Below are 63529 nucleotides of genomic sequence, written 5' to 3' on the forward strand. Positions count from 1 at the left end.
TCAGCTTTAAACGTGGTATTGTGTGCTGATGTGTTGCTCTGTCTGTGTGTGTACTCTCTGCCATGGGAACCTGTGCACTCTGTGATGTCATCAGTCTTTGTGATTGTAAAAATAACAGTCAACATGTCAATTTAGTTTTGTTCGTCATCATATTGTGTTCCAATCTGTCTTTGTCACATTGTCTAACAGCTTGAGAAGTGTGCTGACTGTTTCAAATAAATGTTGCATGGAGACACTTTTGTTACATGTTCATGAATGACTTCAATATTTAAAAACTAACTGAAAAGCAACAACAACCTCCTCCTTCATATTCCTCTTCATATCCTCTCTCTTCTATAGCATGATATTCAGCCTGGTCAAGGTAAACATGCAGGCTTTTTCTGCATTTCAGTTATACTAAGGACTAAAGACTGTACAAGATATAAGACAGGATTTATATATTCACTGAAAATAAGTAAACAGTTTGACCAAGTACGGTACAAGTTAGAAAATAAAGCCCAAGCATGTAAAAAATAAAAATGCCACATGAAGGAGAGACAATTTTGACTGATTCATCTTTGCATAGTTTTTCTGTGGGTGCAACAGTTTCTTCCCATCTGCACAGACAAGAATGTGCAGGAGAAGAAACGACCAGAGATATGAATGTGAAAGTTAGTGATTTTCTGTCTGTGCTTGTGATGGACTGCCAACTTTTCCAGGTTTGTCCAGTTTGTGCAGTGCACATGATCCAGAAAAGGGAGATCATTGTAATGCAAATCAATGCATGAATTTAGTTTAATAAAGTTAGACAAAAGAGACAAAAAAAATAAGAAAAATTCAAACATATAATTGATTATCAGCAATATCTGATAAGTTACCTGGCACCAAATCATTCTTTCTGACTGGTGAATTGCTCTCTCTGGCTAGAACAAACCTCATGTTGAGAAACATGTGGTATTACAGGTGTATTGTGTTGATTTGGATGGACACAATCACACAGTAAAGTGGTGTGAAATGCATCACGTTCAGTTCACTAGCTCTGTTCTGAACAGAGTTTATTGGCACAGCCAACCAGCTCAGGTGAGACTGATCAACATTTAGCAGCAGCAGAGTGGAGAGCGTCTCCAACCACAGAAAATGTGCTGGTTTGTTTTAATGCTCCACTGCACAAACTGATATATCAACAGTTTATTGAATTAAACACATTCCAGATACCATCTTTAAGTAACAAATCACAGGCAGTTACAGTGTCCGGGTGTATGAAGATAAACCTTTTTTTCACCACTCATCCAGTCCAACAGTTAATATAATTGTTATAGAACACCAGTCGCCTGCAGCAAACCTGCTGGCCACAACTATCTGCTGTACTGAAGACACAGAGATCATTTGGGTGTCAATTCTCCAGCTGGGTGAAACTCCAGATTAAAGTGATCAGTCAAACCTCACCACTGTTTAACACTCTGTATTTGAAAAGTGAATATAATATATTGATTTTAATTGTTTGATTTTTTTTTCAGATGAAGAGACGATAAAGGATGAGATGGATGCACAGCCCAGACGACTACAGGTCTTCATTTTTTTTTCTTTTTTAAAACATGTACATTATCGATGATCTACTGTACATCTGCTAAATGAAATGGTCGTCATATATAATGATTAACTAAACACTGAAAATGGATTTCTCTGTAACCTGTAGAAAAATCAAAAATACAACTGCAATTGTTAATTGTTGATATGAATACATTTGGATTGTTGTTACATTATGATTACAGAAGTTCTTGATAACTTTTCATTAAAAAGTGTTAGTGAAGTGTAGCATTAACTTGTCATTGATATGTAAATAACAAATTGTACTGTAGTAGAAACAGAAATCTTTGCTTTTCATTTTTGGTCATTTTGTTGATCAAATTTGCTTTCATCATTAATTCGGTAGATATGATACTTACAATAGATGAGATTTGTACAGACACAAACATTAAAGGGAGTATGAATATGAGTCATAGTGTGCTTGTGATCAACATAAAAAGCTTCTGAGGATTTTGTTCACAACATCTAAAATAACACCACATCAAGTCAACGTACTGTAAACTTCTGTTATCAGTTAAGCTCTGAAGGTTTTTCAATTTCCTGGAGTTTCTAAACATATCATCTTTAGAGAGTCACTTCCCCTCTCTCTGCACCTCTGGGACCACACCTGTAGCAGTGAAACTTTGTAGAAACCGTCAGAGCTACGAATAAACTTCCTCAAAGCAAGAGACTCATCTTTCACTGTGTTTATTTGCATATCAGCATGTATCCAGGCGTGAAGCGGCACACATGCATACAGCAGACACACATCTTCACACACAAAGGCAACACAAACAATCTTCAGAAAAGTGTCATCGTAAAACTGTGATGAAGCCGGATAAATTAACAGAGATATCAAATACAAGTACAAGTACAAGTATATTTGTGTGTTATGTTGTTTGTTCTGCTGTACGCTGCAGAGATGTAAGTTCATGGTGGATATAGAGATGGATAGTTTCATATCAGCGTTCTTCTTGGTATCTACAGCATCATGGCAGCACACAGCAGAAGGAGCTGGAAGCCTTTGAGATCTTGTGTGATGAGTTTGGCCTTGTAACTAGTTCCTTTTCGTTCCGTCTGAGGAGTGTCACTCATTGCTACTGCTTGACTGACTGGGATATTATAAGAGGCCGCAGAGTCAAGAACGTGTAGGTGGCAGTTAAAATATTACAACTCCTCATCGTCCTCACCAGGTGCATTTATAGCATCCTCAGCAGATTAGGGAGGAGAACCGAGAACTGTTGCTGCTATACTGCTATCAAATACTGCTATCAGTATTTGAACATGATTCACTTTAATTCATTCTAACATAGTTGATGAGCACTTTCAGGCTGCCAACTGTATCATCTCTCCCCCTGTGTTTCTTGCTGGTCCCTGATTAGTTGCACATGTCAGGCAGTTACTTCAAACAGAGGATAAAGACGCGTTCAAAAGCTCTAAATTGTGGGCGCACTTTAGCAAACTGAATGAAGACACAGCAGAGCAATATATATATATTTTTAAAGTAGTTGCGTTTAAGGGCAGTAACAACATAATGAAAGATTTTGAGAAACTGAATATCATAAATTTGCAGAAATGTGGCGTTTAAGCACATTTACTGTATCATCTTTATTATTATCATTATTAATTATTTGTTCACTCACCATATATTCCATTATTATATATTTTACCCTCTTTTGCCGCTTAAATTAACCATTTTAACCACAGTGATTTTGAAAGGCCCATCTGATATATTATTATCTAGGTTACTTTTAACTACTAGAGGCTGATAGATTACCTACTTCTTCTAAATTAATTCAATACATGTATTTATTTATTTCATTCATTATAGTTATTTGTTTATTATTATTAAATTAATTAATTTAAGCTACTCTGTGTTGCTTAGGCCCTGCCCTCAGGGAGGAGTCTTCCTGAGTTTTTGCTGTTATTTAAAAATATTGCAATGACTTTGTGTCCTTCTTGAGAATAATATCAAGCTACTAGAACAATTTCACTTCATAAGATGTTTAATAAAGTCAGCTTGTTGATGTGCTTGAAGGACATTTTGGTTTACATGCCAGCTGTTTAATAGAAGTCAGAAAAGTGAGTGAAGACTACCATCTAGCGGCAAAGGCTTTGTGAGGATTAAGTGATCCGTCACTTGGTCTTGATGCAGTAAATGGAAACGACGTGTGATTAGAAACGCAAAACACTCGTATGTGTGAAGATTACAAGATACTGTTTTATTTTTCCAACAGATTTATGGCACTTGCTAGTAAAATGGAAAAAAAAAAAACATTACAAAGTCAAGTCTGAAACCTGTCCCAACATTCCTGCTCAGGACAGGAAAACACCCTGAAGTCCATCACAGACTGATACACACAGAACAATTAACTCTCACATTCACTTTCTCTGTGGCGGACCACGAGTTTCCCCCCTTCACTGTGAAGCACTTTGGGTATCAAGACAAAACGCTGACGTTATACAAATGTAATTCATTATTATTATTAATATTATTGCTAACTGCTGCTAATTGGAACTGTTAGCTGCTGTTACCTAGTTAGCTCGGTTAGACCCGTGCTGCCAGCCGTGCTGGTAGCTGATGAGTGGACTGAGTGAATAAACACATCTACATTGACTGAAGACAGTGGAGCAGCTGCACAAAAAACCTCCACAGACAACAAACAGCAATGTGATCTTAATGACATCTGGGTTTTCTCACCTGCAAAAGCACTTTGATATATCTCAATATTAGATATCTAAATATTTTAAACTCATAAATTATATGAAATCAGTTTGAAAAGAGAAACTAGCTGAAAAACATTTGATCACACAGTGAACTTGGCTGCATCAGAAGATCATTAGAAAAGTGAAATGTCCACAATCAAATATACATTCAAAACATTGATGGATGGTGTAACATGATGAGATGACAATAAAGCGATTTTCAAAAATGCCAGTGAATATTGGTGATCAGAAGAATACTGTAGATTATTTAGCTCATCTGCTGTCCAATATGCTTACAGCATGTCAGACAAAATTTGAATTAACTGACTGAGGAATGACTCCCGATCATTGATTCTCCAGTTTCATCAAATGATAAACTGAAAGCCAAGTCCAATCTAGGCCTCTCATCCCTGTGAGGAGGAGTCAATGCAAAACTCAGATGTCTTCCACCTCTACTTATCTGACAACAAACAACAAACAAAAGTCATGTGTCAACGTGATTCAGCACATTTTGAACAGTAAAGTTGGACTATAAGGTGTTTACCATCAGCAGTGACTGCAGCTCCATCTGTCAGTGTCAGTTCATCTCAGCAGACAGGAAGTAGATCTCAAGATGAACAGCAGGAAGCCTGAAGGAGCTGCTGTGTATTCTGGTGCTTGTGAGACTGTGATTAAAGATGGACGAACAACTGATCCTGCAGTAAGAAACATTATCTGGGATTTTGGAGCAAAAACTCTTTTCTCATCCTCACTGGGCTGACAGACCCTGCACTGCCTCACATGATTCATGTCCTCAGGTCAACTCATTCAAAATGATACAACACACAGACATTTGAGCACCACTGATGTATGACTGGCTTTAAAGTTACATTTCATGAGAAAATACTTCTGAAACAGACTCAAATTGCTCTATAATACAAACCAACTGAAGAGTAAGAACATTTCACTCTTTCCATCACAGACTGTAGTTTCATTCAAACCATTTCTGAGAGAAGACAGCAGTGATCTGTAAAGTGGAGGAGAAGTGGAGTGATCACAGCATATTCAAGTTTAACGGATACAAACAAAGTGAATCTACTTGAATCCTACATATATTGTGTCTGGAGATAAATTCTTTATATAGAGAGATTTTTGATGTTTGAAGAAAGTATAACAATATAGTAATCAAAGAATAATTTTCTCCTTTTAATTGCAGATGAAATGTCTAGAAAAGATGTGGAGAGAATATTGACAGTTTGATGCAATAAAACAGGTAATAAAGTTATCTGTATCTGAACATAAAGAAAATGTAGATACATGTCTCCATGGGCAGGAAGAAAGCTGTGCCGTCATTTGTTATAATGTCTTAGTTTTTGTTACAATTTTATTTTTATTTTTCCATAATAACAATAATATAATAAACCAAAACAACAAACTATAAACCACACAGAATGAAATTTGATTAAGACTGATTTCTGACACAACTACACACATATAAAGGTCAAATGTGTTGATTTTTACAAAAAGTACTTTATCAAAGCTAAAGGATTTTGTGTTTTGCATTTTGTCACACAGGTTTCAGTTCCTGAGCAGCTGTTTTCCTCTGGAGGCTCCAAGTTTCTCTGTATGTCTGTGTCTTCAAACATCTGCAAACAATGAAACCATTAAAAGTCTTTTATGCAAACCTGCAAACCAGCAGCATCACAAAATAAGTTTTCATATTATTTACATGATCCTGATGCTGTTGGCAGCTGGATGTGAGTCTCTCTGGATTTGTCAAAGTCAACAGTTCTTCTTCTGCAGTTTAACTTTTTTTAACAGGTGTGAAGTGTGAACAGCTGACACAGCCAGCCTCTGTGACTGTGCAGCCAGGTCAACGTCTGACCATCACCTGTCAGGTCTCTTATTCTGTTAGCGAATACAACAACTTGGATCAGACAGCCTGCAGGGAAAGGACTGGAGTGGATTGGAAGGAGAGTTGGCTCCAGCACAAATTACAAAGATTCACCAAAGAACAAGTTCAGTATCGACTTAGACTCTTCCAGCAACACAGTGACTCTAAATGGACAGAATGTGCAGCCTGAAGACACTGCTGTGTATTACTGTGCCAGAGAGCCACAATAACACAAACCATCAGTAGACCTGAACAAAAACCCCTCAGTGCCTGAACACTTGTAACATGAAGCCACCAGAGGAGGAGCCCTCAGACCACTAATGGTTTCAACACCAGTTCGTTGAGAAAAACAGTCTTTGAATAAACAGTATATATATATCATTAAGATGTGGAAATAATATAAAATAGATTATTTATCCAAATGGTAATTTTTAGATCAGTGTCAAATTCATATTCATCATTCAATTCAAATTCAACTTACTCCGTCTGTGAGGAAAATTTAAACATTTGAAAAAATTCAGTAAAGCCATAAATATAAAAAAAAATCATACATTAATTTTCAGGGACTTATAATCAATACCATATAACAACATCAATAACATTTACTTTCATCAGTAATAAAGTTTATTATTACACTAATTTACTTTATAAAGCTAAAAACTTCCAAAGCTTTTTTAAATGCAAGAGACAGGTATGAGATGAAACTGCCACACATTACTTTAATAAAATGGTGGATGTATTTGCATAAAAGTGTTTAACAGCAAGAATTCAGCTTAATTTTGGGATTTTAAAAGCTCCTTCGCTCACAACGATAACAGAGACTCACTTTCTTTATTTTACTTGTTTGTAATTTGAACATTTCTGCCCATCAGCACAACCCCAGATTCCTATTTAAGACTGTGGATCAGTTAGTTAACCCAGCCTCTCCTTGTGCCCCTGCTGAGTGTGATGCTGATTGTGAAAAGTTTCTTTTGCACTTTGCTGGAAAGATTGCGTTAATAAGATCTGATATCACCCCAATCCTGCCTTTTTAGATGTGGATCACCCGCTCAGGGATTCTTTGAGCAATTTTTCTGCTGTTACGCTGCCTGAACTCGCAGACACCATGTCTCTTATTACCCCTTTTACAAATTATTTTTAACAGCTCGCTGTCTACTGGCTGCGTCCCAGATTACTTTAAAACTGCTTGTGTCCAGCCAGTCCTAAAAATACCTGGGCTTGATCCCACCCTCCTAGATAACTATCGCCCAATCTCCAAACTGCCTTTTATTTCGAAGATTCTCGAAAAACTTAATAATACCTTTGAAAAGTTCCAATCTGGCTTTCGTCAACACCACAGCACTGAGACAGCCCTCCTCAAAGTCACCAATGACCTTTTAATGAATGCAGATGCAGGCATGTGTTCTATTCTTGTGCTGTTGGACATAACTGCTGCCTTTGATGCAATTGGTCATGGCATTCTTTTAGATAGACTGAGGCACTGAGTGGGAATATCTGGCACTGCACCAGACTGGTTCTCATCTTATCTGTCCAATAGGAAATTCTGTGTCAGCATTAATAACTTCATGTCATCCTTCTCCCATATCAAGTACGGTGTGCCTCAAGGTTCAATTCTGGGACCAATATTGTTCTCCTTATACATGCTTCCCTTTGGTGATGTAATCCGCAGACATGGTATCTCTTTTCATTGTTATGCGGATGACACACAGTTGTACCTCCCTGTCAAGCCCACTGACCTTAGTACGCTGAGTTCTCTGCAGGACTGCCTCTCTGACATAAAAAATTGGTTGTCGATAAATTTTCTTCAGCTCAACTCAAATAAAACTGAAATCCTTGTTATTGGGCCCCAACACATCACTAAACAAATACTGCCATCCACTGGTAACCTGTCACAACATATCAAGCCTGTTGCAAGAAATCTTGGTGTCCTGTTTGATAGCAATTTATGTTTTGAGCAACATATCACTAAGCTTGTCCAATCATGTTTTTATCAACTCAGAAATATTGCAAAACTACGATCTATTTTAAATCTTAGTGATGCAGAAACTGTTGTGCATGCTTTTATCTCCTCCCGCCTTGATTATTGTAACAGCCTGTTCACTTGTCTTAATCAAAAAACTTTGACTGACTGAAACGCGACTGCAGACTGTACAAAACTCAGCTGCTAGGCTGTTAACCAGGACCAAGAAGTTCGACCACATAACACCTGTTTTAGCCTCTTTACATTGGCTCCCTGTTGGTTTTAGGATTGATTTTAAGATCTTGTTGATTACTTTTAAGGCTCTTCATGGCCTGGCTCCAGATTATATTTTAGACCTTGTAATCCCTTATGAACCTTCACGTAGTTTGAGATCATCGGGCAAGGGTCTCCTGTCTGTTCCTGAGGTTGAAAACTAAGGGGGACAGAGCTTTTGCTATCAGGGCACCGAGGCTCTGGAACAACTTGCCCGAAGAAATTAGGTTGTTTGAGTCAGTATCTTCATTTAAGTCTCGTCTCAAAACACATTTTTATCTGAAAGCATATTCTGATTTTACCTGAACTAGTTGTTTATTTTACTGTTTATTTTATCGCTTTTGTGTATTTTATTTCTTTATACCTCGTCATTCACTGTGGTATTTTATTTCTCTTGTTGTGAAGCACTTTGTACTTTGTTTTGATAAGTGCTCTATAAATAAAGTTTTATTATTATTATTATCTACTGACCTGTTTAAATATTGCACTGACACAGTAACAAGATTAATCACTATTTAAGACTAGACACAATATAATAAAATATTTATGGGTGTCTATTTGTTAACACATTTAACTTATTCTTTTATCCATGAACTGCACTATAGTCCCAATGACTTTTTATGCCTTTTTTCTTTTAAACTTCCTGTATATCCATTTTTCTAACCCTTTACATAAACAAGTAAAGTAAACAAATAAAGACTAAAGAAATAACCTTTTGTTAAAACAACTGAGGCTATTACATTGTAGGAACACAAATCTGGTTAAGCCTGGATTTAAAACATATATAATAATAATGTTTTAATTTAAATAAGTATGTGAATAGTCGACCAAATGCCGCTGAGCAGTGCAAATAAATACATTTTGTTTGGTTATAAATAAACATTAAGGTTGAATAATCTGCAAATCATCTTTATCATAAAACAATCATCATCATAATATAAAAGAGTGATCTAGATGTGTGCAATGTGGTGTGTTTCTCTTTGAGGAGGAGGAGTCCATGCAAAACTCTGATCTCTTCCATCTCTACATATGTGTTGCAGAGAAGGTAAGAACAATAACTGTTTTTATGACAAACCTCTTGGTAAAAGACAATATGGCTGCATTACAGAAACTAATGAGCTGTTTAAATGTCTGTAGGTACTGAGGGTCAAACACTGACCGAGTCTGAACCAGTGGTTAAAAGGCCTGGAGAATCTCACAGACTGACCTGCACATATTCAGCGTCCGGTGGTAATTATGACAATGCTTGGATTGGACAGGCTCCTGGAAAAGGACTGGAGTGGATTGCTTATATCAGCAGTGGCAGTAGCAGCAAATACTACTCTCAGTCAATTCGAGGCCGGTTTACCATCTCCAGAGACAACAGCAGACAGCAGCTGTATCTGCAGATGAACAGTCTGAAGACTGAAGATTCTGCTGTTTATTATTGTGCTCGAGAGCCACAGTGACAGGAGTTGGTTGTGCAGCTGTACAAAATCCTACAGGACTCATCCTCCTTGTAAAAACTCTAGTAACATGAAGCCACCAGAGGAGGAGCTCTCAGACCACTAATGATTTCAAGACCAGCTCACTGTTTAAGAGAGAAACAGACATATTTAGCAATGAAAAAGTAAAAAGAATGTAACATGGCTCATTAATGATAATATTAAATATACAGTGGAGGCATTTTTCAAAAAGGGTCTTCTCTGTCTGACTCACAATATTCCTGTGAATTAATGACAGCATTATTTCAGCTCACAACTGCATTTTAAAAAGCTCTTCATCTAACAAAAAATACATAATGGCATTTCTTTGTATTGACTGAAAAACATGGGTATTCATGGCATCGGCGTGGGGTTACATGTTTTTTCTGAAATTATTATTATTCCTACTTGGATTTTCTTTCCCCCGATGTCCTGAAAATAGTTTGACTTATGAACACTTGGTTATTATTGTGCTCGAGAGCCACAGTGACTGGAGCTGGTTGAGCAGCTGTACAAAATCCTACAAGACTCATCTTTACTGGACCGAAACCAACTATATCACATTAAAGTTATCCTTTACAAGTTGTGTATGTGTTCACACCTTTCATGTACAGAATACCTTTCAGACTTTCCACATTAATAAAGTGCAGAATCATGAAAATGAGATAAAAACAGATGATGGTGGTATCTGTGTGCAACACTGATGTAGAGGTGTAAATAAACATTGATAAAATTTAATAAATGGTAATGATGATAACCAAGTTACTCAATTTTATAACACCTGAGAACATTTTTAAATTTACAAACTTAGATGGACCCTTCCTGGTCAGATTCATTCTAGTTTCACCAAACAAGTGAGATTCAAGTCCAATCCAGGTCTCTCCTCCCTGTGAGGAGGAGTCAATGCAAAACTCAGATGTCTTCCACCTCTACTTATCTGACTGCAGAGAGGACGACGGAGAACAGTGGACACACAGTTTAACATGATGGACTATAGGACAGGACTGCTGCTTTTAACTCTCTGCTGGGCAGGTGAAGATCTTCACTGATCTCGATTTTAAATAGCTTTTATTTGTGTCACCGACTTATTTCACTTGATGTTTTTTTTACCCTCTTGACAGGTGTTGATGGTCAGACTCTGACAGAATCTGAACCAGTGGTTAAAAGGCCTGGAGAATCTCACAGATTGATCTGTACAGCCTCTGGATTCACATTCAGCAGCTATGCTATGGCCTGGGTCAGACAGGCTCCTGGAAAGGAACTGGAGTGGATCGCTTATATTGGCACATCTAGTACTCCTATCTATTACTCCCAGTCAGTCCAGGGTAGATTCATCATCTCCAGGGATGACTCCAGCAGTAATCTCTATTTACAGATGAACAGTCTGAAGACCGAGGACACAGCAGTGTATTACTGTGCCAGAAGACACACAGTGAGAGACAATAATAGGAGAGTCATACAATGACACTGGGAACACTCAGTTTTAATATCTAATCTCCACTACCACTGTGTTTAAAAGCAGCACATTTTCACAGTACTGGAAAGAGTCAATACTTTCTGTTGATATAAATATGGGCACATTTTAGGGTGCATCATGAAACTAGTAATCAACATTAAGCAATTCAATTAAGATACATTGTTGCCTTGGTAATGAATATTTTCTGTTCTAACACACTCCAACATGAAGCAGAGCTGTTTTCCAGGCAGGTATTAGTGTTTTCACTCTGCACAAACAACAGCAATTAACAAAGTAGTTTAAGTGGACATGGTAAGAATAAATGCTGACATAATTTACTCCAATAGTTTTCTTCCTTTGTCTCTCTCAGTATGTGTCACATCACAAATTCTCAGCTGGAAGGGCGAAACACATGAGGAAGTTTAAGTTATCCACCTAGATCTACACCAGTCATTAACAGCTTCCCAAAAGTAGGATCCATTGCAAGACTATTGTATTCTATTGCATTAGGGACAGAGATGTACATAAATTAACTAGTAATTCAAGGTATTTGTTTTTATTATTTGTGGTTTTTGCTCTTTGACAGTGACACAGCAAACATCTGCCTGTCCCCATATAATATAACTGCATCCTCTTTTCTCCTCGAGGAGACCAGACTACAGTACCTTTAAATCGAATTTGTGGAAATGGTATGGTTTACTTTAACTACCAAGCTATAAACGTGTATATATATATATATATATATATATATATATATATATATATATATATATATATATTTAGCACTGTATGTGTTAAAAGCAATGCTGTCATATAGGCAGAGAGTAATGTTCACATAACACCACATTAGTACAAGTCTGCATGAATTTAAATACAGTCTGGTAAAACTACAGTAGGCTCAAGAGTTAATTTATCGTCTCAGGCTATTGACCAGCTGGCTGAATTCATGATGCAAACTGAGTTTGCATGTAGTCATAAAGTTGTATATAGTTTCTAAAAGTGAACTGTTCAATGGAGAGCAGCTTAAAAAGAACAAAGGAGCTGATTGAAGCACAGGATCCCTCCCTGTGCTCTGCTGCCCAAAATGTTTACAGGTATTGATTGAGCCTTGATACCAAACTAAGTTGCATTTCACCTTTTTTTTTTCAGTAAGCTTAACACTGTGTCAGTAGTCTGACTTATTAAGTTTAACATGTGAACGTGTATCGGACATGATTCTTTGAGACTAATTGGCTGTTAATAGATGTATAGCACCATCTCATAGCCTTAATGAAAATACTTGACTTTTAACAATAACAATTATTATTATGATGCAAACATTAATACACATTTTAAATAATAATGTAATTAGGTATGTGTTAATTAACAAGATAATAACTGAGAGCAAAGTCCAGTCCAGTTCTCTCCTCCCTGTGAGGAGGAGTCAATGCAAAACTCAGATGTCTTCCACCTCTACTTATCTGACTGCAGAGAGGACGACAGAGAACAGTGGACACACAGTTTAACATGATGGACTATAGGACAGGACTGCTGCTTTTAACTCTCTGCTGGGCAGGTGAAGATCTTCACTGATCTTGATTTTATTTTAATTTTATTTTTTTCGCCAGCTAATTTCACGTGATGTTTTTTATCCTCTTGACAGGTGTTGATGGTCAGACTCTGACAGAATCTGAACCAGTGGTTAAAAGGCCTGGAGAATCTCACAGATTGACCTGTACAGCCTCTGGATTCACATTCAGTAGCCATGCTATGGCCTGGGTCAGACAGGCTCCTGGAAAAGGACTGGAGTGGGTTGCATTTATCTATAGTGATAGTAGCGGCACATTCTACTCTCAGTCAGTCCAAGGCCGGTTTACCATCTCCAGAGACAACAGCAGACAGCAGGTGTATCTGCAGATGAACAGTCTGACGACTGAAGACTCTGCTGTTTATTATTGTGCTCGAAAGCCACAGTGACACAGGAAGCCACAGAGCTGTACACAAACCACTGCAGATGTGACTGTGACAGTCACTGATAGAAAGTGTTGTAAAACCACTTTATACAAGCTGTTTTTAAAACACCCCCTAATTCAGAATATCTGATGCATTTCCCCACACTATGCTTCTGTCACAGCTTGTCCTAAACTGAAACAAAGAGCGGAGTTTACACACCATCAGGTTGATCATCTCCTGTTATAAGGCTGAGCAGCACTTTATCTGTAAGAACAATAACAAAGAATTATCTTAGTCTTTCTTGACCCCTCATATCTGCTGATGGCTGCCAAAATGACCAAATTACACAAAGCTCCAATCAAATTTAAACATTCATCATTGCTTTCATATTTCAGTTTGTATTTATCAATTTTATGACAACATTAATTAAAGTTAGCAGCTAACTTAGCGGTCCTATAAGCTGACTCAGTCAAGAATGGGCACCAGAACGGGCAACGGAACCGGGATCAGCAGACTCCCAGTGAACACGGCCAGACCGGGACCGACAGAGGCCAGTTTGACGACAGGGAATACAATTACAATACGAGATGATTTACAGCGGCTCAACCAGGATGGAAGAGGACTGAAAGGGGGGTCGTGCATCAGAGAGGCAGCGACAGCGCGTAGAGCCAGAATATATGTTTCACATCTAACGCAGTGGATTAAGGATTTAATTCCACCAAACCAGAGTTGGGTTTTTTTGGAACAGTTTAAAGACTAACCAAGATGATTTTTTGCTGAGTTTAATTTTGTTTCTGCAGAGTTTGAATGAAGTGTGTTTTACGATGAGTTAACAAGGCGATTAAGCTGCTCTTAGTTCGTTGAAAAAGAGAAATGTGAATTCAGAAGGTGACGGTTGTATTTTTCTGTTTAATAAGGAAAATAGGTGTAAGAATATTTCCTTTGATGACATTTTGTGAGTTTATTTTGTTTATTTATTAGACTAAAAAATCTTAGAGAGCTTGTGTAACGTAGCGAACTCGCTGCTGGCACACATCTCCCAGCTAGAACTACCTGAGCTGTACTGTCGGACTATCGCCTCTTGAGGCACAAGTGGTATTACAACACAGGACGGGCCGGGGCTAGCAGGTTAGCATGCTAATTTCAGTAGATATCTCTGCAACACAATACACTGACATCATTGACATAACGTCAGAACTGTTACTTCTTCACATTCTGTTGATGAGGTTAGTTCATTTTGTGAATGTTTTAAAATAAAATTCTGGCCAAATCTTATTGCCCCTTTAATGCCATTCGCTATATTATTGATTGTTTGTTTTCATTTCGATGTGTTCAAGTCCCTCAACACGCTGAGAGTTTAAAAGCTTAGTGTTTCTTAAATGTCTTTAAAAAACAATTAAAACTACTTTAAAATGAGAATGTTCTTGTAGTTTTTTTTTAACCAATATAGCTTTTTTAAAGATTATGATGCTACAGTTTTTTCCTTTGTCTGAACAAAGGATGGTAACCACCATTTAGTGGGCTGGTGTTGTATCAATATATTAAAAGTAAATTATTTATATATGTATATATGAGTTATGTTTAATTTCAGTTCTTCAGATTAAAATATATACATAAGCCATGTCATGGTATATTAATGACAGATAATGACAGATTATAAATTAAAAAACAATAATAAACTGATTATAAAATAAGTATAATGTAAATTCACCAACTTAAAACCTCAAATATAGTTTTGTTGATTGGAATTTAAGTTTTGTTTTATTCTCCCTGCTGACAACACAGGTCCCCTGACTCTCCAGTGCAGGAAACAGTGTGTGGTTTTTGTATTAGGGTTTTTCACTGTGATGGCTGGGGGGCTGTTACAGACACGCCAGGCTCCACCTCATCACAGCCACACCGCACTCCCTCACCGGAGTACTAATTCCCAACACCTGTCAACCATTACACACCTGCACTTAATCAACCACCCTACTCCCTATAAAACCCAGCTCCGCACCTCAGTCAGTGTCCGGTCTCGTTAATACTAAGGACAGATTATAGCAGTCTTCCTACGTATACTTCACGGACTCACCACTACGATTCATTGGAAACCTACCCCTTGGAACTCCGAACCTCGGCTCCTGTCTGTCACTAATCTCCTGAGTGTGCTGCTCCTACTCCTGGCTCCCGTCTGTCTCCTGTATCCCGAGCTCCTGTGTGTTTCCTGTCTTCCGTGTGTGTCGCCCCAGTGCACACACGATTCCGCCATCCGTAAGATAAAGGACAGTATCTATTTCACTCCTTTATACTTCTGTGTTGCAATAAACTTTCTCTGTATCCTTACCATCGTCTCCGGTCACTCTGTCCGTAACAGAAGACCGGACCCAAGAAGACAACTATACTCAGCATGAGTACCACCGATCCAGTACAGGAGTTACTGGAGATTCTACGCCGGGGTCTCATCGCTTCATCGCCATCTACCTCCGATGCTTCCGCTTCCGCTTCGGTCACTCCAGCAGTTCCGCCATGTCCCAGTCCCATGGCCAAACCAGCGCCATTCTCTGGCCTGGCGGAGGACTGCAACGGATTCATCCTACAGTGTTCCCTGGTCCTGGAGATGCAATCCTCCCTGTACCCCACTGAACGCTCAAAAGTGGCTTTCGTCATCTCTCAGCTACAGGGGAGAGCGTTGCAGTGGGCTGAATCTATCTGGTCTCAGAACAGTTCAGTCACTCAATCCCTGGACGAGTTTCCTGGAGCACTTCCGCGAGGTGTTCGGAAGACCAGCTGGAGATTCCTCGGCCGGAGAGAAATTATATCAGTTGAAACAAGGTCAGCGGTCGATCCAGGACTACGCCCTGGAATTCCGAACCCTCGCGGCAGCGAGTGGATGGAACGAGCAGTCCCTTATTACCACCTTCCGTCAGGGATTGGAACCCGGGTCAGATTGCATCTCGCTGCATACGAGGACACCATCGGCCTCGAACGGTTTATCCAGTTAGCCATTCGGGTGGCTACTCAGATGCAGACGTGTTACCCAGAACACCAGGACCAGCCATCACTCACACGCAACCTCCGTCCGCCAGAGAAACTCCGCCCTCCAGAACCTGAATCCGAACCCATGCAGGTGGACTCCTATCATCTAACCCGACGGAGCGGCAGAGACGGCTGACCGAGGACTTTGCCTGTACTGTGGAGCTTCTGGACATAGTAGGGCCACCTGTCCAGTGAGACCACCACGTCCTATGGTGAGTGTGATTCTTCCTAGTCTCCCTTGCAGTAAACCCTGTCTACTGAAATAACTCTGGTGACCCATAATGTGTCCGTTCCAGTACAAGCCCTCATTGATTCCGGGTCAGCCGGCAATTTCATCTCCGGTTCCCTCTGCCGTCAGCTTGGCATCAAGACGTCCATCACTCCCACCAGTTACCAAGTCCGAGCCATAACTGGAAAATCCATCAGTCGCCGTGGCATACAGAGGGCTACCCATCCTGTCACCATCCGGGTAGGCCTGCTGCATGAGGAACAACAACGTTTAATGGTTCTGGAGGGTTCAACTGTAGAGGTAATCTTAGGGCGCCCATGGTTGGAACACCACGACCCCATCGTTTCTTGGGCTACTGGAGAAGTCCTGAAGTGGGGTCAGTCCTGTTTCCCTGGCTGCTTCCTCGCCGACCCAAACCATCGACATCCCGCCTTCAGAGTCTCCACTTGTGCACCACATCCGTCGAAAGTCCCAGAGAGAAGCAGTCAGTGGAGATTCCGCCATGTTATTCCGCCTATAAGGATGTCTTCTGCCCTAAGAGAGCCTCTCAGTTGCCACCGCACCGGCCATGGGACTGCGCAATAGACCTCATCCCGGGTGAACCAGTGCCCCATGGAAAGATCTATCCGTTGTCTATTCCGGAACAGAAAGCCATGGGGAGTACATCGAGGAAGCCCTCGCTCAGGGTTACATCCGACCGTCCACTTCTCCAGCAGCCTCAAGCTTCTTCTTCGTGGCCAAAAAGGATGGAGGCTTGCGGCCCTGTGTGGATTATCGAGCCCTCAACAAGATCACAGTCAAGTTCCGGTATCCACTTCCCCTCGTCCCTGCTGCGCTGGAACAACCACGCGGTGCCACTATCTACACCAAGTTGGACCTCCGCAGCGCCTACAACCTGATCCGAATACGTGAGGGGGGACGAATGGAAGACGGCATTCGTAACACCTACGGGCCATTATGAGTACCTGGTAATGCCCCCTACGGTCTGGCCAACGCCCCCTCTGTCTTCCAGGACTTTATTCACGAGGTACTCCGGGAGTTCCTTCACAAATTCGTAATCGTGTACATTGACGACATACTGATCTACTCCCGGAGCCCAGAGGATCATCTCCTACATGTTGCGGAGGTCCTAGAACGCCTGAGAAGTCATCACCTCTTTCTCAAAGCGGAGAAGTGTGAATTCCATCAGACTACAGTGCAGTTCCTTGGTTATACCATCAGTGGTAGTGGCATCCAGATGGACGAGGGGAAGGTGGATTCCATCCGAAATTGGCCCACACCAACTACGGTAAAGGAACTGCAACGATTTCTGGGGTTCGCAAACTTTTACCGTCGCTTCATCCGCAATTACAGCAAGATAGTCAACCCCTTAACCAACCTCCTTCGTAATAAGCCCAAGTCTCTGTCCTGGCCACCAGCTGCTCAAGAAGCTTTTGACCTCCTCAAGAGGACCTTCTCCAGCGCACCGCTCCTTACTCATCCAGATCCAGAAAAACCATTTACAGTCGAAGTAGACGCCTCTACGACTGGGGTAGGAGCGGTGCTATCCCAACCTCATGGTAACCCAGCTAAACTCCACCCATGTGCTTTCTTTTCCGGAAACTCAGCCCGGCGGAGATGAACTACGACATCGGTGACCGAGAACTGCTGGCCGTGAAGTTGGCCTTAGAGGAATGGAGGCATTGGTTGGAGGGCGCCCAGCACCCCTTTACGGTTCTAACTGATCATAAAAATCTGGAGTATATTAAACAGGCCAAACGTCTTAACCCCCGCCAGGCACGTTGGGCTTTGTTTTTTACCAGATTCCATTTCCAGATCTCTTACCGTCCCGGTTCTAAGAACATCAAGGCAGATGCTTTGTCCCGGCTACACGCTCCCGAGATCACTACAGATGACCCTGAACCCATTATACCTCAGCACGTGTTCGTCAATCCCATACTATGGTCCGAGAATTCAGTTCCCTCCTCCAATGTCTCCACCAGTACTCCGCCGGGCTGTCCCCGGTCTACAGTACGTTCGAGACTCCAGCGTAATCAACTCATCCATACTTCTCATACCTCGTTGGGCACTGGTCACCCAGGGGCCAATGGAACCCTCTCGCTGCTACGGGAACGCTTCTGGTGGCCAAGCATGGCGAGGGATGTGAGAAGGTACGTCCAGGGTTGTACAGAATGTGCCATATCTAAATCTCCACGTCATCTTCCCGCAGGCAAACTCTGTCCCCTGGCGACGCCCAACAGACCCTGGTCACACCTGGGGGTGGACTTCATCACAGATCTCCCTCCTTCAGACAATCACACCTGTGTCCTTGTAGTCGTGGACCGGTTCTCGAAGTCCTGCCGCCTCATCCCACTTCGAGGACTGCCCACGGCTATGGAGACTGCCGAATGCATATTTAACCATGTCTTTCGGTACTCACGGGTTACCGGAGGATATAGTTTCTGATCGAGGACCACAATTCATCTCCCGGTTCTGGAAAGCCTTCTTTTCCCTCCTGGGTGTGACCGTCAGCCTCTCCTCTGGCTACCATCCTCAGAGCAACGGTCAGACGGAGAGGAAGATTCAGGACATTGGGCGTTTCTTACGTACCTTCTGCCATGACCACCAGGACTCTTGGAACCAGTACCTGGGCTGGGCGAGAGTACGCCCAGAACTCCCTACGTCAACCATCTACTGGACTCACTCCCTTCCAGTGCGTGCTCGGTTACCAGCCCCTCTCTTCCCATGGTCTGGGAACCTCAGAAGTTCCAGCTGTGGATCACTGGTTCCGAGAGAGCGAGAGAGAGGGTCTGGGGACGCAGCTCATCATCAACTACGGAGAGCACTCTGCAGGCGCAGGCTGACGGCCGATCTTAGGAGATCCACCACTCCAAGATACCTACCCGGCCAGAAGGTCTGGTTATCCACTCGCGACATCAGGATGCGCCTGCCCTGCAGAAAGCTAAGTCCCAGATTCATTGGCCCCTTTACCATAATCGAACAGATCAACCCTGTCACATATAAACTCCAGTTACCAGCCCAGTACAAGATCCATCCTACTTTCCATGTCTCATTACTGAAACCATTTTATCCTTCTGTTCCTGTCTCCACAGAGCCTGGCGAAACGACAGATGCCCCCTTACCGCTTCTCTTAGAGGATGGTACCGCTTACCAGGTCCGCGAGGTCTTGGACTCCCGACGCCGTGGTGGCCTTCTGGAATATCTGGTGGATTGGGAGGGTACGGTCCAGAGGAGAGGTCATGGGTTCCCGACATGACATTCTCGACCCTTCTCTTCTGACGGAATTCCACGCAGATCATCCGGATCGTCCCAGCCCCGAGGAAGAGGGCGGCCGCCTTGCGGCGTCGGGGTTTCCGGTCCTCAGGAGCGGACCGTGAGGGGGTACTGTTACAGACACGCCAGGCTCCACCTCATCACAGCCACACCGCACTCCCTCACCGGAGTACTAATTCCCAACACCTGTCAACCATTACACACCTGCACTTAATCAACCACCCTACTCCCTATAAAACCCAGCTCCGCACCTCAGTCAGTGTCCGGTCTCGTTAATACTAAGGACAGATTATAGCAGTCTTCCCACGTATACTTCACGGACTCACCACTACGATTCATTGGAAACCTACCCTTGGAACTCCGAACCTCGGCTCCTGTCTGTCACTAATCTCCTGAGTGTGCTGTTCCTACTCCTGGCTCCCGTCTGTCTCCTGTATCCCGAGCTCCTGTGTGTTTCCTGTCTTCCGTGTGTGTCGCCCCAGTGCACACACGATTCCGCCATCCGTAAGATAAAGGACAGTATCTATTTCACTCCTTTATACTTCTGTGTTGCAATAAACTTTCTCTGTATCCTTACCATCGTCTCCGGTCACTCTGTCCGTAACAGGGGCACAGTGATATAGATCCATACAAAAACCTAAGAGCAGTAATCTGACACTCTCCCTTTCTTGTGATGGAAAAAAAGGACAGGACAAAATATTTCTCATTGGAATATGAGGTAACTACTGTGTTTATCATTTTTAATAAGCGGATTTGTAGTTAAAAGTCAGTTAATTAGTAGTTTAAAGTCACAGTTAGTGCAGAGATGTAAATGTCATCTTCCAGTAAATCTTTACTTAAAGAACTGATTAAGAATCAACACAAAACGTGTGTTCACAGGACGACACCAGGATATAAAACTGACCAGGATTTCTGTGGATTTCATACACTTAATGAGCTTTTAACACATTTTTCTGGAACGTGAGGTTTTTGTACAAGCAGTGAGTGGAGATGCAGCACTGTGATGCTTTCGACTACTGGGGTCCTGGGACTGAAGTCACAGTATCTTCAGGTAAGACACATTTAAATAACATATTTACTGACTAGTTTATTTTTCTTTTTATAAATGTGATTATTGGTGGTCGAGAAGTTTAGCTCATGGTGTTATTTAGGTTCATACTGATGTTGGACAAACTAGAAAACAGAGCAGACAGATGTTTTTAACGCAGCTGTTTCTTAGAAAGCATTTGAAGAAGTTCTTGTTCGGCATTATCACTTAATGCAGGAGGGGGTTTGAGTTGATCTTAAAATGTATTCAGCTGGATTGGAATTGCTGCTGATGAATGTCTGCATCTTTTTATTCACATTATTATTCGATACATTTTATTACTGCGGATATTAATTTTAAACCCTGCAGGACCATACCTGCATTTTATTTTGTAAGAAGTTACTGTAAATGTGAACAATATATATTTTATTTGTGTGTTTAAATACAGGGTCAGTATGTGTTTCAATTAAACAAGTGAACACTGAACAAAGACATAATGAAGTACATATTTATATAGTTTGAAATATATATAATATATCGTTTCTTTTGAAATACCACAGGGACGATTGACTTTTAAAGGACCATATACATTTGCACTGCAGGTTCAATTGTTCATCGTTTAAGTATGAAGGAATCATTTCACATCAAGTGATCTGTAATTCTTCCCAACAACCTTCTTAGGTTTTTAGATTTACTGTTAAACAAAAAAATAAGTAAAAATAATACAAAATATTAATAATTATTATTACTGTTATAAGGTCTTGATTCCACAAAACAGTGCAGTGGTTTTGGTTTTGAATGTTGGTGGAAGCTGTGGTTTTAACACGCTCAGCTCTAGTCTGTTTATTTGCTGAACACGTAAACAAAAAAACAAATAAATAAAAATACTTTTTTATTGTCTTCAGCTTTATTTTGCAAACTGTCGACAGTCATAGTTGTTAGTGTGCTAACTTGTTGATGATTTCTGTAACTCGTTATATTAACATAATTAATGAATCAATATTTATTACTTTATTAGTTACTATTCTCAAATCCTCCTACAATGAGATGTTTTCATATTTACAGTGATGTTTTTTTAGACCCAAAGCATTCCGTATTAAATAAATGAATAAGACATTATAAAAATAAGTTGCAATAATTAAAAAATAAATAATATATAGTTCAGTTAGAATAGTTATATTATTGTAGTTATTTGTAAGATTATATATTAAACATTGAACACTTTGGGTCTCCCAATCATTAGCTTTTACATGAGCAATTGATTATCTGTGATATTTATGTGAATTTGTATTTATATGATTTAAACTTTAAAGATCGACTCTGTTCCCTTTGGTTCAGTGCAACTCTGGGAGATAAAGTCACTGCTGGTTGTCTTGCACACGACTTCCACCCAAAGAGTTCTTTCCAGTGGACCGGCATGGCAAACATGTTTTAAATTGATTCATTATATTTCACAAAGAGTGCAGTTTTAAATATTAGTGCCATTGAACTCAGATCCAGTCTGTTTATCTGTGTGCTGATCAGAAACAAAAATAATCAATAGGACATTATTTATTAAAATGTAATATTCATTAAAATGATGTTTTGAGCAGATGTCTCTCTCTTCAGTTTCATCATGCAAACAGTCACAGTCGGTGTGCTGCTGTCCTGCGGAGGATTTTTCCATTAGCCATTATATTACCATTTACTTATTAAGTATCATTAAGTAAACCATAAAGTATTTATTTCTAAGACGATTTGGATAAACATGCCGTTGCTGCTGGGAAAGAGTAAAGATAATTTTATGTTTTTTATGTTGGCATGTACTGGTACTGTTTATATTATTGTTATAGTGATCACATGGTTATAAAGATAACAAAGGTGCACGTTATTCTCTCCATTAATACTTGTAATCTGCTTTTAGACAAGCTATTGATCATCTGTGTTATTTAATTTACCTTTATTGGTATTTACATGTTTTGATACTTTCACAGGAACAGGAACAGCTGCATCACCGACTCTGTTCCCTTTGGTTCAGTGCAACTCTGGGCCTGCAGATAAAATCACTGTTGGTTGTCTTGCACACGACTTCTACCCAAAGAGTCTTACTTTCCAGTGGACCAATGCCAGTGGGACCGCCCTGCCTTCTGTGAATTATCCTCCAGCTGAGAAAAACAACAAATATACAGGAGTCAGTTTGGTCGAAGTATCCAAATCTGACTGGGATTCAATGAAGTCTTTCAAATGTTCAGTAAATCATAACGGATCTCCCCAAGATCTACAAGTGCACAGTATGTGATTTTTCAATTTGGTAACATGTCTCTCTAATTTCTTCAGCAAATCATGGGTCAGTATGTCCTCCCCATTCAGCTTGCTTTTATCTATGAATGTTCAGCAATATTTATTCCCTCACATTTCCTTCGTCTGTCTGAAACATACATTTTTCCTTTGAGACAATCATCTTGTCACTTGCAGGTGAATAATACAGCATAATATAAAAATGGATGACTGTAACTCTGCTGTTTCCTCTACCTGTTCAGAGCCTATTGGGCGTCAGCCAAACGTGACAGTCCACGTCCTCACAGAGGAGGACATCAACAATGGAGCTGAGGTCACTCTGGTGTGTCTGGTCTCCAGTCCTGTGCCGCAGGATTACAACATCACCTGGTCAGAAGATAAAACCAACATCTATACTGATGGCATTAACTTCCCCCCACAGAAGACCCAACAAGGCTACTCAGTTACAAGTGTTTACACCACCACCAAGGAAAAGTGGGACAACTACAACATGTTCAACTGCCACGTCTGGCCTGCTGGCAGCAATGACTCCATGAAAACCAGAGGAGTGTCTAAGTCCCATGGTAACTCGATTGAATGTAGAAAATAGTAGATTCAGCTTTAAACGTGGCATTGTGTGCTGATGTGTTGCTCTGTCTGTGTGTGTACTCTCTGCCACGGGAACCTGTGCACTCTGTGATGTCATCAGTCTTTGTGATTGTAAAAATAACAGTCAACATGTCAATTTAGTTTTGTTTGTCATCATATTGTGTTCCAATCTGTCTTTGTCACATTGTCTAACAGCTTGAGAAGTGTGCTGACTGTTTCAAATAAATGTTGCATGGAGACACTTTTGTTACATGTTCATGAATGACTTCAATATTTTAAAACAAACTGAAAAGCAAGCACGAAGGCACAGTAGTATACTGTACTGTTCCACTGTTCAACTGGAGAAACGTCCACACACGACGTGCGATCAAAGAGTGGATAATGCTCGATTCCAGTTTATGAGCACTATTCATATGTTATCTTAATATAAAAGCATTGTTAACACACAAACACACACACACACACACACCTCATCTAACCACCTATACCTTCCTCCTCTTAGATTTTCCTCCAGAGTCAAAACTGGGTTTTGCTCTGAGCTGCACAGAGGATGCTATTGAAGAGGATGAGTTCAGCAGTCTGTGGTCCACAACCTCCTCCTTCATATTCCTCTTCATATCATCTCTCTTCTATAGCATGATATTCAGCCTGGTCAAGGTAAACATGCAGGCTTTTTCTGCATTTCAGTTATACTAAGGACTAAAGACTGTACAAGATATAAGACAGGATTTATATATTCACTGAAAATAAGTAAACAGTTTGACCAAGGACGGTACAAGTTAGAAAATAAAGCCCAGGCATGTAAACAATAAAAATGCCACATGAAGGAGAGACAATTTTGACCGATTCATCTTTGCATAGTTTTTCTGTGGGTGCGACAGTTTCTTCCCATCTGCACAGACAAGAATGTGCAGGAGAAGAAAAGACCAGAGATATGAATGTGAAAGTTAGTGATTTTCTGTCTGTGCTTGTGATGGACTGCCAACTTTTCCAGGTTTGTCCAGTTTGTGCAGTGCACATGATCATGAAAAGGGAGACCGGTGTAATGCAAATCAATGCATGAATTTAGTTTAATAAAGTTAGACAAAAGAGACAAAAAATAAGAAAAATCAAATATATAATTGATTATCAGCAATATCTGAAAAGTTAACTGGCACCAAATCATTCTCTCTGACTGGTGAATTGCTCTCTCTGGCTAGAACAAACCTCATGTTGAGAAACATGTGGTATTACAGGTGTATTGTGTTGATTTGGATGGACACAATCACACAGTAAAGTGGTGTGAAATGCATCACGTTCAGTTCACTAGCTCTGTTCTGAACAGAGTTTATTGGCACAGCCAACCAGCTCAGGTGAGACTGATCAACATTTAGCAGCAGCAGAGTGGAGAGCGTCTCCAACCACAGAAAATGTGCTGGTTTGTTTTAATGCTCCACTGCACAAACTGATATATCAACACTTTATTGAATTAAACACATTACAGATTCCATCTTTAAGTAACAAATCACAGGCAGTTCCAGTGTCCGGGTGTATGAAGATAAACCTTTTTTTCACCATTCATCCAGTCCAGCAGTTAATATAATTGTTATAGAACACCAGTCGCCTGCAGCAAACCTGCTGGCCACAACTATCTGCTGTACTGAGGACGCAGAGATCGTTTGGGTGTCAATTCTCCAGCTGGGTGAAACTCCAGATTGAAGTGATCAGTCAAACCTCACCACTGTTTAACACTCTGTATTTGACAAGTGAATATAATATATTGATTTTAATTTCAATTTTAATTTTTTTTTCAGATGAAGAGACAATAAAGGATGAGATGGATGCACAGCGCAGACGACTACAGGTCTTCATTTGTTTTTTTGTCTTTTTTAAAACATGTACATTATCGATGATCTACTGTACATCTGCTAAATGAAATGGTCGTCATATATAATGATTAACTAAACACTTAAAATAGATTTCTCTGTAACCTGTAGAAAAATCAAAAATACAACTGCAATTGTTAATTGTTGATATGAATACATTTGGATTGTTGTTACATTATGATTACAGAGGTTCTTGATTACTTTTCATTAAAATGTGTTAGTGAAGTGTAGCATTAACTTGTCATTGATATGTAAATAACAAATTGTACTGTAGTAGAAACAGAAATCTTTGCTTTTCATTTTTGGTCATTTTGTTGATCATATTTGCTTTCATCATTAATTCGGTAGATATGATACTTACAATAGATGAGATTTGTACAGACACAAACATTAAAGGGAGTATGAATATGAGTCATAGTGTGCTTGTGATCAACATAAAAAGCTTCTGAGGATTTTGTTCACAACATCTAAAATAACACCACATCAAGTCAACGTACTGTAAACTTCTGTTATCAGTTAAGCTCTGAAGGTTTTTCAATTTCCTGGAGTTTCTAAACATATCATCTTTAGAGAGTCACTTCCCCTCTCTCTGCACCTCTGGGACCACACCTGTAGCAGTGAAACTTTGTAGAAACCGTCAGAGCTACGAATAAACTTCCTCAAAGCAAGAGACTCATCTTTCACTGTGTTTATTTGCATATCAGCATGTATCCAGGCGTGAAGCGGCACACATGCATACAGCAGACACACATCCTCACACACAAAGGCAACACAAACAATCTTCAGAAAAGTGTCATCGTAAGCATTTTTCACAGCTGTGAAACACCGTGATGAAGCCGGATAGATTAACAGAGAAGCAAGTACAAGTATATTTGTGTGTTATGTTGTTTGCTCTGCTGTACGCTGCAGAGCTGTAAGTTCATGGCGGATATAGAGATGGATAGTTTCATATCAGCGTTCTTCTTGGTATCTACAGCATCATGGCAGCACACAGCAGAAGGAGCTGGAAGCCTTTGAGATCTTGTGTGATGAGTTTGGCCTTGTAACTAGTTCCTTTTCGTTCCGTCTGAGGAGTGTCACTCATTGCCACTGCTTGACTGACTGGGATATTATAAGAGGCCGCAGAGTCGAGAACGTGTAGGCGGCAGTTAAAATGTTACAACTCCTCATCATCCTCACCAGGTGCATTTATAGCATCCTCAGCAGATTAGGGAGGAGAACCGAGAACTGTTGCTGCTATACTGCTATCAAATACTGCTATCAGTATTTGAACATGATTCACTTTAATTCATTCTAACATAGCTGCTTTCAGGCTGCCAACTGTATCATCTCTCCCCCTGTGTTTCTTGCTGGTCCCTGATTAGTTGCACATGTCAGGTGGTTACTTCAAACAGAGGATAAAGACGCGATCAAAAGCTCTGAATTGTGGGCGCACTTTAGCAAACTGAATGAAGACACAGCAGAGCAATATATATATATTTTTTAAAAAGTAGTTGCATTTAAGGGCAGTAACAACATAATGAAAGATTTTGAGTTTAAGCACATTTACTGTATCATCTTTATTTTTATCTTTATTAATTATTTGTTCACTCACCATATATTCCATTATATATTTTACCCTCTTTTGCCGCGTAAATTAGCCATTTTAACCACAGCGATTTTGAAAGGCCCATCTGATATATTATTATCTAGGTTACTTTTAATGTACATGTGAAATGAGCTTTGCACAGCTTGAACTACTAGGGGCTGATAGATGACCTACTTCTTCTAAACTAATTCAATACATGTATTTATTTATTTCAATCATTATAGTTATTTGTTTATTATTATTAAATTAGTATATTATGTTATAAAATAATACTTTATTAAAAAATAAGACGGTGTAGTCCCTCATTCATCCAGGAATGTTCCATCGTAGAAAAGGTTTCAGTCGTAGTCATCTGGACACTGTTTTCAGAATCAAGACGTTTCGGCTCCCATCTGGAAGTCATTCTCAATTGTGAAAATGGTCTGAGAACTAAGAAATTTAAGATACTCTGTGTTGCTTAGGCCCTGCCCTCAGGGAGGAGTCTTCCTGAGTTTCGGCTGTTTACCCTGCCTAGTTTCACCTGAAAATGACCTTCTTTTGTTTCCATGATGTGTCCAGATGACTACGACTGAAACCTTTTCTACGATTTATTTAAAAATATTACAATGACTTCATGTCCTTCTTGAGAATAATATCAAGCTACCAGACGAACAATTTCACTTCATAAGATGTTTAATAAAGTCAGCTTGTTGATGTGCTTGAGGGACATTTTGGTTTACATGCCAGCTGGTTAATAGAAGTCAGAAAAGTGAGTGAAGACTACCATCTAGTGGCAAAGGCTTTGTGAGGATTAAGTGATCCGTCACTTGGTCTTGATGCAGTAAATGGAAACGACGTGTGATTAGAAACACAAAACACTCATATGTGAGAAGATTACAAGATACTGTTTTATTTTTCCAACAGATTTATAGCACTTGCTAGTAAAATGGAAAAAAAAGACATTACAAAGTCAAGTCTGAAACCTGTCCCAACATTCCTGCTCAGGGCAGGAAAACACCCTGAAGTCCATCACAGACTGATACACACAGAACAATTAACTCTCACAGTCACTTTCTCTGTGGTGGACCACGAGTTTCCCCCCTTCACTGTGAAGCACTTTGGGTATCAAGACAAAACGCTGACGTTATACAAATGTAATTCATTATTATTATTAATATTATTGCTAACTGCTGCTAATTGGAACTGTTAGCTGCTGTTACCTAGTTAGCTCGGTTAGACCCGTGCAGCCAGCCGTGCTGGTAGCTGATGAGTGGACTGAGTGAATAAACACATCTACATTGACTGAAGACAGTGGAGCAGCTGCACAAAAACCTCCACAGACAACAAACAGCAATGTGATCTTAATGAATGAATCTGGGTTTTCTCACCTGCAAAAGCACTTTGATATATCTCAATATTAGATATCTAAATATTTTAAACTCATAAATTATATGAAATCAGTTTGAAAAGAGAAACTAGCTGAAAAACATTTGATCACAGAGTGAACTTGGCTGCATCAGAAGATCATTAGAAAGGTGAAATGTCCACAATCAAATATACATTCAAAACATTGATGGATGGTGTAACATGATGAGATGACAATAAAGCGATTTTCAAAAATGCCAGTGAATATTGGTGATCAGAGGAATACTGTAGATTATTTAGCTCATCTGCTGTCCAATATGCTTACAGCATGTCAGACAAAATTTGAATTAACTGACTGAGGAATGACTCCCGATCATTTATTCTCCAGTTTCATCAAACGATAAACTGAAAGCCAAGTCCAATCTAGGTCTCTCCTCCCTGTGAGGAGGAGTCAATGCAAAACTCAGATGTCTTCCACCTCTACTTATCTGACTGCAGAGAGGACGACAGAGAACAGTGGACACACAGTTTGACATGATGGACTATAGGACAGGACTGCTGCTTTTAACTCTCTGCTGGGCAGGTGAAGATCTTCAGTGATCTTTATTTTATTTTTATTTTATTTTTGTCACCAGCTAATTTCACGTGATGTTTTTTATCCTCTTGACAGGTGTTGATGGTCAGACTCTGACAGAATCTGAACCAGTGGTTAAAAGGCCTGGAGAATCTCACAGATTGACCTGTACAGCCTCTGGATTCACATTCAGCAGCTACGAGATGCACTGGGTCAGACAGGCTCCTGGAAAAGGACTGGAGTGGATCGCTTATATAGACACAGGCAGTTCGAATATCTATTACTCCCAGTCAGTCCAGGGTAGATTCACCATCTCCAGAGACGACTCCAGCAGTAAACTCTATCTACAGATGAACAGTCTAAAGACACAGCGGTGTATTACTGTGCCAGAGAGGCACAGTGAGAGATCTGAATCTGACTGAAATTAACAGATTTTACAGCCTTAAAAATGGACAAAAAAACCCCCAGCCACATGATTAGACGTCCCTCTTGGACACAAGGGGAGCTGGATGTCTGGACATATTTGCAGAAGATTGACAGGGATGTAATAGCAATTGTAAAAAAAATATTATGATACAATGTGTATCACCATCATCATCACCACCATCTTTTGTCAGTTTTCTGCTCTCAATGATAAGCGATATGTTGAAAGCAATGAAAGCAGAATATTAGTGAACATTCACCTGTTTATTTGAGACATTGCTGTATTTAATAACCACAACCATTTGGCAGATTTTCTGCATTTAACACTTGAGCAAAACAGCACATTCCACTCAGCTAATTGGCAAACTTCAGTCCACCCTGAACCAGATACATTTTTAAAAGTTGACTATTTAAAAGAAACATTAAAATGTGAAAATAATGTCAAAACTAAAGAGAGTCATAATATGGGAGTGAAAAATAATGTTGCAGTTTCCTTTATAAAATCACTAGAGGGCAGTAAGTGTCAAGCTTCTCTCTCCTCTGTTACTAAAAGGAGACACTCAGATCTGGTGTTCTCGTTGATCTGAACTGACTGACACTCGAACCCTGGACTGAACTAAAGCTGAACACTCCTGCTGCTCATGTCCACTGCATGTTGTAATAGTTGAAACTTTTCTAAACAAAAGTCATGTGTCAACTTGATTCAGCACATTTTGTATTTTCCAACAGTAAAGTTGGACTATAAGGTGTTTACCATCAGCAGTGACTGCAGCTCCATCTGTCAGTGTCAGTTCATCTCAGCAGACAGGAAGTAGATCTCAAGATGAACAGCAGGAAGCCTGAAGGAGCTGCTGTGTATTCTGGTGCTTGTGAGACTGTGATTAAAGATGGACGAACAACTGATCCTGCAGTAAGAAACATTTTCTGGGATTTTGAAGCAAAAACTATTTCTCAAAAAGTCTTTTCTCATCCTCACTGGGCTGACAGACCCTGCACTGTCTCACATGATTCATGTCCTCAGGTCAAGTCATTCAAAATGATACAACACACAGACATTTGAGTACCACTGATGTATGACTGGCTTTAAAGTTACATTTCATGAGAAAATACTTCTGAAACAGACTCATATTGCTCTATAATACAAACCAACTGAAGAGTAAGAACATTTCACTCTTTCCATCACAGACTGTAGTTTGATTCAAACCATTTCTGAGAGAAGACAGCAGTGATCTATAAAGTGGAGACATTTGATTAAGACTGTTTTTATTTATGACACAACCAAACACAGATAAAGATCAAACTTATGAATGCATGAGCCTCCATAGTTTTCATCTAAAGGTTTTAGTGTTTTTTATTTTGTCACACAGGTTTCAGTTTCTGAGCAGCTGTTTTCCTCTGGAGGCTCCAAGTTTCTCTGTATGTCTGTGTCTTCAAACATCTGCAAACACTGAAACCATTAAAAGTCTTTTATGCAAACCTGCAAACCAGCAGCATCACACTCAAGTTTTCACACTATTTACATGATCCTGGCTGCTGTCACTGGATTTCTGTTTGCAGCAATAAATAAATGAGGTGCTGACAGTAAATAAATTCTCTCAGGAAAACAGCTCACATCATTTTTAAAGTGGGTTTTAATCATTTGAAAACACGCTAAACACACTGTAAACATGGCTTATATAAAGCAACATTCTTGGTGGTTGCTCCTTTTGTTTCAATGGGTGCACGTCATCATTGTTATTGCAATGCTGATTTTAATGAATATGTTTTCCAATATCCATGATTCATGTTAATATTCCCATTAAGATTAGTGATATTAATCCTTATTGTTGTTTGCAATTACAGTATATACGAATTGACATAATGTTTTACTATTGAATTGTTGTCAGTACAATACATTTAGGCATTAATAGTTGACAGTAAAAGCAAAGTTAACAGTTGTTTCATTTCTGTAAATGCAGGGACATTTTCAAAATGTTACAACTGAGTGTGTAATGAAATTAAAATATCAAATGTAAAGCAGAGGTGATTTCCAGGCATGTTTTCACTCTGCAGATATAATAACAGTCAACAGACTCTTCTATTGGCTCCAGTTAGACCAACATTGATGCTTCATGTGTTTGATTCTATGCAAACTCAGTGACCTTCCTTGTTACTCAGCTATAAAAACTTCCCATCAGGCTGTCAGTGGAGTTCACAGCACGTCAGTTTCAACATCAACCATGTTTTCTGTAGCTCTGCTGCTGTTGGCAGCTGGATGTAAGTCTCTCTGGATTTGTCAAAGTCAGCAGTTCTTCTTCTGCAGTATAACTTGATCATTTGTTACTAAACATCTTCTTTTTTTAACAGGTGTGAAGTGTGAACAGCTGACACAGCCAGCCTCTGTGACTGTGCAGCCAGGTCAACGTCTGATCATCACCTGTCAGGTCTCTTATTCTCTTTGCTACTACACAGCTTGGATCAGACAGCCTGCAGGGAAAGGACTGGAGTGGATTGGAGATGGACATGTTGGACACACAACATATTACAAAGATTCACTAAAGAACAAGTTCAGTATCGACTTAGACTCTTCCAGCAGCACAGTGACTCTAAACGGACAGAATGTGCAGCCTGAAGACACTGCTGTGTATTACTGTGCCAGAGAGCCACAATAACACAAACCATCAGTAGACCTGAACAAAAACCCCTCAGTGCCTGAACACTTGTAACATGAAGCCACCAGAGGAGGAGCCCTCAGACCACTAATGGTTTCAACACCAGTTCATTGAGAAAAACAGTCATTTGAATAAACAGTATATATATCATTAAGATGTGGAAATAATATAAAATAGATTATTTATCCAAATGGTAATTTTTATATCAGTGTCAAATTCATAACTTACTCCATCTGTGAGGAAATTCAGTAAAGCCATAAATATAAAACAACATTAATTTTCAAGGACTTATAATCAATACCATATAACAACATCAATAACATTTACTTTCATCAGTAATAAAGTTTATTATTACACTAATTTACTTTATAAAGCTAAAAACTTCCAAAGCTTTTTTAAATGCAAGAGACAGGTATGAGATGAAACTGCCACACATCACTTTAATAAAATGGTGGATGTATTTGCAGAAAAGTGTTTAACAGCAAGAATCCAGCTTAATTTTGGGATTTAAAAAGCTCCTTCGCTCAGAACGATAACTCAACGACTCACTTTCTTTATTTTACTTGTTTGTAATTTGAACATTTTACAAAATAAATGCAATGTTACCCTGAAACTGTTGAACAGCATTAACAGTTTAAGAGAATCAGTTCTCTTTAGTCAATCTCATGAGGATACCAGAAAGTACAAGTTAATGTGTCTCATTACGATTTAGTGCAGTTACACCTTCTCTTCCTGTGAGTTGAAGAAAAACGCTGTCATTTTGACGGATTACTTTGTACGTTGCTGCTACTTTGTACCTGCACACATACCCAGCAGCCTACAGACCACATTTCCTCATGAAATAATCAAGCATGAAGCTTTTTACAACTGAAGGTTATTGATACATGAATGTGCTGTCTGTCAGGTAGACCATGTTATTTCATTTTTATAATACGCTAAAAAAAAAAAAAAAAAAAAAATTAAGTCACATATATTTTTAAAAAGGGGCTGTTTGAAAATGTCCTATTTTGTATTCAACATTCAACATTCAACATTAAAAATGTAATAAATAATAAATGATACATTTTAATTAAACTATAGCCGAGTAGCAGTGCAGGAGCCGCTCCCTCCCCATGATATCCTGATGCAAATCTTCAGTCTGTGCAGTGTACTTCTGTCCTGCTGACTGCTCTTGTACTTTGTGTGGAGCATCAGAGGTCACATCTCCAGCCTCAGGATGATGAACACACTCACTCTTCTGCTGGTTGCTCTCTCTCTGCCCTGTGAGTTCTCCTGCTTCTTGCTGTTTTATCTTTTATCACACAACATGGACTGATGGTCAGTCAGTGATACCAGAAAACTTCCCAGTCTCACTGACTGTCTCGCTTTCTTCTGTGGGTCCTCTCTCCTTTCATCTCATCAGGTTGTACAGGTCAGAGTATGGAGTCCATTCCTTCCAGTTCAGAAATGAAAAAGCCCGGAGAGACTCTCAGTCTCTCCTGCAGGGGATCTGGCTTCACATTTAGCTGCTGTGTTATGAGCTGGATAAGACAACCTGCAGGAAAAGCCCTGGAATGGATAGGGAGCGGCTTCTCAGATGCCAGCAGAAACACTTATGCCAGCAGTGTGCAAGGACGAATAGAAGTCACCAGAGATGATAGCAACAGCATGGTGTATCTGAGGCTGTCCAACTTAAAGCCAGAGGACTCTGCTGTGTATTACTGTGCCAGAGTAACACACTGGTTAAAGGAAGCAGAGAGGCTTTACAAAAACTCCACAGAACATTTGTGTCCAAAGATCTACAGGTGGCAGTAGAAGATCTGAAGTCAGACGTGTTGCTAAAAACACACACATGCACACTATGAAAGCAACAGCTGATGTGGTTTGTGACTCACTCATTGTTACATTTGTTATGTGCTTTTTTATTTTTCTATAACAATAATGGTTAATAATGTTCCCATTCTTGATTTTTAAGAGGAATTGTTGAGAATATATTTGGACTTTTCTGCATGATATATCCAGTACATGGATGGCCCCCAAATGCTGCTGAGCAGAACGAATTAATTAATCTAAATTTGATATAAATAAACTTTAGGCCAAATAACTTGAGAAAGATCTTATTTAAAATAAATCAGAATTACAATCATAATGTAAGATGATGATCTAAATCATATCTTTTCCAGAGATGTGTGAGATGTGGTGTGTTTCTCTTTGAGGAGGAGGAGTCCATGCAAAAGTCTGATCTCTTCCGTCTCTACATATGTGTTGCAGAGTGAAGGACAGAGACTAAATCACTGACGTACACACTGCCGACTGGACAGAGACAACTGGCTTTTACAATGATCAGACCGGATTATTTGGTTGTTTTTCTCATCCTGTCTATTAACTGGGCAGGTAAGAACAATAACTGTTTTTATGACAAACCTCCTGGTAAAAGACAATATGGCTGCATTACAGAAACTAATGAGCTGTTTAAATGTCTGTAGGTACTGAGGGTCAAACACTGACCGAGTCTGAACCAGTGGTTAAAAGGCCTGGAGAATCCCACAGACTGACCTGCACATATTCAGGGTTCGGTGGTGATTATGACAATGCTTGGATCAGACAGGCTGTTGTAAGGACTGAAGTGGATCGCTGAGCCACAGTGACTGGAGTTGGTTAAGCAGCTGTACAAAATCCTACAGTACTCATCTTTACCACAATTATCTCACATGATTAATGTCATTACTTCAATTAATCCAAGAAAACCTCCTGGCTGCCACTAATGACCACTGATGGTTTCAACACCAGCTCACTGTTAGAGAGAATGAGACGTATTTATTTTGCTTTCACTTCTCTCGTCTTTGAAGTAAGAAAATACAATAAAAACAAACATATCAATCAATAAATCTTACAGTTACAATAAGATCTATGTTTTCACAGTTTTAGAATTTCTGAAATAAACTGTTTTAAATCTTAACAATACAAAAAAGTCAACATAAGTGCAGCCATTATGTAACTCACTTGAGTAGTTCAAATTTTAGAAGAACAAATCTGCTGGATCCTTCAACAAAAAATAAGAATAATCACATTTTTCTAAATTTCCTCAGCAGTTCTTTGTAGTCATGGAGGTACAGATGTTCACTGTAGCTCTGATACTGATCTTATGATCTAATATTACATCAGCTTTTGTGAGGATTCGTGTGTGCACATATAACAACAGTAAACCCTGGTTTACAGCTAAACTCAGGCAGCTTCGTCAGGCCAAGGAGGAGGCCTACAGCAGTGGCGACAGAATCCTGTACAACCGGGCCAGAAGCTCACCGACACAAGAGATCAGAGTAGCAAACAGAAGCAACACTGAAAAGCTGAAAAACAGGTTTTCATTCAGCAACCCTGCTTCACTGTGGAAAAATCTGCAGGACTTCACCAGCTACAGGAAACCATCCCCCCACACTGTGGAGAACCATCAACTGGCCAACGACCTGAATGTGTTTTACTGCAGGTTTGATAAAGTCATCATTCATACACCTCACCCGCTCCGACTCAGACATCACACAACCAGCTGCACCCCCTGCCACCCCCTCACGCCTCCCCACTGACCCCCACTTGCACTTAGGATCTGTGATGAGGATGGGTGTCATCTCTTTCAGAGAAAGAAGATCAGGAAGTTCCTCAGGACCTGTTCCAGCTTCTCCCCTCTGGTAGGCGCTGCAAACCACTGTACCCCAAAACAACCAGACACAAGAACAATTTGTTTCCACAGACCATCACTCTGATGAACAGTTAATATCAGTTAATATCACATAATGCCAGAAACAATCAACAATTATGTTTACAATGTTTACCTTTGTTGTTCTTAGCAATGTAATTCACAAGTCTGAACACTGATGATAAGCTTTAGTTTGCATTCAGTGAGATGAGAGCTACTACTTTTTTTCTTTCATTCTGCAGTCCTACCTGCAGGGACTGCACATGGAAAGTAACTGAATATACTAGATACTGTAAGTCTGCTACAAAACATAATTTCTCTTTGTCTAAGATGAGTTTTTTACATGACAAATTGACTTAATCAATGGAAAATGGAGTAAATATATAGATGTTGTGGGGTTTCAAACTCATACAGATGTCTTAACTATCTTATATTGTATGTACTCAACAACAGCAGATGTGTCCTGTATATTTGACCGGCATGTCAGTGGATACTTAGCATCCCTTGTTTTCCACTAATGTAGTTTTCTTCTTACCTAAAGAAACCAGTTTTTTATTTTTATTTATATGGATTTCAATATCTGAGCAGCTCTCTAGAGGCTCCGAGTTTCTCTGTTTTTTTGTGGCTTCAAATATCTTCAAACACTGAAACCATTAAAGGTCTTTAATGTAAAACTCCAAACCTCAAACCAGCTGCAGAAACCTCTTATTATTTACATCCATTCACATGCACATGACATGTTTTTGTGTGTATTGCCCAGAGTATTGTGTGTATTGTGTATTGCCCAGAAAAGATGGGGAAACATTTTTCCTGTTTCTATGCATCGCGGTAGAAAATAACATCTGACAGAGCTAAATTAAACAAGAGCTCTATCTCTTCACAAATGCGCAAATAGGACTTCCCTTTTGTAATTTGGTCAAGGTTAAAATAGTTTTAAACTTTGACACCATGAGTTAAAGATTGATACTCTACTTATGGAAATGTATCTGTGTCACATGTTCCCTTTTCAAACCTGGAGAGGAGGTCAATGCAAACTCTTCCTCTTATAAACACACCATCAGCAACTTGTGGCAGAACACTGAGACAGTACAAATGATTGATTGATCACAGAGTGAACTTGGCTGCATCAGAAGATCATTAGAAAGGTGAAATGTCCACAATCAAAAATATCTTCAAAACACTGGTGGATGGTGTAACATGATGAGATGACAATGAAGCGATTTTTAAAAATGCTAGTGGATGTTGGTGATCAGAGGAATACTGTAGATTATTTACCTCATCTGCTGCCTGATATGTTCACTGAGATATTCAGGAACGACTTATTAACAATTAATTCATTATCAGGTCGTTCCTGATTCGTTCCTCACTCGTTCCTTAGTAACTACTCACAATTTTGTGTGTCATATTGTAAAGTGTTTCCAGTGCGGCACAAGTGCTGTTTATAGTTTAGTGATTGTCATCTTTAAGGAGTGGGTTTTATGCACTTCTGAAGCTCTACTGCAAAAGCGACTTATGTTTTGGTAATACCATTTTTACATTTACGCAATTAAAATTCATGTTTTAAATTATAGTAATCCTTTCTCAGGAAATGTGGCTTCATACCAAAAAGATATGTGGGTGTAAAGGAAATGGATTATTTTCTTGACCTGAACTGAGGACGTTAATCATGTGAGGGGATCTGATGAGTACTGTAGGATGTTGTACAGCTGCTCAACAAACTCCAGTCACATTTGTGAATGGTTACAGGAATCTGGAAATGTGTATTCAGAATCTCTGTGTGCATAATCAGATTTGTAAATGTGTAAAAAAAAAAAAAAATCAAATCTGTATTCAGAGTGTATTGAAAATCTCTAAATGTATACTTAGATATTAATTGCTGAAAGGTTTAGAAGTTTTTATTGGACTTTATTAGTTGACATAAGCAGCCTCCAGCATGTTTCAGCGGGCCCATGCAGGGCTCTCTGCCCTCTAGCCTTCACCCCTGGTACTCTGCTGGAGAACCAGAGGGAGAGAGGTCCTAAGGGCGAGTGCCTTTTTTGGCAGAGAATGACTCTTCTTCCAGTACAGACTGTAGTTCTGTCAGCTCATGCGAGGGACTAGTAACTGCACCTCAATTTACAGATACCTTTTACCAATTATGTTTTTTTGCAAATCGCTCTGTATTGTTGTGGATATGACTTTACACAACACAGAAAAAAGTTATAGGTCATGGTACACATTTGCGTATTGTCGTCTGTGGGTTACTGCTAATAAAGTCCAATAAAAATTTCCAAGAGCTATGAATAAAAGGATACTACATGTGCACATAAATATCTATAGAGATATTGGGAATCATTGAAAATAAGTTTATTAACATTGTATTGAAGTAGACAATATGTTGAAGGTCCACTTTAAACCTATAGAGGGCAGTTAAAGCCTTGTTTTTCTCTCCTCTGTCTCTGTAATGAGACAGTTACAGCTCATCTCATTCAGCCTCTCAATCGGCTGTGTGGTGATTTGTCTGTGCTTCAGACTCAGTAGCTATAAGCCTACATACACATTCACAAACCATTAATGATATGAAGTCAGTTTTTAAAGAGAAACAAGCTGAAAAACATTTGATCACAGAGTGAACTTGGCCGCATCAGAAGATCATTAGAAAGGTGAAATGTTCACAATCAAATATACATTCAAAACATTGGTGGATGGTGTAACATGATGAGATGACAATGAAGCGATATTCAAAAATTCCAGTGGATATTGGTGAACAGAGGAATACTGTAGATTATTTAGCTCATCTGCTGCTCAATATGTTTACAGGGAGTAATGAGAAACCATGATACCAACATACATACATATTTGAAATAATTTGAATAAAACATGTTTGTAAATGTGTCAGATTTCTAAACTAAAATTAACATTTTGAATTTTTATATAAAGAAAAGTTGGACATGTGTCTTTGGTGTTAATTCTCATAGACATTTTATGCAAATGAAATTAAAGCATGTCAGACAAACTTTTTGCGGTATAACTTGATCATTTGTTACTAAACATCTTCTTTTTTTAACAGGTGTGAAGTGTGAACAGCTGACACAGCCAGCCTCTGTGACTGTGCAGCCAGGTCAACGTCTGACCATCACCTGTCAGGTCTCTTATTCTGTGAGTGACTACTACACAGCTTGGATCAGACAGCCTGCAGGGAAAGGACTGGAGTGGATTGGAAGTGCAGCTGATGGAGATTCATACTACAAAGATTCACTAAAGAACAAGTTCAGCATCGACTTAGACTCTTCCAGCAGCACAGTGACTCTAAACGGACAGAATGTGCAGCCTGAAGACACTGCTGTGTATTACTGTGCCAGAGAGCCACAATAACACAAACCATCAGTAGACCTGAACAAAAACCCCTCAGTGCCTGAACACTTGTAACATGAAGCCACCAGAGGAGGAGCCCTCAGACCACTGATGGTTTCAACACCAGCTCACTGTTAAAGAGAGAAAGAGATGTATTTTGCAATGAAAAAGTAAAAGTGATATAACATGGCTCATTATAATATACAATAATAATATTAAATATACAGTGGAGGCATTTTCCAAAAAGTGTCTTCTCTGTCAGACTCACAATATTCATGTGAATTAATGTCAGCATTATTTCAGCTCATAACTGCGTTTTAAAAAGCTCTTCATCTAACAAGAAATTAAACAAATAATTCCATCTTAATGCCACTTTTTGTAACTTTTTTTATTTTTTAAAATAAAAATAGACACATTAAATTGATGATAAAAGCAGAAAGAACTTCACTCTATCAGTGCTCTTCAGCTTCTTTTCATTTTAAGTTTGACCTATTTGAATAAAATTTAAAAACTAAATAACTATTTATAATATTGGAATGAGACTTATTGTGTTTTTCCTCATGCCTTACACTATGGTAACGGAGTTTATGTTTCTATGACTGGACAATTTCTTTGTACTGAAACATGGGTATTCATGGAATCCATGTACTGATGGGTTACATATTTTTCTGGAATTTGTTTTTGAAGCTTAAATAATATTCTCTTTCCTACTGGGGTCTTCTTTCTCCTGACACACTTATTGGTATTGTGTGTATTGTAAAATGTATAAACTATTGTCAAAGTCTTCACAAAATGCAGACTGTGCTTATTAACCAACTTGAATAATGTGTTTGTCAACCTGTTGCACAAATTATACTGAAACATGTAAAAGGGACTCTTGGAGGAATGACTCATGTACAGTAAACATTCACATGTCACCAGCTTATTTTACTTAATGTTTTATATCCTCTTGACAGGTGTTGATGGTCAGACTCTGACAGAATCTGAACCAGTGGTTAAAAGGCCTGGAGAATCCCACAGATTGACCTGTACAGCCTCTGGATTCACATTCAGCAGCTACTATATGAATTGGGTCAGACAGGCTCCTGGAAAAGGACTGGAGTGGATCTCTTTTATGCAGACAGCTAGTTCTTCTATCTATTACTCCCAGTCAGTCCAGGGTAGATTCACCATCTCCAGAGACGACTCCAGCAGTAAAGTCTATCTACAGATGAACAGTCTGAAGACCGAGGACACAGCAGTGTATTACTGTGCCAGAGAGACACAGCGAGAGACAATAATAGGAGAGTCATACAAAAACTCTGGGAACATTCATTTTCTTCAGTATCACTTTTTTTTGCAATTCTTCTGCTGATTGAATTCTCCGTATTAGTCTGATGAATCTGTGTCCACATGTCTTACATGTATGACGATTTCCGCAAAAATGTACTTTTGGTAACATTTGAAAATACAAAGCTGCCACGTCATTTTCAGATTGTACACCAACATTTTTAAAGAAAATGTTCCTATACACAACCAAATCCACCAAAATCTGAATTTGACTGAAATTAACAGATTTTACAGCAATAAAAAAGGACAAAAAACACCCTTTACAGTAGCATTTAGATATGTAACAAATCAAAACCTTGTTGCCTCTTTTTCTCTGGAATTTTTTAAAATATCTTCTACTTGTCTAACCTGTGATTTAGAGTCCAAATGGTATCACAGATATAGTGCTGGCCAAAAGAATAGATTGTTTATGTTTTTCTGGTCTTACGTCGATAATGCATATAAGCAAAAACTCTTTCCATATCCAGACTAACGGCAGCACCCACAGCTGTCTCTGTTCTTTATCCAGTCACTCATATACATGATGACCACCTGCCAGCACCCTTTACAGGTTTTTACAACTGCTAACTCACCTTTCTCTGTACGAGTTCACTTTTTCAAAACCCGTCACACAGTCAGCACAGCAGAAGTCAATGTGGACTAAACTGTGGATCACTTTTCATTGCTTTTACACAAAATGGATTCAGTGACCACATCTTTCAAATTTCATGAACTGTTTTCTCTCTCAGACCACCAAAACTCCATGTTGCACATGTTACGTATAGTCAGAACTGTTTCATTGACATTATGAACCTAACACAACTAAAAAGAAATAAAAAATAAAATGCATAAACTCCTAACTGGTACACTAAGGCTGTTGTTTCATTCCTTGATGACCTCTATGAAAGACTTGTGCCAGGTGGGGAAAGGGGGCAGGTGAGGCAGAATCCAGAACGTTTTGTAATTATACAGGACGATGTGGCGTTTCACCATCTCTTCCAGTCAGAGTGGTTTACAGCCCATCCCAGGATGGCGTCACGTTTCCTTCCACCTTGTTACTCAGCTATAAAAACTTCCCATCAGGCTGTCAGTGGAGTTCACAGCACGTCAGTTTCAACATAAACCATGTTTTCTGTAGCTCTGCTGCTGCTGTTGGCAGCTGGATGTGAGTCTCTCTGGATATGTCAAAGTCAGCAGTTCTTCTTCTGCAGTTTAACCTGATCATTTGTTACTAAACATTTTCTTTTTTTAACAGGTGTGAAGTGTGAACAGCTGACACAGCCAGCCTCTGTGACTGTGCAGCCAGGTCAACGTCTGACCATCACCTGTCAGGTCTCTTATTCTGTTAGCAGCTATCGCACAGCTTGGAACAGACAGCCTGCAGGGAAAGGACTGGAGTGGATTGGAAGTGGACATGTTGGATACACAACATATTACAAAGATTCACTAAAGAACAAGTTCAGTATCGACTTAGACTCTTCCAGCAACACAGTGACTCTAAACGGACAGAATGTGCAGCCTGAAGACACTGCTGTGTATTACTGTGCCAGAGAGCCACAATAACACAAACCATCAGTAGACCTGAACAAAAACCCCTCAGTGCCTGAACACTTGTAACATGAAGCCACCAGAGGAGGAGCCCTCAGACCACTGATGGTTTCAACACCAGCTCACTGTTACAGTAAAGAGGGAAACAGTCTTTAGATTTTATAAATGGTTCTTAATATAATTTAAAAGCAACTGTTTTCATCAACTGAAATATTCTGACATTCACTGATACATCATTGTTTGTACTGGATGTATATATAAGCTTTAAAGTGATGGAATAAATTCAGCTCATAACTTGTGTAAATAACCATAAGTGAATTTTTGTTATAGAAAAGGTAATTGTCTTTTATTTTGAAATTTATATAGTGAAATGGTTGACTTCCGGTTTTAAGCTACGCGCTTTTCTTTTCTTTTGGAAGCGCGCGAGTCCTGGCTAGCGCAGTTTTTTGAAGTGTACAGCTTGTTAGCCCAAATATGGCAGTAACTTAACACGGAGCAGTGATGAACGTTAAATTCATATTTGCAGCCCCTCCAAGGAGGCAAAAGGTACTTAAATAAGTTGAGATATGATCATTTTGTTTGATAATGTGTTCGTTTTTGCATCAATGTAAGACAGCAGTATGTGAACAGTGTGAGCTAATCGGTCACATGTTTTGTATGCATTTCAGCTCTTACGTTGGTGATATGGTGTATGGTTTAAGGTTCAAAGGAAAGGATTAAACATCATAAAACCACCAGTAAAAGTTTCATCCTTGTACGGAGGGGCCTGCTACAGTAAGAGCTTACCCTCAGCGAGCTACAACGACACGGAAAATGGACGGTATCGACGAGCAAACACGTAAGCTACAAACTGACATCAATGAAAGGAGAGCTTTATTACATCAAGGAGATGCAGAGAGCAAGTCAAGACAGGAGTTGAAGGAAGATATTGAACGCAAAGAAAAACAATTAGCCGAGCTTCATAAAATGGATGCTGCGACCGAGTTATCGTTACCCAGGCGTTCAGAGCGGCCTAATGTGCTAACGGAGAAAATGCTAGCCTACCAAAAGGACGAAATGATGAAAAGGGACAGAAAACTGATGAGTCTCTATGAACAATGGAAAGGGCTAATCAGAACATCCAGAGAAAGCTTAAAAACTGACTTATCAGAGCACGAGTTGTGTGTAATGGCTGATGATATTGAAAAGGGTTTGAACGACATGATGAAGGTGTACAGTGAAATAAGGGAGCGTACTATGCCATTTTCTGAAACAAGACGCAAAATGGACTCTTGTGAAGCAGTAACTAAGGACATTATGAAAATACTTAATGAACGTATAACAGCAATAGACGGTGATTTTGATGCAAGTAGAGAAATGCAGCGCCTTCATCAGCTACTGTCACATCAGTATGCCCACTCCATTTAAGGCACCGCTTCTCAGTCTAGCGTCAGTAAGCAGTCCGACACTTCAAGCATCGCAGTCAAGAGGATTGATGCAGCGGTGGAGTTAGCTGTAAAGGAAGCAGAATATAAGATTGTGCAGGAGGAAATTAAACAAAGGGAAAAAATGAAAGATATAGAGTCCAAACTTGAGCGTTTAAAGGCAGAAAAGGAAATGCAAGCTGCTCGCGCAAAACTTGAGATCTACGACAGAGAAATGAACATAGATGTGGACAGTCAGCAAATACAACCAAAGGATATTCCTTTCTCTGTTGATCACCAATCTGTTCATGAAGCGCCAGCTCCCTCTAGTGGCTTACCTCCATTAATGCCACAAAACAATGTGTCTATTCATATGTCAAGTCACACGGTGAACAACCCAAACCCTGAAATTGTCACTCAAACGCCTCTCACAGATATTTCCCAGTTGGCCCAAGCAATTCAAAACAGTATAGCTATAAACAGAATCCCAGTGCCAATGCTCACAGTGTTCAGCGGAGATCCAATTAACTACATTGAATGGAAGGCTTCATTCTCTTCACTTGTAGACTGCAAAGACATCTCACCTGCTGATAAGCTGCACTTGCTCAAAAGGTACGTTACAGGCCCAGCAAAAAATTGTCTTGAGGGCACGTTCTTTCGCAGCGATGAAGAGGCATACAAGGACGCATGGCAAAAGCTTGACCAACGTTATGGACCGCCCTTTATCGTCCAGAGAGCATTTTAGAGACAAACTGTCAAAATGGCCTAAAATAAGCTCAAAGGATGCTGAAGGATTAAGAACATTTTCAGATTTTTTAAATGCATGTCTCCAAGCCACACCACACGTAAAAGGCCTAGAAATACTAAGTGACTGTGAGGAAAATCAAAAGTTACTACAGAAAGTTCCTGACTGGCTGGCAGCCCGCTGGAATCGACATGTCACAGTTACACTTATGGACGGCAAGGATTTTCCCTCTTTTAAAGACTTTGCACAATTTGTGGCAGTCGAAGCGGAGATCGCATGCAACCCGATCACTTCTTCGTATGCTCTTCACTCATGCAACGCATCTCACGAGAAGAGGTCCACAAAAGACTTTAAACCAAACAGATCCACACAAGTCTTCACAACGCATAAGCCACGGTACAAAACAACAAGGCAAGGACAAGTTACACAAAAGTAAAGGTACCCTGCATGTTTTGCAAAGATGAAACCCATCAGTTGTCAAAGTGCTCTAACTTTTCAGATCAGCCCTTAGAAGAGAAACGCACATATGTTAAGGACAATAAACTGTGCTATGGATGCTTAAAGGTGGGCCATAATGTCAAAGATTGTCGCCATCGTCACACTTGTGACATTTGCAAAGGAAGGCATCCCACTTGTCTGCACAATGACAATCACAAGGCATATGAAAGGTCTCAAAGCTATGGAAACACCACTCCAAGCACTACAAATGAAACTGCGGCAGTCACAGCTCTCAACATATCTAAGGTGGGTCAGTCAAGTAGCACATCCATGATTGTTCCTGTGTGGGTGTCTACGGTTCAGAGCCCATCTAAAGAGCAATTAGTTTACGCACTACTAGACACACAGAGTGACAGCACATTTGTCTGTGAAGAATTAAGCAAACAGCTAAGAGCAGACTCTCACCCCGTAAAGTTAAAGCTAACTACCATGCTTGGTGTTCACTCTATTGTTAAGAGTAACAGAGTAACTGGAATGCGTGTGAGAGGTTATGTCTCAGACATTTCCATCGACCTACCCCCCTCATATACCAAAGACTTTATCCCAGTTAACTATGACAACATACCCACTAGTGACACAGCAAAGCAATGGCCCCACCTGACAGAAATTGCTGATAAGATACCACCTCTTCTGAGTTGTGATGTTGGACTCCTTATAGGATTTAACTGTCCCAGAACTTTAGCTCCAAGACAAGTTCTACTAGGAGAAGGTGAGGAGCCATATGCTATCCGCACGGACCTAGGGTGGAGTATCGTTGGAGGCTCCGCACCAGAGCTCAATGAAACTCAGTCAAGTTTGTGTCATCGAATCACAATAAAGGAATTACCCATTGTAACTCCCATGGACGTGATTAATGTGCTAGAGTCAGACTTTAAGGACACAAAGGCAAGTGACAACACAGTCTCACAAGAGGATCTCATCTTTTTGGACAAACTCAAGGAAGGAATAAGGAAAAATGAACAAGGACACTATGAGATGCCTCTTCCTTTCAGACAAAGGCCACACTTACCCAACAACCGAAAGCTTGCTGAAATCAGACTCGAACACTTAAAGCGAAAGTTCAACAAAGATGAAAATTACAAAAGAGACTATATAGCTTACATGAAAGACATGATTGAAAGGGATGATGTTGAAGAAGTACACCATGAAGCAAAACAAGGTGAACGATGGTACATTCCCATCACGGGATTTATCAACCCAAAAGCCCACTAAACTACGTGTTGTGTTCGATTGTTCAGCCAAACACAATGGTACAAGTCTAAATGAATATCTTCTCCAAGGGCCAGACCTGATTAACAATCTAACAGGCATCCTCCTTCGGTTCAGACAACATCCTGTTGCTCTAATGTGCGATATAGAGAAGATGTTTCACCAGTTTCACGTTCAGCGTTGCGACAGAGATTACCTGAGTTTTCTGTGGTGGAAAAACGGCAACACAGAGACACAGCCACAGGTATACAGGATGAAGGTACATCTTTTTGGTGCAACATCATCTCCAGGGTGTGCAAATTACGGTCTAAGGTATTTGGCTAAAGAACACTGTCTTACACACCCTGCAGGATCCGAGTTCATGGAAAGGGACTTTTATGTGGACGATGGAGTCACAAGCACAGACACAGTTGAAAAGGCAATACAGCTCGCACAAGAGGCCACAGAGATATGCAAGCAAGGAGGGCTCCGTCTACACAAATTTATCTCAAACAGCTCTGCTGTTCTACAAAGCATCCCATCATCTGAATGTGCAATAGAGACAGAAACAAAGGACTTGACATTCAAAGACATGCCACCAGAAAGGGCCTTAGGCATCAAATGGAACGTTGAAAGGGACTGTTTCAGATTTGATAACACTTTAAAGGACCAACCAGCAACACGTCGAGGTATCTTATCTACTGTTGCATCCATCTATGACCCCCTTGGTTTCCTGGCGCCATTCGTGCTTCATGGAAAAAGGATCTTGCAGGAAATGTGTCACCAAGGTATCAACTGGGACGACTCCCTGCCAGAAGCGCTGAGGCCAAGGTGGGAGAGCTGGCAACGTGATTTTGCCAACTTAGACAAGGTAAACATAACTCGCTGTTACTTTCCTGCTAGTTTCGGAGAACTTAAAGAAATAGAGTTGCACCACTTTTCTGATGCGAGCACAAGTGGTTATGGACAATGCACCTATTTAAGAGCCAAAAATGTCAAAGAGGAGATTCACTGTTCATTAGTAATAGCCAAAGCCCGTGTTTCTCCTACCAAGCTGACTACAATCCCCAGACTCGAGCTAACTGCAGCTGTAGTTTCAGTCTCAGTTAGTAACATGTTGAGAGATGAACTCTGCTATGCTCAAATCAATGAGTATTTCTGGACTGATTCCAGAGTAGTTTTGGGATACGTAAACAATGAGGTACGGCGTTTCCACACTTTTGTAGCAAATAGGGTCCAAAAGATTCGCCAAAGTACAAACCCTCAGCAATGGTTTTACGTGCCATCTGAAGAGAACCCAGCCGATAGTGCATCTAGGGGTAAATCTGTCACTGAGCTTCTCTCATCTAACTGGTTCACAGGCCCCTCCTTTCTCTGGGAGAGGGACCTGCCCACACCACAAAGTGTAGAGCTAGAATTGTCTCTTGGAGATTCAGAAGTCAGAAAAACACAGGCAATGTTAACTAAAGTTACAGAGACATTCAGCCTTGCAGAACGTTTGTCCAAGTTCTCATCATGGTCCAAAGCAGTGAAAGCTGTAGCACGTCTCATAAGAAGGGCCAAGAAAGTTAAATCAGATATGCCGGCTACAGTGAGTGAACAAGAAAGTGCAGTACATGTCATCATTCAGGATGTACAAAAACACACATATGGAAAAGAGATAAAGCTATTAAACAAAGGCAATCAGCTCCCACACCACAACAAACTGTTCCACTTAGACGTTTTCAGGGACATGGATGATCTCATCAAGGTCGGAGGGAGACTTTCATCTATCAAAGACTCTTTCAAACATCCTTTCGTGATTCCAAAAGAACATCACATGACTAAACTCATAATAGCTCACTGTCACGACAAAGTAAAACACCAAGGAAAAGGCTTCACCATTAACTAAATCAGATCCAGCGGCTACTGGATCCCAGGGATGAGCAGAACCGTTGCTTCTTTAATCCTCCAGTGTGTCATTTGTCGTAGACTTCTGCAAGGCCCGGAGGGTCAGAGAATGAGCGACCTGCCAGCAGAAGAACGCTTGGAGCCCTCTCCACCCTTCACATATTGCGGTATGGACTGTTTGGCCCTTTGTAACTACAGAAGGGCGAAAACAACATAAACGGTATGGACTTTTGTTCACTTGCTTTTGCTCACGCGCCATTCACATTGAGCTATTAGAGGACCTATCCACTGACACATTCATTAATGCACTAAGGTGTTTCATTTCTATCAGAGGTGAAATTCGACAAATCCATTGTGATCAGGGAACAAACTTTGTTGGCGCAAAGAATGAGTTTAAAACTGCCCTAAGTGAACTGGACACTCAAAGACTGAGTACTTATCTGTCCCAAAAGCAGTGCGACTTTGTGATGAACGCACCGCACTCCAGTCACGCAGGTGGAGTGTGGGAACGGCAGATAAGGACTGTCAGAAGTGTATTGAATATTACTCTGTCACTTGCACATGGTAGATTAAATGATGCTTCACTAAGGACTTTATTCTATGAAGCTATGGCCATAGTAAACAGTCGCCCACTGACTGTAGACAACCTTAACAACCCTGACAGCTTGGAACCGCTAACCCCTAACCATCTGCTCCACATGAAATCCAGCACAACACTGCCCCCACCTGGTGTCTTCTCAAAAGAGGACCTCTATGGAGCAAAGAGATGGCGTCGTGTGCAGTTTTTGACTGAACAGTTCTGGTGCAGATGGAGGCGTGAGTATCTGCAAAACATTATTGCTAGACAGCGCTGGCACTCACCAAAAAGAAATCTAAGAGAAGGTGACATTGTGTTGGACATTGATGAACTGTCACCTAGAGGTGAATGGAGACTCGCCAGAGTCCTGGAGACTGTTAGCAGCAAGGACGGACTCGTGCGAAGAGTAAAAATCTCCTTCGGAGACAGGAGACTGAACAACAAAGGTCAACGCAGTAATAAGCTCACTAGTGTAGAGCGTCCTGTGCAAAAGCTAATTCTGATATTAGAATGTTCATAAGATAAGATAAATGGTTATTCCTGTTAAAAATTGTTCGTTGTTGTTATCTTGATATAACAAATCACTCATAATTTTGGTGGGAGTGTAAATAACCATAAGTGAATTTTTGTTATAGAAAAGGTAATTGTCTTTTATTTTGAAATTTATATAGTGAAATGGTTGACTTCGGTTTTAAGCTACGCGCTTTTCTTTTCTTTTGGAAGCGCTATGAGTCCTGGCTAGCGCAGTTTTTTGAAGTGTACAGCTTGTTAGCCCAAATATGGCAGTAACTTAACACGGAGCAGTGATGAACGTTAAATTCATATTTGCAGTCCAAGGAGGCAAAAGGTACTTAAATAAGTTGAGATATGATCATTTTGTTTGATAATGTGTTCGTTTTTGCATCAATGTAAGACAGCAGTATGTGAACAATGTGAGCTAATCGGTCACATGTTTTGTATGCATTTCAGCTCTTACGTTGGTGATATGGTGTATGGTTTAAGGTTCAAAGGAAAGGATTAAACATCATAAAACCACCAGTAAAAGTTTCATCCTTGTACGGAGGGGCCTGCTACAACTTGTATGTAAATTGTCCTCCTTGTGTGTTGCATCATAAGGAAGTGAATAGTGTGTCTGTCAGTTAAAGTTAACTTCTCCAGCAAATGAAAGATTTATCATTTAAAATCTTGTATCCCCAACTAATCATGAATTTAATTTTAGAGTTAAACATGTGGTGAGAAAATATTCTTGTCTGTCCCATCCAAATAATCTACGACAAAATGACTTTTGACGTGACGTTTCCAGGCATTTAGTATTTTACACTTTCCCCTGCTCTCGTAGAAATAATACTCTTTTAAAATACATCTGTGTTTCATGTTCCCTGTTCAAACCCGTAGTGGGAGCACTATGCAAACTCTTCCTTTATTACAAACACACCATCAGCAACTCTAATGTAATTTGTGACTGTCTGGTGTAGTTTTACAAACCTTAAAAAAAACTTGATCGACGACTGCAGAGCTCATTTTAGAATGACAAGTATAATTGCTGGGAGTTGATTATTTTTAAAGTCTAAAGACTTATTTTCTAACATGCCAATTACTTAGACACAAGGGGAAAAAAGTAGACTCACCATCTTGCCTTGATGTGAGTTGAACACATGACAAATACATTTTAAAAATGATCTCAAAAACTTCATCCATCACCTAAATCTTAAAAAAACTAAATCGCCAATCTTCTCCTGTCGGGCAAAAGTCTTCCATTCTTCACCAGTTTAAAATGTTCATCCAAGTTCAGTCACAAAAACAGTGTTTGCAACAATACCCCCAATTTGCTCGGTTGAAACAGCTGCTGTTCTTGTTGGCTTCTTCAGGCCTTCTAGCTGCCAGAAGTCATCACTATTTTACTGATAAAATGATCCTCCCCCTTGGGGGTGAAATGTGATTGTTTAATTTTATGACATCCGAGTCCAATCTAGGTCTCTCGTCCCAGTGAGGAGGAGTCAATGCAAAACTCAGATGTCTTCCACCTCTACTTATCTGACTGCAGAGAGGACGACAGAGAACAGTGGACACACAGTTTAACATGATGGACTATAGGACAGGACTGCTGCTTTTAACTCTGCTGGGCAGGTGAAGATCTTCACTGATCTCGATTTGACATAGTTCTTAATTGTGTTCCAACTGAATTCATGTGCTGTTTTTTATTCTCTTGACAGGTGTTGGTCAGACTCTGACAGAATCTGAACCAGTGGTTAAAAGGCCTGGAGAATCTCACAGATTGACCTGTACAGCCTCTGGAAAAACTACTTCCTCTATTTACTACCACCTCTGGGGACACTCACTTTCTTCAGTATCACTTTTTTTTTGCAATTGATCTGTACAGCCTCTGGATTCACATTAAGCAGCCACATCATGCACTGGGTCAGACAGGCTCCTGGAAAAGGACTGGAGTGGGTTGCACTTATCAACTATAACAGTGCTGAGATCTACTACTCTCAGTCAGTCAAAGGCCGGTTTACCATCTCCAGAGACAACAGCAGACAGCAGCTGTATCTGCAGATGAACAGTCTGAAGACTGAAGATTCTGCTGTTTATTATTGTGCTCGAGAGCCACAGTGACTGGAGTTTGTTTAGCAGTTGTACAAAATCCTACAGGACACATGTTTACCACAGTTATCTCACATGATTAATGTCATTGTTGAAGAAAATTATACAATACATTTAGATATAACAATTCATAGCAAAAACAGAAAATATTTTGTACCTGATTAACATTTTTTTTTATTGCAGGAACTTGAGTGGGTTATGAGATGCCCATCATTAATAAACTATTAAAATATAAATTACAGTTTTGTTTAGTTTTATGTTTTGTTAATTCATATTTAATATGGAATGAATGTTTGACGAATGGTTGTGCAGCCTGGACAGTCTTTGACCATCACCTGTCAGGCCTCTGGTTATTCTCTGACCGAACAGTGTCTCTAAAAGGACAGAATCTGCAGCCTGAGGACACAGCTGTGTATTACTGTGTACATCAGCCCACAGTGATACAAACCACCAACAGACCTGCACAAATACTCAGCAACCAGCAAGACTCAACCACACACATGTGAACGTTAATGAAGACATTACTCTCTGATGAGCTGATCATGTCGATGAATGTTTATGGAATTCACTGAATGGTGGAGGACATTTTTTGTCACTGAGAGACAGAGGAAGATGAGGCTGAGACAAAGATGCACTTCCTCTACAATGTACAGCATTCAATGAAATAAGGAACGTTTACTTTAACAAGTGCAACTCTGTAATCTCAGATTTCAAATTCAATAAACAACCTCTCAAAATGAAAAATGATCTGCCCAATATGTATCTACATGCCACAACCTGAGGGTCAGTGAATGACCTACACACACACACACACACACACACACACACACACACACACACACACACACACCTTCTAAACGGTGCTCAGTGCTAAAAGGACCAGTTTGCTGTATAAATGTAAACATGCCACCATCAACACAAAAAAGATGCTAAGTGTCGAAGTGAGACAAAACTAAAGAGCTGACATGGACATCTCTGGTGGTGAAATATTCAATTTTTGCCAGCGGGATTACTCTTAGTGTGTGTGAGGGTGTGTGTGTATGACATGCCACAATCTGAGAGACAGTGAATGACCTACACACACACACACACACACACTCTCTCTCTCTCTCTCTCTCTCTCTCTCTCTCTCATAAAAAATAAAATAATGTAGCAGTGTTTAGTTTTCACTTTTTGTATTTGTATTTTAACTGCAAGTCTACAATTTATTATTATTATTATCCCATCTTACCTATTTGTATACATTTTAATATCACAATTCTTCTGTTAATGTACTCAGTATCTCGAGGTCAACAGCCAGATCAGAGAGCTGAACTACAGTGTTGATCACAGAATGGAAAATACAGTTATCTGGAGTTTATTATTTGTAGTTACTATTCATGGTGAGAAAATCAATTCTGCTTTACTTCTTTTGTAAATGTCCAACCTGTGATTTCCAAGTTTGTTGGATAATGATCTCAATTTCTTTGCTTACAGGAGTTTGGAGTGAAATCAAACTGGACTAGTCTCCCTCTGAGGTGAAAAGACCTGGAGAGACGGTGAAGATGTCATGTATCACATCTGGTTATAGCATGACAAGCTGCTATATTCACTGGATACGACAGAGGCCAGGGAGAGCTCTGGGGTGGATTGGGAGGATGAACACAGGCACAAACTCTGCTAGCTATGCCAGCTCCTTTCAAAGCCGTTTCATCATGACTGAACATGTGTCCAGCAGCACTCAGTACCTCGAGGTCAAGAGTCTGACAGCAGAAGATTCTGCTGTTTCCTTCTGTGCTCGAGGTACACAGTGACTGAAGACAGTGGAGCAGCTGCACAAACACATCCACAGACAACAAACAGCAATGTGATCTTAATGACATCTGGGTTTTCTATTTACTTTGAACATATACATATTTTTAAACTCACAAGTAAATATTTATTCTCTTTATGATATTACATTACAGTAATATACAGAGTTCCTTCAAACAGCATTACTTAATACTAAATTACCCATGTCACATTCACAAACCATTAATTATAAAAATTCTGTTTGAAAAGAGAAACAACCTGAAAAACATTTGATCACAGAGTGAACTTGGCTGCATCAGAAGATCATTAGAAAGGTGAAATGTCCTCAATCAAATATACATTCAAAACATTTGTCGATGGTGTAACATGATGAGATGACAATGAAGCGATTTTCAAAAATTCCAGTGGATATTTGTGATCAGAGGAAAACTGTAGATTATTTAGCTCATCTGCTGCTCATTATGCTTACAGGGAGCAATGAGAAACCATGATACCAACATACATACATATTTGAACTAATTTGAATAAACCTTTGATGTAAATGTGTCAGATTTCTGAACTAAGATTAACATTTTAAATTTTAATATAAAGAAAAGTTGGACATGTGTCTGTGGTGTTAATACTCATAGACATTTTATGCAAATGAAATTAAAGCATGTCAGAGAAATTTTGTAAGAGATACAGTGAGATAATACATGTAATGATACAACAAACTACAGTCATTTAGGGAGAAAGTGTGAAAAATTGACTGAGGGTGATCAGGGACTGAAAAGAGGATACAAGTCCAAACTGGTTAACTGGTTAACTCCTCCCTGTGAGGAGGAGTCAATGCAAAACTCAGATCTTGTGTACAAAGTCCTTTGATCTACACACCTTACAGATATATATTTAACCATATTAGTGTGTTTGTTTCATTGTCTTCATGATGTTACATTAGTCAACTCAATAGGAAACAGTCAAAAGTCTTCCACGACCTATTGGCTTTCAATATTGAATGGCAAATCCACATTTACAAGCAGAAAACTGATCAACAAGACAACAGTAGAAGGCAGCCTGGATGAAGAACTCAGTAGGCTTTTGGTTCTGACTTTCAGGATGACATCGAGCAGTTGCATCTGCAGTCAGTTAATATCTTGATTACCAAACGTAGCTTTCACTAGCCTAAACACTGCTGTAGCAGATCTGGCAGTGGGACATTCAGTATTAACCGACCGGGAAAACGTAGACTAGAAATGTTCCTTTTCTATTAAGAGGCTTGTTCCAGTGCAGTACCCTGTACAGGTACAATGGGAACCTGCACAGAGTTCAATTACTGTACCTCAAGTGACTAAAATGTGCTGTTCAACAATCTCACAGTCCTGTAGGCAGATCTGCAGAGAGTAACTATGACACATTAGGAAATGATGGCAATATTAAGAAAATCAGTCTTTTCATCTGCCAGCTGGAAGGGCAAAACACATGTGGAAGTTTAAGTTATCCACCTAGATCTACACCAGTCATTAACAGCTTCCCAAAAGCAGGATCCATTGCAAGACTATTGTATTCTATTGCATTAGGTACAGAGATGTACATAAATTAACTAGTAATTCAAGGTATTTGTTTTTATTATTTGTGGTTTTTGCTCTGACAGTGACACAGCAAACATATACCTGTCCCTATATAATATACTGTAACTGCATCCTCTTTTCTCTCTTTTCTCCTCGAGGAGACCAGACTACAGTACCTTCAAATCGTATTTGTGGAAACGGCATGGTTTACTTTCACTACCAAGCTATAAACATGTACATATTTAGCACTGTATGTGTTAAAAGCAATGCTATCACATAGGCAGAGAGTAATGTTCACATAACACCACATTAGTTCAAGTCTGCATGAATTGAAATACAGTCTGGTAAAACTACAGTAGGCTCAAGAGTTAATTTATCGTCTCAGGCTATTGACCAGCTGGCTGAAATCATGATGCAAACTGAGTTTGCATGTAGTCATAAAGTTGTATATAGTTTCTAAAAGTGAACTGTCCAATGGAGAGCAGCTGAAAAAGAACAAATGAGCTGCTTGAAGCACAGGATCCCTCCCTGTGCTCTGCTGCCCAAAATGTTTACAGGTAGTGATTGAGCCTTGATACCAAACTAAGTTGCATTTCATCTTTTTTTTTCAATAAGCTTAACACTGTGTCAGTAGTCTCACTTATTAAGTTTAACATGTGAACGTGTATCGGACATGATTCTTTGAGACTAATTTGCTGTTAATAGATGTATAGCACCATCTCATAGCCTTAATGAAGATACTTGACTATTACAACAATTATTATTATGATGCAAACATTAATACACATTTTAAATAATAATGTAATTAGGTATGTGTTAATTAAGAAGATATTAACTGAGAGCCAAGTCCAGTCCAGGTCTCTCCTCCCTGTGAGGAGGAGTCAATGCAAAACTCAGATGTCTTCCACCTCTACTTATCTGACTGCAGAGAGGACGACAGAGAACAGTGGACACACAGTTTAACATGATGGACTATAGGACAGGACTGCTGCTTTTAACTCTCTGCTGGGCAGGTGAAGATCTTCTCTGATCTGGATTTGACATAGTTTCCATTTGTGTAAATGACATATTTCACATGTTTTCTATTTGTCTTGACAGGTGTTGATGGTCAGACTCTGACAGAATCTGAACCAGTGGTTAAAAGGCCTGGAGAATCTCACAGATTGACCTGTACAGCCTCTGGATTTAACTTTGGTGGCTCTTGGATGGCCTGGGTCAGACAGGCTCCTGGAAAAGGACTGGAGTGGGTTGCAACTATCAGCGATAGCAGTGCTAGCATCTACTACTCTCAGTCAGTCCAAGGCCGGTTTACCATCTCCAAAGACAACAGCAGACAGCAGCTGTATCTGCAGATGAACAGTCTGAAGACTGAAGATTCTGCTGTTTATTATTGTGCTCGAGAGCCACAGTGACTGGAGTTGGTTGAGCAGCTGTACAAAATCCTACAGGACTCTTCTTTACTCGGCTGGTAGATACTGAGAAAGAATTCTATATATTTTTATTGTTGTTTAATAAAATCATGAAAACTGGTAATCACTGCAGAATATCCCTAAACTTCCTACATTCTTACCTGTCTGTAAAAGAGCAAATATACACAAATGAGACACATCCTGGACAGGTTGACAGGTATTGCAGAACACAACCATCTTTCTATATTTTCAAGTTCCCCTCCAGACACGTTTAAAGTATGTAAAATCTCTGCTATGATTAATATTTTGTTTAATATAGGTTTCCCACTTAAAAGTAAAAATAAAAACTCTGACAAGGGGCTGGAAGCACATCTACTCTTCTTATTACCTAGTAGATATTGGAAGGAAGCTCAGGTCCTGTTTACATCCAAATACTGCACACTCGACCATGTTTGCTGTCAAAACTTTCACTTCGCTAACTTAGAGCAAACTCTCGCTCTCTGTACTCACAAGTCCGCTCTGCGCTGGAGGTTTCAGGTTTCTTTGCCCGTGGCATTGCTGTTGGCTTTCGAATTTGTGACGTCCCAAATCTAGCTTGTTTGAATCCCAGATTTTAGGGAAGTGTACACACATCTCCCCCTTCAGTAGAGGAATGTGAAAACACCTCTCTAGTGACAAACTTTGCATGGATACAAGTCAGTAAAGTCAACGTCTGACATTTTATGGAACTTAAACATAAGAAAAACACATTTTTAGTGGAGGGGATCTTTAAGAATTCACCTGTGAGTTACATTTACTTGAAATAGAAATGAGTTGCAGTCCCCTCTTTAAAACTCTAGAGGGCAGACAAGGACTGACTGCGTTTTTAATACTGATCCCAGTAACGGCCTTACATGGAACATACATGGATGTAATGGCAGTGAGGAAACCACTAACACACTTACAATTAATATTTTCCTCCATTCTCAGAGTGTCTGTGATGGTTTCCTCACCCTGTCAACACAAATGCAATTTAGGTAAAATGGCTACTTTTTCAAGTGCTCGTGTGTGAATGTGTTTGTCTGTACATGTGTTTCGACCTGTCTTGTTCAGTGAGCGCTGAGAAAAGCTCCACCCTGTGACCATGAAAAAGACAAGCGGTTTGGAGGATGGACTGAATCCTGAAACGACTACTCACTTCTGGCCATAAAATGGCTGAAAGATTCATCACAATACTCTGTTCAGTTGAGCTGTGTGCCATTAATTCATGTAAGAAATGGATCATATGTTGCTTATACTGTTACAAGCTGTGTGCTCGGAATCAGGCACCAAATGCTGGATCCACTCAGTTCTCAGTTTATTTTGTGTGTCTTGTCCAACCAGCCCTGAAACCTCAATTAAAAAACATATAATAAGCAAATATTCAGCAGAACACTCCTGTAATTAATATCTTAATATAATCAACAAAAATACCTTCAGTTGATAAAGATCAATTTTAATCTTCTTATTTTTCAGCACTGTGGAGGAGTCTATTGCAAATCATGATCTCTTCCATCTTTATTTATCTCACTGCAAACTGAGGAAGAGAGACCAAACCACTGACCAGACATGCAACACATTTTCAGAATGACTTTAGCTACATGTTTAATGTTTCTGATGATCAGCCATTTCTGGTGAACACACACTTCTGCTTCGTTATCTGTGTCAAGGTTTCTGTTCGGCTCTGCTCTGATCAGAGTGCTTTTCTCCCCAGGTGTTTGCAGTCAGACTCTGGCCGAGTCTGAAGCAGTGGTGAAGCGGCATGGAGAATCCCACAAACTGACCTGTACTTATGCAGGAATATCAGATGATGATGCTGCTGCTATCAGCTGGATCAGACAAGCTGAAGGAAAAGGACTGGAGTGGGTTGCCCACATTTCTGCTCCCAGTGGAAGCACTAAAGCTTATTCCACGTCAGTCCAGAATCGCTTCACCATTTCCAGAGACAACAACATGGACCAGGTGTATCTGCAGATGAACAGCCTGACGACTGAAGACTCTGCTGTTTATTATTGTGCTCGAAAGCCACAGTGACACAGGAAGCCACAGAGCTGTACACAAACCACTGCAGATGTGACTGTGACAGTCACTGATAGAAAGTGTTGTAAAACCACTTTATACAAGCTGTTTTTAAACACCCCCTAATTCAGAATATCTGATGCAATTCCCCACACTATGCTTCTGTCACAGCTTGTCCTAAACTGAAACAAAGAGCGGAGTTTACACACCATCAGGTTGATCATCTCCTGTTATGAGGCTGAGCAGCACTTTATCTGTAAGAACAATAACAAAGAATTATCTTAGTCTTTCTTGACCCCTCATATCTGCTGATGGCTGCCAAAATGACCAAATTACACAAAGCTCCAATCAAATTTAAACATTCATCATTGCTTTCATATTTCAGTTTGTATTTATCAATTTTATGACAACATTAATTAAAGTTAGCAGCTAACTTAGCGGTCCTATAAGCTGACTCAGTCAAGAATGGGCAGCAGAACGGGCAACGGAACCGGGATCAGCAGACTCCCAGTGAACACGGCCAGACCGGGACCGACAGAGGCCAGTTTGACGACAGGGAATACAATCACAATACGAGATGATTTACAGCGGCTCAACCAGGACGGAAGAGGACTGAAAGGGGGGTCGTGCATCAGAGAGGCAGCGACAGCGCGTAGAGCCAGAACATTTTTCACATCTAACGCAGTGGATTAAGGATTTAATTCCACCAAACCAGAGTTGGGGATTGTTGGAACAGTTTAAAGACTAACCAAGATGATTTTGGTGAGTTTTATTTAGTTTCTCTCCAGTTTGAATGAAGTGTGTTTTACGATGAGTTAAGGCGATTAAGCTGCTCTTAGTTCGTTGAAAGAGAGAAATGTGAATTCAGAAGGTGACGGTTGTATTTTTCTGTTTAATAAGGAAAATAGGTGTAAGAATATTTCCTTTGATGACATTTTGTGAGTTTATTTTGTTTATTTATTAGACTAAAAAGCTAAGAGAGCTTGTGTAACGTGAGCGAACTCGCTGCTGGCACACATCTCCCAGCTAGAACTACCTGAGCTGTACTGTCGGACTATCGCCTCTTGAGGCACAAGTGGTATTACAACACAGGACGGGCCGGGCTAGCAGGTTAGCATGCTAATTTCAGTAGATATCTCTGCAACACAATACACTGACATCATTGACATAACGTCAGAACTGTTACTTCTTCACATTCTCTTGATGAGGTTAGTTCATTTTGTGAATGTTTTTAAATAAAATTCTGGCCAAATCTTATTGCCCCTTTAATGCCATTCGCTATATTATTGATTGTTTGTTTTCATTTCGATGTGTTCAAGTCCCTCAACACGCTGAGAGTTTAAAAGCTTAGTGTTTCTTAAATGTCTTTAAAAAACTATTAAAACTACTTTAAAATGAGAATGTTCTTGTAGTTTTTTTTAACCAATACAGCTTTTTTAAAGATTATGATGCTACAGTTTTTTCCAACATTATGGTCTGAACAAAGGATGGTAACCACCATTTAGTGGGCTGGTGTTGTATCAATATATCAAAAGTAAATCATTTATATATGTATATATGAGTAATTTTTTATTTCAGTTCTACAGATTAAAATATATACATAAGCCATATCATGGTATATTAATGACAGATAATGACAGATTATAAATTAAAAAACAATAATAAACTGATTATAAAATAAGTATAATGTCAATTCACCAACTTATAACCTCAAATATAGTTTTGTTGATTGGAATTTAAGTTTTGTTTTATTCTTCCTGCTGACAACACAGGTTCCCTGACTCTCCAGTGCAGGAAACAGTGTGTGGTTTTTGTATTAGAGTTTTTCACTGTGATGGCTGGGGGACACAGTGATATAGATCCATACAAAAACCTAAGAGCAGTAATCTGACACTCTCCGTTTCTTGTGATGGAAAAAAAGGACAGGACAAAATATTTCTCATTGGAATATGAGGTAACTACTGTGTTTATCATTTTTAATAAGCAGATTTGTAGTTAAAAGTCAGTTAATTAGTAGTTTAAAGTCACAGTTGCAGAGATGTAAATGTCATCTTCCAGTAAATCTTTACTTAAAGAACTGATTAAGAATCAACACAAAACGTGTGTTCACAGGACGACACCAGGATATAAAACTGACCAGGATTTCTGTGTATTTCATACACTTAATGAGCTTTTAACACATTTTTCTGGAACGTGAGGTTTTTGTACAAGCAGTGAGTGGAGATGCAGCACTGTGATGCTTTCGACTACTGGGGTCGTGGGACTGAAGTCACAGTATCTTCAGGTAAGACACATTTAAATAATATATTTACTGACTAGTTTATTTTTCTTTTTATAAATGTCATTATTGGTGGTCAAGAAGTTTAGCTCATGGTGTTATTTAGGTTCATACTGATGTTGGACAAACTAGAAAACAGAGCAGACAGATGTTTTTAACGCAGCTGTTTCTTAGAAAGCATTTGAAGAAGTTCTTGTTTGGCATTATCACTTAATGCAGGAGGGGGTTTGAGTTGATCTTAAAATGTATTCAGCTGAATTGTAATTGCTGCTGATGAATGTCTGCATCTGTTTATTCACATTATTATTCAATACATTTTATTACTTCTTCTTTTCCTTTCAGGTGTTCCCTTTCAGGGGTCACCACAGCGAATCATGTGCCTCCATCTAACCCTGTCCTCTGCATCCTCTTCACTCACACCCATTAACTTCATGTCCTCTCTCACTACATCCATAAATCTCCTCTTTGGTCTTCCTCTACACCTCCTGCCTGGCAGCTCCAACCTCAGCATCCTTCTACCAATATATTCACAGTCTCTCCTCTGAACATGTCCAAACCACCTCAATCTGGCCTCTCTGACTTTATCTCCGAAACATCTAACATGAGCTGTCCCTCTGATGTACTCATTCCTGATCCTGTCCATCCTCGTCACTCCCAAAGAGAACCTCAACATCTTAAGCTCTGCTACCTCCAGCTCTGCCTCTTGTCTTTTCTTCAGTGCCACTGTCTCTAAGATGTACAACATCGCTGGTCTCATCACCGTCTTGAACACCTTTCCTTTCATTCTTGCTGATACTCTTTTATCACACAACACACCTGACACTTTTCTCCACCCATTCCATCCTGCTTGCACTCGCCTCTTCACCTCTTTTCCACAGTCTCCATTGCTCTGAACCGTTGACCCTAAGTACTTAAAGTCCTGCACCTTCTTCACCTCTGCTCCCTGTAACCTCACCTTTCCACCTGGGTCCCTCTCATTGACGCACATGTATTCTGTCTTACTGCGGCTAAGCTTCATTCCTGTGTTTTCCAGAGCAGACCTCCATCTCTCTAGATTTTCCTCCACCTGCTCCCTGCTCTCACTACAAATCACAGTGTCATCCGCAAACATCATAGTCTATGGAGATTCCTGTCTAACCTCATCTGTCAGCCTGTCCATCACCAGAGCAAACAAGAAGGGGCTCAGAGCCGATCCTTGATGCAGACCCACCTCCACCTTGAACTCCTCTGTCACACCTACAGCACACCTCACCACTGTCTTACAGCTCTCATACATGTCCTGCACCACTCTAACATCCCTCTCTGCCACTCCAGACTTCCTCATACAATACCATAGCTCCTCTCTCAGCACCCTGTCATACGCTTTCTCTAAATCTACGAAGACACAATGCAACTCCCTATGACCTTCTCTGTACTTCTCCATCAGCATCCTCAGAGCAAATACTGCATCTGTTGTACTCTTTCTAGGCATGAAACCATATTGCTGCTCACAAATGCTCACCTCTGCCCTTAGCCTAGCTTCCACTACTCTTTCCCACAACTTCATTGTATGGCTCATCAGCTTTATTCCTCTGTAGTTGCCACAGCTCTGCACATCTCCCTTGTTCTTAAAAATTGGCACCAGTACACTTCTCCTCCATTCCTCGGGCATCCTCTCACTCTCCAAGATCTTGTTAAACAAACTAGTCAGAAACTCTACTGCCACCTCTCCTAGACACTTCCATACCTCCACAGGTATGTCATCAGGACCAACTGCCTTTCCACTCTTCATCCTCTTCAACGTCCTCCTCTTTGCTACTTCCTGCTCCACACCAGTCACCTCTTCTACTCTTCATTCCCTTTCATTTTCCTCATTCATCAACTCTTCAAAGTACTCCTTCCATCTTCCCATCACACTCCTGGCACCTGTCAATACATTTCCATCCTTATCTTTAATCACCCTAACCTGCTGCACATCCTTTGCCACCTCTACCTTCACCTTACGCTGCGTCTCCCTGTACTCCTGTCTACTCTCTTCAGTCCTCTCAGTGTCCCACTTCTTCTTAGCTAACCTCTTTCTCTGTATACGCTCCTGAACTTCCTCGTTCCACCACCAAGTCTCCTTGTCCACTTTCCTCTTTCCAGATGACACACCGAGTACCCTCCTACCTGTCTCCCTGAACACATTAGCTGTAGTGGTCCAGTCATCTGGGAGCACTTCCTGACCACCCAGAGTCTTTCTCAGCTCCTCCTGAAAACTACACAACATTCTTCCTTTTTCAACTTCCACCACTTCGTCCTCTGCTCTGCCTTTGTCCTCCTCTTCCTCACCACCAGAGTCATTTTACACACTACCATCCTGTGTTGTCTGGCTACACTCTCTACTTTACAGTCACTGGTCTCTTTCAAATTACAACGTCTACACAAGATATAGTCTACCTGAGTGCTTCTACCTCTGCACTTATATGTCACCCTATGTTCCTGCCTCTTCTGGAAGAAAGTGTTCACTACAGCCATTTCCATCCTCTTTGCAAAGTCTACAACCATCTGTCCTTCTGCGTTCCTGTCCTGAAGACCAAACCTGCCCATCACATTCTCATCACCTCTGTTCCCTTCACCTACATGCCCATTGAAATCTGCACCAATCACCACTCTCTCACCTCTGGGGTGTCTCTGCATCACTTCATCTAACTCACTCCAGAATTTCTCCTTCTCTTCTAACTCACATCCTACCTGTGGGGCATAACCACTCACAACATTGAACATGACCCCTTCAATTTCCAGCTTCAGACTCGTCAACCTGTCTGATACTCTTTTCACCTCTAGAACATTCCTCACAAACTCCTCTTTCAGGATAACTCCTACTCCGTTTCTCTTCCTATCTGACCCATGGTAGAACAACTTGAACCCTGCTCCTAAGCTTCTAGCATTGTTACATTTCCACCTGGTCTCCTGGACACACAGTATATCCACCTTCCTTCTCTGCATCATGTCAATCAACTCTCTAGCCTTCCCTGTCATAGTTCCAACATTCAAAGTCCCTACTGTCAGTCCTACATTCTTAGCTTTCCTCTTCTCTCTCTGCCTACGAACACACCTTCCTCCTCTCCTTCGTCTTAGACCAACAGTAGTCCAATTTCTACCGGTACCCTGTAGGTCAACAGCACCGGTGGCAGTCGTTGTTAACCCGGGCCTCGACCGATCCGGTATGGAAGTCATTTTCACGATTCGCATTTTTTATGTGGCATGTGTTTTACGTCGGATGCCCTTCCTGACACAACCCTCTGCATTTATCCAGACTTCGGACTGGCACAAGAAGACACTGGCGTGTGCCCCCTTGTGGTTGCATTCAATACATTTTATTACTGCGGATATTAATTCTATACCCTGCAGGACCACGCTTGCATTTTATTTTGCATAGGAATATATATTTTATTTGTGTTTAAATACAGGGTCAGTATGTGTTTCAATTAATCAACTGAACACTGAACAAAGACATAATGAAGTACATATTTATATAGTTTGAAGTATATATAGCATATTGTTTCTTTTGAAATACCACAGGGACGACTGACTTTTAAAGGACCGTATACATTTGCACTGCAGGTTCAATTGTTCATCATTTAAGTATTAATAAATCATTTCACATCAAGTGATCT

At 40.0% G+C, this 63529-nt stretch overlaps 2 long non-coding RNA genes and 4 gene segments (V, D, J or C); all 6 read left to right on the forward strand.

Annotated features, from left to right (window-relative positions):
• The window catches only part of LOC122868489, a 4134-nt gene extending 1900 nt beyond the window's left edge, over positions 1–2234 (forward strand). Inside the window, 1 exon segment of the C gene segment in view lies at positions 1497–2234. Within this exon segment, the coding sequence occupies positions 1497–1591 (95 nt within the window).
• A 2581-nt stretch (positions 2235–4815) lies between these two features.
• Positions 4816–6125, forward strand: LOC122868519. The gene is made up of 2 exons (XR_006376135.1): positions 4816–4951; positions 6052–6125. It is a non-coding gene; the product is annotated as an uncharacterized LOC122868519 (long non-coding RNA).
• A 22713-nt stretch (positions 6126–28838) lies between these two features.
• On the forward strand, positions 28839–51530 carry LOC122868487. The segment is given in 4 exon segments: positions 28839–29000; positions 29088–29301; positions 40239–40367; positions 50526–51530. Coding segments are annotated over 4 exon segments (708 nt in total).
• Positions 34319–39976, forward strand: LOC122868512. The gene is made up of 3 exons (XR_006376127.1): positions 34319–34438; positions 34531–35727; positions 38785–39976. It is a non-coding gene; the product is annotated as an uncharacterized LOC122868512 (long non-coding RNA).
• Positions 41427–42044, forward strand: LOC122868506. The segment is given in 2 exon segments: positions 41427–41541; positions 41632–42044. Coding segments are annotated over 2 exon segments (348 nt in total).
• A 3478-nt stretch (positions 51531–55008) lies between the features above and the next one.
• On the forward strand, positions 55009–55637 carry LOC122868503. The segment is given in 2 exon segments: positions 55009–55180; positions 55266–55637. Coding segments are annotated over 2 exon segments (363 nt in total).
• Positions 55638–63529: the final 7892 nt, after the last annotated feature.

Source organism: Siniperca chuatsi, linkage group LG21 (genome assembly GCF_020085105.1).
Source record: "Siniperca chuatsi isolate FFG_IHB_CAS linkage group LG21, ASM2008510v1, whole genome shotgun sequence".
Taxonomy (NCBI): Eukaryota; Metazoa; Chordata; class Actinopteri; order Centrarchiformes; family Sinipercidae; genus Siniperca; species Siniperca chuatsi.